The sequence below is a fragment of the Netta rufina genome, assembly GCF_964035555.1.
Source record: "Netta rufina genome assembly, chromosome: 17".
Lineage (NCBI taxonomy): Eukaryota > Metazoa > Chordata > Aves > Anseriformes > Anatidae > Netta > Netta rufina.
The window spans coordinates 15895703-15961508 of NC_140141.1; the positions used below are offsets into that span (position 1 = coordinate 15895703).

The 65806-nt window shown below is 43.7% G+C and overlaps 1 protein-coding gene and 1 long non-coding RNA gene across 2 annotated transcripts; one reads left to right on the forward strand and one right to left on the reverse strand.

Annotated features, from left to right (window-relative positions):
- Positions 1–878: 878 nt before the first annotated feature.
- SUSD2 (sushi domain containing 2) lies at positions 879–24882 on the reverse strand (the record flags this gene model as incomplete). The annotated part of the gene is made up of 15 exons (XM_084296985.1): positions 879–1117; positions 2856–2946; positions 8373–8555; positions 8954–9226; positions 10363–10611; positions 12317–12472; positions 14227–14370; positions 16210–16478; positions 17075–17160; positions 18263–18464; positions 20713–20887; positions 21133–21300; positions 21830–21981; positions 22975–23176; positions 24816–24882. 15 exons carry the CDS (start codon positions 24880–24882, stop codon positions 1036–1038), a joined length of 2499 nt encoding a protein of 832 aa, XP_084153111.1. The 3' UTR covers positions 879–1035.
- Positions 24883–45779: 20897 nt separating this feature from the next.
- On the forward strand, positions 45780–46520 carry LOC311215768. Its single transcript, XR_014618916.1, has 3 exons — positions 45780–45925; positions 46061–46115; positions 46404–46520. It is a non-coding gene; the product is annotated as an uncharacterized lncRNA (long non-coding RNA).
- Positions 46521–65806: the final 19286 nt, after the last annotated feature.

Consider the following 65806-nt stretch of genomic DNA (forward strand, 5'->3'; position numbering starts at 1 on the left):
TATCAAAAAGAGTTAGTTGCACCATACATAACTGATTTCAGAAACCCTTTGGGATGCAGGCAAAAGCAAATGGTCCATTTTTTTTGGTAAAAATATTCTGTACAAGCTTGTAGTTCAGAAATCACTTTTTAATTACAAGACTGAAGCTTACTGTAATACAGCTAGATATTTTAAAAAGTAACTATGGAGTCTTTTAATTCATGCATATTTATGTTATTCAAGAAAAAAACATTGCAAGCAGGACTGTGCAGATAACAGTTTTTTTGTTTGTTTGTTCTGAAAGTGAAACCTAATTGGACAGCTGGATAAAAATCAATTTTAAAAATCATTGTAAGTTAGCCTGAAAGGAAAGGTTTCATTTTCCGAATACTTCCTCTCCTTCCCTTCAACTGCATCCTTTTAAAATTAGGTCAGTAATGAAACAAAAATGCCACTCAGAGCATGTACTTAGTGACTTTCCAAAATATAAGAATGCCACATTTAAGTATCTTTAGTTTCTCTACCTCCCTACTTAAAACAAGCAAACAAACAAAAACCATAAAGCCAACAATCTGCAAATTAACCTGACTTGCAAAATAGTCCATCTGACTGCATCCACTTTCACATCTTTCTACATGAGCTTTACATGGCCCCAGAGAAGGTGTATGTCTCTCTGATAAAGGCTAGCTTTATATGGTAGGATTATTTTCATTTCACCAGCTTTCAAGTGAAAGACTAAAAGAAGAGAAGTACAGAGAATCACAAATTCTTCTGATTTTGTCAAAACTCTGGTTCTGCTGGCAGAGATGTGACTGATAGAAGAAACTAACACATATAACTTCAATTCTTTCAGAAGCATTGTCCTTGGCTTTTGAAACATAGTAGGATGAGCCTGCCATGATAAAACCCCTGAAAGGTGGTTAGCATTTCCCATGCAATTGAACGGTCATTATATTGAAAGCAGAAATTAAATTATAACATACTATGTAAAACCACTGTTTCCATCTTTGTCGCTGTGGACAATTTATTCCTCTGCTATGCTTTCTCCATATTTCATTAAAAACTTCTCTGAAATTTCATTTTTTCTTGTTGAGATGTTACTGGAACCTCTGAAACAAGCTTCTGGTTGCCTTCATGTCTTGGGAAGAAAAGAAAAATAAAGTAAAAATAAAATATATATTTTTAAATGCTAAAGATGACTGTTAAAGCAGTTACTGAAACATTTTTGCTTAGATGAAGGTGAGAGTAATACTAGATTAGGTGGAATAGTAACATGAACCAATTTTTAAAGTATCAGTTCAGTGTAATTTCTGTGCAAGGAATAATGTCTCTCCCATGTTATATACTGCTGAAGATTCAAAATATTTAAATTACCAGAAGTAATGACTGAAGGAGATGTAGCATCTCTTCTGTTTGAGCAACATGCGATGAAATTAGAGAATAGTGGTGGTTTGCTGATGATTGACTTGATGTTCTAATCCTTGCCTTGCCTAATTAAGATTTATCTGTTCAAAATTTGTTACAGTTATACAGAGGACTGCATTATCTGTTGCTATCCAACCATACACCCCACTGAGTGCTATGGACTTTATTAAATATTCTCAGAATGTTCAGAAACTATAAACTTTTGGTAGCCAATTACTTACAGATTCCAAAATATATAAGAGCTTAGGCCTGATTTATTTATTTATTTTTAATTTATATACAATGAGTTTAGGATAGCAATTCTGTAAGCTGCTCCCAAATGTGAGAATTCTATACAGCTGTAATAGTAGTACTTTATGCCAGTCAGCTATATACATGGGAATCTAGTACATGTAAGATACGGCAAATTTAGGAGGTGTCCTTTGTCTGTGCATTTCTATTTGTATGCAAAAAACATCAGCTTCTGCAGTTATCTACTTTGTGTTGAGTAGCCTTTTTGTTTGTTTTTGTACAAAGAAGGAAGAAAAAACATTTTTGGTCTGAGTGTTCTCTGAAGCACTGAAAACAATGCTTACGTGATTTAACAGGACAGGGGAAAATTTAGGAGTGACTCTGACCCTCTGATACACACAGTTAATTGATCACTAAGCACAGAATCGATGGACTGTATTTTCAGTGACAGACATAGCTATAATAGTGTGTTCTGTTTCAAGGGTCTCTGCAGTGATGAACCTGCTGGAAAGCCACAAAGCAAAACATTTTTTAAAGTGTTAATGCTGGCTAACAATGAATTATATACAGAATATATGAAATCATAACAATCTTTTAAAACATAGGACTAAAACATCGAAGTATTTACTAGCCACACAACATTTTGTAGAGATTAATTTTATGAAGTAATAGTTTATATAGTGAGTGTATTTCTGTTTGGTAGGAATGTTCCAAGAATGGGTAGCAAACTGATACATTCTTTAAATTCTATTCACCTCTTTGGCACAAGAGATACAAGCATTCTCAAGGCAAATTTATGCATGCCTAAAAGAGGGAATATGTTCAAGGATGTGTGGTAAGTTACAGCATCATGCAATGCATTCCTTAAATAATAAATGCAATTTACCAGTTGGTATTATCAGCACACCTCTGAAACAGAACACTTTTCATTAGATAGCCTTACTATTCAAGTAGATTATTTTGACCAAAAATACTGTTCGGTCTCAATCAATCAATCAATCAATCATGTTTGATTGCCTTATTAATAAACTTCCAACTTTCCTTCATAGTCTGCCAGCAGGACACAAGGACTATCGAGACTTGATGTTTTCAATAAAAGATAGTAGTAGGAAAATGTCCTGTCTGATTTCTTTGTCATTGAGTAAACAGATTAAAAGGTCACAGCACTTCCTATTTCTTTAGCAGGTTAGTTTTTGTTTTAAGTTCAGTTGAGTTCTTACCTCTCCTTTCTACACAGAAAAGTTAGACGTGCCAGGACTGCAAGACCGACAATTCCAAATACACAACCAAGAAGAATTACTTGTTTGATATCTGAAAAAAGACAGCAACCACAACAAAAGAGGAAGATATTACTTGTCTTCATATCAATTTGCTTCAGTGTAAATGTGTGTGACATTTTTTAAAAATTGTATACATAGCATTGATATTTTACTGTTCATCGTGTTCAAGAAACAAGCCAATAGAGTGAGCAATGGAACTCACATAATTCCTACATTTGACAGTTAGGGCAGGTGGCTGTGACAGCTGTTCTAACACAAAGAAGGAATAGTTAGTGGCTAATATACAGCTGACATGAACTGCCAAACCCAACAACTAACAGTTTTTCAATCCTTTTACCAATTTGATTGCTTTAAAAATTGCCCCTATTTTGACATTGAAATTTTGAAACTGCACCTGTTGTTTAATGCTCTATGCAGAAGAGAGCAGAAGAGAAACAATGCTTCTTGAATGTTGTATCCTTTAAGGGAAATGCCACATCTGAAAAACTGCAAGTCCTGGTGTGAAGAAATCTTGTCCAAGGCTCAATGGGAGAAGGTCAAAGAGAAGTATAGTCCCATGTCTCTGAGACACTAGAGTGTCCTAAGGTCAAAGGAGATTCAAGGCTCTGCCCTATTTGTGTGCCTATTAGCAGCATTATAAGCATATGTAAGGGAGCGTGCATTCTATTTAGAAATAGGTGAGAAGTGGTGCACGAGTTTTTCCTTTTTGCCAGCACTTTCATAGCTTTGTCATGCCTGCTGGAAAAACTGCCCAAACTGCTTAGCATACAGTGATGGCAAAATAATAAAACTTACTTTTCTGCAACACTAGAATAAATAATTTAACTTACATGTATAAATTGGTTTATACTGAAGTTTAAGGAAGGACCTAGGATACACAAACTATTTCACAGGCCTCAGACCTTCATTTACAAACTTCTCTTACAAGGCCCCAAAATTTCTGTCTGGCTTACATACACCTTACTGACAGGTACCCTATCTTTGTCAAGTGATGAAAACCCACAGTTGGCCTTGTTTGTTTGGCTCAGTGGTAAACTGTCTTTATAGTGAAATCTTTGTATTCAGTTGTTAATCTCAGGTTCTTTTTCTTGATTATAGAGTGTTTTGCAGCCAGTCTCCTGGAAATGACAGACAGATAATTCCATAATCAGAAAACCTAATGTTCTTCTGCACCCTCATCTGAAAAAAAAAAAAAAAAAAAAAAAAAAAAGTGCAGAAAATTAATGAGATTTTTGTCATCTTTCCCAAAAGAAGTGCATTTGCACAGAGCCTGGAAAATGAAAGCCAAAAATATGGAGTGCAAAAATGAAAGAGGAAAACAGATTGCATTTACCACCAAATATCACAAGCAAAATATACATGTATGCATATTGCTAAGATTTTACATTTTTTTTTTAACCTGCATTTTACTAGAGTCTCCCTTCTGCTTTTGCTGGATGGTTTTGTTTTCTCCCTCTATGTGATATTCTATGAAGAGAGGTCGCTGAGGTACTTGCAAGCCTTGCAGCGGAATTGTAATTAAAAGCATAGCAGAAATAATTATTAGCAGAGGGTTTCCATGGAAACTTTAATTCAGGGAAGCAAAACTCAAACGTAACAATATGCAGGCCTAAAAGCATATTTTTTTTTTGTAATACAGAAATGGATTTTGCAAAGTAACTGATGTTCAGTTTGTTCAGTTTTCTTTCTTTTTTTTTTTTTTTTTCTGCCTATCCAGTTTTCAGAGTTCTCAAGCCTTCCTTCAATGTAATTTTTCTAGCTTTTGAAAAATAAATGCATGTAGCTAAAAGTCCCTAGGATTTGTAGTAGAGAGACTGAATTTGATGTGCCACAAAACTACAGCAAGTGTAATAAGCACAGAACTGAAAAGAAGTACCCCCTGAAAATAATAGAGGCCTGTGTCCTGTGTTCTTGACCAGCTTGAAGGAAGTTATTATTTTAAAAAAGACTGTTTTAACAGTTCATGTTGCAAGTAAAAATCTGACCACTAGTCATAGTGGCTAGGTCAGTGGTCACCCATTCAGGCGCCCAGAAATTTGGAAGCACTGACCGTTAATTTTACCAGAATTTTCTTGGCATTAATAAAGGCCTTCTGTCAAAGAGCTTAATAAAATGGGTGTTGGCAAAACAGCAGCATGTTGCTATGTAAAGGGGAAAACAATAAGGAAAGTTAGCATAAGTAATAATTGTTTGTAACACCATGAAAATATTTTTTGTTAATTATGCTGAATCCAGAATCAGCACAAGGAAAACTGGCACTGAATTTCAGCTGTCTTAGACTGGAGGCTGAAATGTATTTAGCAGAAAGAAAGTACTAGATATCCATGCTATAAAAATACAAGAGGTTTAGATATAAGTGAGGAATTTTGGACTGTTTTACCCGCATTCTCTGACTTGGACCTGTCAAAAAATAATCTTCTCATACAGATACTGATATCCAGTAGCATATATTCTGATACAAATGGAGGAACCAGGCTAGATACGAATGCCATTATTGGGGCACAGCAGTTAGAAAAACTGAGTGAAGAACTGTATAAGAAAAACTGAGTGAAGAACTGTATATGAAATGTTATATTGTCTTGATTATGGTATCCTGCTGCTATGGGCAGTATTGCCATACTCCAGTTTCCTGATTCTGACAAAAATTATCATTTTTGGCTCACTCTACAAATGAACTACAACCCCAAATATCAAATAGTAAGGAATGCTATTTTTACAATTGGATAAAAATAATTTTACACCTTGTTGTTGTATGCCTTCTCTAAGGAACCCATGTGCTGGAAAACATTCAGTTTTTTATCTGCCAGTGGCATATCTCCCTCATTCTGAATGCTGTTAATTTCTGTGTATCTTTCAGCTCTTTTGCTCTGATCTCTCAAGGCTGGCTTTTTGTCCCTTTTATTCTAGTGTAAATGTTATCATCCAGTTTGCTTATTGAGACTGACTGGCTCCTAACCAGTATGTATGCAGTTGATGGCAGCAATGTAAAAATGTTCTTAGCTTTCAGCTTGGCAAAATATTCTGCCACTGACTCTGTTTAAGATCTGACTTTACTTTGTAAAGATTTCATTCTCCTTAGTCTTTTGACAAATGATCTATTATTACTGTGAACTATGAAGCATGCTAAATTATCTGCTAAATTTCTCACATATTTTCAACAGTTAACTAAAGTACTCTGTATACTCTGGTCTATCATATTAAACATAAATGTTTTGAAATACTTCTAGTTTCACTCTTTACAAAATAGCTTCAATACTGAGATAGGCTTTTGTGAATAGAATCAGTTGTGTACTGATTACTATCACTAGCTGGTCCCCCCCCCAAAAAAAAAATCCAAAAATGTTCACTCATCTATTTAAAATTTAGTAACACTGTATATTTTACAGTTGTTCTGTGCAAATGTTCAATGATTATTTTGTATGCTAAAGTTCTCAGTCTGTTGCTCAAACTCATTTGTGGATCATCTCACTAATAACACTAAATATGAGACATTGTGTCGGAAATAAGCAACTGGTACAGGCCTTCAAAAGCAGAATAAAAGTTTCTGCCGGCCAAGAATTCACTGCTGATGTATTGTGCACTTTCCAGATTTTTGGAAGGTGATCGGAACGGAGAATCCATTGATAGGATTTATCTGATGAGTACTTTCAGGAATAATTAACTCAGCATTACAAGTGTTTCAACATGCTCTATGGCCTTGCATCACAGTGGTGCTTTGAAACACTGCCATCTTGAGGATGTTTGGAGTATACATGGTGCAGGAACAGATCAAAGCTGAAACTTAGGAAATATTAGTCAATTTTCTGAAAATTATAGAGACAGACGAACTGGTACTAAGTCTAAAAATTCCAGGCTAATTGATAATCTAATAATACTGACACAAGAGGGGTAATGAATTTTTGTTTATAATAAATATTATACTACATGATTCACAATAATTTTACTGTTATAGAATAACACATTTTGCATTGAGATAGCATAGTCCTTTGGAACCAGAAAGAGTGGAAGCTTTCAACATGTGTTGAAGGGGAAGCCTAGGGAGAGACAAGGATTCTATGTCTGCTCTCTGCCCTCTGTTATCACAGGCTGTTCATTAACGAATTTCACAGAACGAGGTTGGAAGGGGTCTCTGGAGGTTATCTTGCCCAGTCCCTTCACTCAAGCAGGATCACCTAGAGCCATTTGCCCAGTGCTATACATAGACAGCTTCTGGATGTCTCCAACAACAGAGACTCTACAGGTTTTATGGGCAACCTCTGCCAGAGCTCTGTCACCATGACAGCAAAAAAATTGTTTCCTGATGCCAGAAGGCACCTCCTTTGTTTCAATTTGTTCCCATTGCTTCTTGTCCTGGCACTGGGCACCAATTAAAAGACCTTTGGGCCATTCTCTTTGCACCTTCCCTTCATGTATTTATAAACATTGATGAGATTCCCCCCTTGAGCCTTCTCTTGTCCAGGTAGAGGAATTCCACCTCTCTCAGCTTCTCCACAGAGGAGAGATACTCCAGTTCTTTCATCATCTTTGTGGCGCTTCACTGGACTCTCTCCAGTACATCCATGTCTCTTGTACTGGGGAACCCAGAACTGTCCCCAGCACTCCAGGCATGGCCTCACCACTGCTGAGTAGAGGGGAACAATCAACTATCTCAAACCATCTGGCAATACTTTGCCTAATGCAGCCCAGGATACCATTAGCCTTCTTTGCTGCAAGGACACACTGCTGGCTCATACTCAGCTTGCATCCACCAAGATCCCCAGGTCCTGTTCTGCAAAGTTTCTCTTAAAGGCTCATTTTATAATGTGTGAAATTGTAACCCACCACTCAGATGGCTTAGACTGGATATACATTTGCCCCAGTTGCAAAGAAAGTTAAAATTAAATTAGCAATGGCAGAACCAAGGATGACAATAAATGCTTGGGAGCTGTACCATCATTTGTTCTTGAAAAGCAGTTCAAATTATGTTGATACTAGACGATTTCAATAATCTCTGTAATTTTGAAATTACATATTTTCAAAACTACTAAAAAACACATTTACAGAAGAAAAATACATTAAAATAATGCTATAAATAAGGAGTCATTTTATAGTCTATGTATTTCTATGTTATGGAATAATTTTAGCTAAGTGATTATACATTCCCATTTTCTAAGACTGAGTTTGTAAATTATTTTAGACTGGCCACTTGAGGAACAGTTCCTTTAGGCCAAAACTGGAGAAACAGAAGCATATAGCCCCAAGTCCTGAGAATGAGTAGATTAAAAATAATAATAATAAAAAAGCAAAACTGTTATTTAGATTTAAATATTAGTCTTTTTAGAAGCTACGGAATCTCATGTCCAATGTCTTCCCAAATAAAAGAAGTTGCTTTTGTCAAGGGCCAACATTGTATACTGAGATCGCCTGGTTAATGAAAATGATTTCTGATGAAAACGTAACATTTAAAAGGAAGCAGACCTGTTCTCAGGATACAATTAGGTATGTCTCCAGACCAGGCTCCTGTCACTTGACAGATTATTTCTTTTGATCCAGTGAGTTCATAGCCCTGATTGCAGATGAAATGGATGGTTGAGCCCAGCAGGTAGTTTGTTCCATTTTTTCTTCCGTTGGTTGGATGATCCAGCCAGCCACAAGAAATCACTAGGAAAAAAAAAAATCTGATTCAAGTATTCAGTGTTTGCACTAGCAAATCTCAATTACAATTATTCAAATGGCATTTGAGTGGCAACCCAAAGGAAGACAAAGATTTCTAGGCTAAAAAAATAGTTTCAGATTTATTTATTTTTAATTCCAAGGTGAAGTCACAGAAAATGAAGAGTTCTTCTACACAGTGGTTCAGTAGTGAAAGAAATGGAAAAAAATGTATTTCATGTTTGTCTAAGTAACCTACATGTTAAAATTCTTCTGGTACAAGGATGTTTACACCTGATAAATGTGTTCATAGATGCATGAACCTACAGTTGGGCAAAGCCTCGTCATGTAGTCTTAACTATTTAGATGCCTTGCAGAAAGGAATAGTTCGTTTAATGCTGTCTCACCTGGCTCTAGATTTTCTACCAACTGCTTGTGATTCTGATGAGATAATCTTGTGAAATTTCCCACTTGAAGACTTCTTGTTGTCAGGACATCAAATCTGCAGAATGGGTCAGAGTCACAGACCGAGACCATCCCTTCCACCAAGGGATCAGCAGGGTCTTCATAAGGAAAGAACACTGGCAGAAAAGAAGTATTGTGCTTTTCTCCATAAAAGAAATTGTTCAATAAGAACTCTGTGTCATAAGTAAAGAGAGAAGTTCCATTTTCAACAGCCCCTTGGGAAACAGAAAGCAAGAGAGATTCATAGGTAACATTGCTTACAGACCTACACCACCTCCTGCTACTTACTAACCTAGGTGTTTATTTACTTAAATGTATCTACAACTGGAACAGATCCTTGAAGTCATATCTAGTACCTATTCCTGACAGTTCAAGATTATTTTCCTTTTTACATGCAGTATCTTAATCTCATACTAAAGTTAGTCTTTGATCAATTTGTTAAAACTGGATCTAAATAAATGTTTAGCTACAACTTTATGTAATGACGAATTCAGATGTCTGCTGGAAAACTGATGATAAAAAGTACCTCAGACAGAGCTAGCTAGACCAAATGTTACAAGTAACACAAATCCTGATCCTGTCTATCCCTAAATGTATTGTTGCCGCCATGGCACTGTTTTATATTTTCATTCAGAGGAACTGGAAAATTCCTGAAGTAAGAGCAGTGAAACTTTTGAGTATGATCTCAATGATGGCATACAGCTACACTGTGCTTGACACAGAGAGCAAATGGTAGCCAGAGGGTATTTTGTACCTTGTTTCTTCTGATCCGTCTTCTAACCTGACATCAGGAGGAACACAGACCAATCTAGTGCTGCAGGCTAGATATAGCAGCTGAATCACTTTCATTGAATGAAAGCAAATATTCTTTCACACCCCTTGCCTTTTTAAAGAAAATTGTTAGGGCAATTGTTAATTTTTATTTTAATACTTGATTTTTAAAACTGTCAGATACTTAATGGAAACATTAGTAATATTCTGGAAAAAGGTAGCTGACCCTGACTATTGTTGGATTTTTGTAACACTTCAGTCTCAGGATGTCATGTTCCACTGACCATTGTAGATGGAATTCTGAAAGTGTAAGTGGTGAAATATGAGCTCTCACTGTTGATGGAACAAAGTGCAGAAATTTTCATCATGGTTCTGTCTTCATCCATTTTGGCTCAATATGTTACCCACTTGGGTAAGGAAGAGCATACTTCTCTCACTCACTTCTCTCTCTTTCTCCCCCCCGCCCCCCTCCCCCCCCCCGAATAGGTTGCTTAGCACAGACAATTTTCTGATCTGTAAATCAGAAATGGCTTTCAATTTATAAAAACAAATGTAATAATAGACCAGAGAAATCACTTACAATTAGCTCCAAATTCAAACAACTGCTGAGGACTTGCATGAACTGATATGGTTGTTTTATTCTTAAAGGTATACTCATCTTCTGTATTACCATTCATCACTCCAAAGAGACCCTGTGTGTGATTCATAAACTTATCTGGAAGCAAAACTGTCAGGGTCAAGAATCCTCCACTCCCCTTTATCTCTACTCCAGACCCAGAAGAGAACATCACTGTAATCTTCTGATCAGATGTAGAATGGAGAAAGAGACCTAAAACAATGAGAGGAAGAGGACAAAACAACTAATCTAAAGTGAACAGGTTGATGTGTCATCAGTTTTAAACACTTTTTATAAAGCATTTCCCTCCTTCCTCTCTGGGCTACATTCTGAGAAGCATTTAAAAGGAGGCCACACCTCCATACCATCTGTTTTCGGAAGACAAGAGGAATTCAGCCCTAAAAATTTGCCGAGGCAGGAGCAACACATACACCTACAAATGTGTTAAGATGGCTACTACAGAGCAGTAGCAAAAAAAGGCCCACGTTTGATATAAGTTGCATGTTCTTCTGACAGTGTCCCAGAGCAGAAACTTTAGGGTATGAGACAATTACATCACAGAGTTGCTGTGAGCTGGAAACACTGCTCTCATTGGTCACAGGTTTCCTCTGCTTCTTGATCATCTTGTCAAAACTTCCCTATTACAGCTCTTTATCCAAGTTCCATCACTGTCCCATTTTTTTCCTTCCCTCTGCTCTTCATTATGTTTTCCATCCATTTGGGGAATAATATGTGATAGCCACATAAAAATTCCTCTGCTGAGCAGAAGGTTCACTGTTAAATTTTTTATAAAGTGTAATCAAATGATCACACCCCTGGAGGAAAAAAATAATAAAAAGAAATGCAACTTTTCATAGTCTTTTCAGGCAGAAGAATAGAGGGGTAACATCTGACCAACCCAGAGAGCTCCTGATATGTGATTGTGAAATTCATCTATATTTTAGTATACATTGGTTGTATTTCACTATCATTCATTTTGATTGGTACGTTTCTTTGCATTAAATACATAGGCTCAAAGCAGAATGAGTAAAGAGTTTTTAATTCTATTCATCCTCCATGGAATGAGGAGGAAAACAATTGCTCCACAAACCACTGAAAGATGACATGGAAGAAGTGGGCATTGAAGCCATCTGTTAAATATCTCAGTATCATCGCCAGGATTGTATGCATTCCCTTCATACACTACACATCCCAGAAAGTTCAGGAAGGCACCATGTGTTGGTAAAGGCTGTCATTTATGTTATTTGTTCATTCTGAGAGAAAAGAACATGCCAGTCCAGACTACTGAGAAATCTGACGACTCTGCCCCTTCCCAGTCAGTGTTTAAGTTCCAGCAGTTGGTGTCACTGCTAGAAATGCTGATGAGAAGCAGGAAGGTCTCGGGATCTGATGTTTTTGCTGCTACATCTCTCCATGGGAACTTAGCCACATTATGCTTCTCTGTAGCATGCTTGATCTATGGCTTTTAGGAAGGAGTATTGTAGCCCATAATTCTGGCATTTATATTCCTGTCCAGAGCCTAGCTGTAATCAGTCTCAAAGGCAAGAGGGATCCATGCACTGAGTTAGTATAAAAATAGGGCCAGCAAGGCAGATTGGATGGAAATCACATTCTTCCCTATGCTCTCCATTTTGTTCACCAAGGCCCATGCAAATTGTGCATTACCACTGATTCTGCCTCAATCTGGCAGCAACTAAACTGAAGAAAGGCAGATGATAATAATAAAATAAGATTTAGTTATCTGGGATATCGCTTGCCCTTTGTTTTATTTCACACTTTATTTTTGGAGTGACCTGCATTCTGTTTCTCAAAAGTACACTGAAAATAGAATCAAAATACATGCATTTAGAGATGTTTTTAATTATACAGGGATTTCACAGGAATAAAATAGGTTTCAAAGCTGATATTTGTAACTGACCTTTCAGGTCCATCCAACTTTGCTCAGAGAAGTTGACCACCTTTTGGTTCAACAGGACCTCCAGATTCAAATCCTCTGAGTAGCGTACTTCAATCACATCAGAGTTGTTCTCCTGCATGGCCACTGCAGACAGGCCTGTCACCTGAGCTTCCGTTCCTTCCAAACAAAAAAAAAAAACAATCCCTCAAGATACCTCACATCATATAAAATAAATATAGAATGTTTACAGATACAGACAATAAAACAATAAGAAAACAAACAGACATTTCCTAAAAGTAATTAAATATGATTATTTATATTTCAGGAAATTGCTAAACATATAAATCATATTGCACTGAAGCCCACAGTATAAGTCTCCTGCTAACGTAGTATACTGAAAGCAGAATGTTTACTGCTAAAAAAGGGTCTGGCGATTCTAAATTCTTAATCCCAATGGTGGTGGCAGAGATACGTAAGAAGACCAATTGATCTCCTTCTGTACCATTAGATCCAGGAACAGCATAAATGAAAGTATCTGATATGAAGCTTTTCAGATTGTCCTGAGAAGCAGGACAGCATTCTCCCATTCCATGCCCTATTTTTCCCTACTTTCAAAATGCAGGTAAAAGACCATCTCCTTCTTACAGGCTCCTTTGCAATCTACCCATTCAAGTGACAAAGGTACCTCCAGACAGTTTCGTCTGCCCTAGGTTTTGTTTTACAAATAAGCCAAAAGAACAGGACAAGCAGGCCCTTTGAAAACAACAAAAACAAAACAGAATGACACCCTTAATCAACTTCTCATCAGACATTCTGAACTTTTCTGTGAGTTTGGGGTATCTAAAAAGACTTTCTGAAAAGCTCAGAGAAGTGTTTATTTTTCTGTATTGTTATATACTTCTAAAGTACTTTTGCACTTGCATACCCCAAAATTTATTTTAATTTCCTTGCATGCATATGGGTTGGGCCAAAAAGAGATGACTGCTCCAACTGATGAAGATGACTGCTTCATTTGCATGTCAGTATTTCTCAGAGGCCTCCTTTCCTTCAGATCACACCAGAATTACCATGTCCATGCCTAAGCACCTCTCTTTAACGTGTCATATTATACTACATAAAATAGATCCTAATAGTAAGTAGCTTCTGCAACTCATCAGTAACCATTCTCCAACAAATTATTTCTTACTTAGTTCTGGAATTATTTACATTATCTCACAGGTAATTATTTTCAGCTTGCTCTTATTGACTTGCCTAAGATATATCAGCATCTCGTAATCATTACAGAAGAATCTTGAAGAAATTCTTCAAATTTCTTGAAGAAATGCTTAAATTTGTTCTCAATTAGTACTCTGCATTACTGACTTCAGTTTGAAATCTGTGATTGATCCAGGATTCATCTTCTTATTTACAGCAGGAGATATGCTTTTGGAAGATTTTAATGTTTGACTTATAATCATCTCTCTTTTAACTACTGATTTCCTGTGTTTTTACTTTCTGTCCTGAGTCAATAAATACAGAGTTAAACTGATAATACTGGCCCTACTCTGAATGCCTATGAGGAAATGCTGTGTTTCACAACTACATTTTAAAATACATATTTAAACATGGTGCAACTAATGCATTATTTTGTCAGTTATTTTACAATGAAATGTCCATATTTATACAATAATGCAGCAGAATGCCAGAACACACAAATGTACATTGACAAAAAAAAAGTTGTTTCCACTCATAAGAACATCAGTGTAAGGTGTTAATCTGTCTGGGAATGGAGAAAGAACACTGTTACAGCCCAGAAAGACAGGAGTCATAGTTTGGGAAATGTTTAGAGGAAAAAGAAGACTAGGAAAGCCTGGAGGAATGCTGTAAAGAGAAAATCAAACAACCTCAGAAGCTATTATTTGTCATCACTGCTTTCCCTCTTACCAACTTACCATTGGGAAAGTGTGCCTGCTGGGTCCTTCCTTGCACCCTTAGGGATGTGAGATCAGACTCTACCAATGTGTATTCCCCTTGTCCTTTAAAAGTGAAGTTCAGACCATCAAATGTGAAGAAGTGGGGATCCCCAAAGGCAGATGCTGTTTTTTAAAAGCAAAAAGAGACATAAGAACAAGCAAAGACTGCAATCTATTACTCCTTTTCTTAGGCTCACATGAGGGGATAAAAAAAAAAAAAAGAGCCATTGCGGTGATCCAGGTATTTAAACAAAGGAATAAACACAAGCCTGATCCATGTAAATGTGACTCGAGCAGTGCTGTAACATACCTTGAACAGCACTGTAGGAACAGCAGTTGTCATTCCAGTTACTCGTCTTCATCAGCCAACACTTAGAACTGCAGTTTAAAATACTTTCATGTGGAACAATGTTTACCTGGTGTACCCCCTACCACAATCCTCACTCTCAAGTTAGAAACCTAATTCCCACATAATGTAGAGGAGGACTTACACACAAATGCAGGACTATTCCAGATGCAGCTCACCAGGGAAGGAAGCTTTCATATGTAGCTGAGAGTGACAATAGGAGAAATGGAATGGGTCTCATCTGGCCAGAACAGAGAGAAATGACTGTGATCCTCAGCCCCAAAGCCTCTACAGCATTCAGCAGATATCCTTGGTTTTGCCTACCACAATAGTAAAGAGGTTGGAAGGTCCCTATCACCCAGAGCAAAAAATGATAAAGTTGTTCCTTCCTGTCTGAGGTATGAATCTCTGTGTAAGGACACCCATATGACAGGTAGGTCCTTAACTGCTTGGTTGGTGAGTATTTTGTTATCAGTGCTTCTATCAGTCTGGACCCTGAGTCCCTGACTGAGCTACCTCATAGGCAGGTGTACCTGTCTCCATCTCCAACGCTGCCATGCCTGTGCCTGGCCATGAACCCTGTTGATCTGGAGCCAGACTGCAGAGTGACTTTCTGGCTTGTCCTCAGATATGTCTTATTACTATAGACTTGCCCAACAATCTCTGGACTGGGTATTGGACCCTCTAGCAGAGATTTCTCAGCTTAACTTTGGACCTGTCCTGACACCACAAGCTTCTTTGGAGATCTGTATTCTCAGCTGATGTCTGCTGCCTTCCTTGTGTCCACCCTGCTCACCTTGCATGGGTACAGCTGGACTGGACCCCAGGCTGGCAAGGACCCTGCCCTGCCAGCTTTGTTATCACGCTTGGGTCACAGCTCCATATTCCTTAAGGACAAGCCGTCCTTTGTTGCTTCCAGACAGGAAAATTTCATGGGGAACTATCAGAAGAGACTTTCACTATCCGCTATTGCTAGTCTTGGGAGAAATTCATGTTTTATCACGTCATGTCTTAGCTACTTCCTTCAGTGCCCTCTGCAATTTTCTCCTCTTTGCTTGAAGCAGACCACAGAGTCCTTGCTCTTTCCTTCTTTAAGAGGACACAATCCTACCAGATACCACAGCACACCAGCAACATAGAAGAAAGCAAGACATGTGGCAGCAATATAGCCATGGCAAGACTCAAAGAATACTTCCTAAAAGCAATGGGGAGGAAAAATAGACACACTAATAAATGCTAGACTTTTCCATGTTTGATATGAGTAGCATTTTTCAGCATTACAGTTTTTTCTAGCTACTGCTAAGCTGTCATTAACCATCCCTAACTTATTTTTGAGGAAGAGCCCGCTGATGATAGGAAGCCATAGACATTGACTACAAAACCTCAGCTATTTAAGTTCCAGGGGTTAACGAGATACTCAAGCTGAACATTTTGCAGGACAGCTAAAAAACACAGATTTTGCCACTGACAGATCATTTGAAACCTTCCATGGAAATTTTCTACAGGATATTGTGCCCTCCGCATTCTTAACTGATACAACACACATACACAAACATTCTAAAAGACAAAACTGTATAAAAAATCTATAATCCATAATGGAATTCTAAAGGTCTTACCAGCTCGAGGCGGGTGATATGTCCTGCAGTCACTGGAGGGACGGTTTTTCATATAGAAATGACAATTATCAGACCACAGACAGCAATAGTAGAAGCTGATGACATCATAAAGCCAATGGGAAAAGCCAGGTATCCGGGGAGGCTTCATGAAAGGTGGTGAACCCCAGTCATGGCCTCGATCAGGTGTGCTGCCACCTGTGGAGTCTTGTGTGAGGATTTGGGCCCCTGTGGAGTCATAGCAACACTGCTGGCCTGCTGCATACACAGGACTGGTTGAGAAATTGAGAGAGAAAAAAGTCATCATTCAGCTCTGCAAAGTCTATTTGTGCATACAGTTTACCTATTGTCTTTTTATGGATGTGGCTAAATGTTTTTGTTACTAAGCTCTATGTGACATCCAGAAATGATACGTCAGTAATTTTTCTTTTTTCCTTCCCAGCTCTTATAAAATAGACCAGATCAGGGATTATGAGGGCGGGAATTTTAACCAAGGCAGAAAGTTCTGTAGGAACTTTCAGCCACACAAGCACAGTACTGTTTACAATTGTTCTGATAGAACAAGTGCAAAGAATAACTTGTTGAACTAATGTAGACCCATATAAAAAAGGCTTAATTAAGTCTAATTAAATTTTTTGGCAGCAGTGCTTGTTTAGGTATCCTGATATCCAGCACAGTGTAATTAATTGCTTAGTAAATCTAAGGCCATAACTTAATCTCAGCAATGAAGACTAATAAGGGGGAAACAGTGATTGTTATGAACCTGAGAGCTGAGAGTCCAAACACCTCTATGACTTCTGTGACACTGCTATCTCTGAGACAGAATAAATCATTTTAAAAAAATGCAATTTCAATTTTTTTTCTTTACCTGGCTTGAATGGCTCTTACACAATGCACAGCACCAGGGTGATAAGTACACACGCTCCCTTTTTCAATGTCACAGCCATAATCTGTCTGAAAAAGAACAATGTTCTGCTTAATGGAGCTTTCATTTTGTCCTTTCTATTTTTAGGTCCTCTCCCAACCCTTTATTTCTCAGTTATATGTAAAGGCTAAACAAACTGGTTGCAGCTGTGTGCTGAGTATCACAGAATTATACGAAAAACAGTGAATTTAGTACTGAAGTGATTGGATCAACATGTTAGTCTAACTTCAGCATTTTGCAGTCTATTACAACAGACCTTGAAAAACAGATGGAGCCAAATGGAGGACCCAACTATAATTCTGACAAACACAGAATATGCCACAGTGATTATCTTATGTTTTACGCTTTTAGACAGTGGCAGTGCAGTGTATCTATTCTTTTTTTTTTCGTGTGCTTTTTTGTGTATGATCTAAAATACATATCATGTTTGGAGTTTAATAACCAGGAAATTATAGCAACTAAAAATACCTAACATATGTATTTTAATATGCATAAGCACACTGCCATCATTGGTATTGTATACAGGTGAGAAAGTTACCCTATTTGGTCTTCAGCACAGTACTGTAGGTCTGAAAGCATAAATTAAACGGCAACTGATTTCTTGGCTTTTATCAGTCCTTTGTTAACAGTCAAATTGAGAAGGAGGAAGGAAGGAGACAGGAAATAATGGTTTATAGCCGTGGACTTTAGCTCCAAAATGTAAGATGGAAAGATTTACAGCAAGTTATGATATACTAAGTAGAAACATAGCTGCTTCTTCCAGAATGGGATATATTACCTACAGACACAGACTGCCATCTTGTAGGACCTTGAAGAAGTCATCTGTGCTCCCAGCTCTACCTGGTTCACTGTCCTCTCTGAGCGTTTTCCATCTACCACTGGAAGCATTGTCTTAATACCATTTAAAGGTGTTTTTTGTTGACTATCCAACAGGGATTTTTGTTATTTAGACTGCCTGAATAAACTGTATCTGCCTCTGCTATTTGTCATGCTACTTGTGCAAATTTAAGTATAATTTAATTTCCTTGTAATGACACTTAGAGAGGGAACAGAGCTATGGGGAAGAGTATGTCAGTCCCTAAACTTCTACTTGGAACTATAATAGGCCAGAGTGATGGATTAATAACTTACATGGAACCTTCCAGTGTCAGCTCTTGCCTGTGACAAGGTGCAAGGACAATCTATAATTTCTTCCAAAAAATTTGGAAGCTTCTCCTCTTTCCTGTCCCATTCTACACATTTTGCAGTTGCCCATGTAATTGGGTCATTTCTGAAGTCTTCCCCAAGGTGCCAAGCCAATGCATGCGCCGAGCTCCAGACTGATGGAATGTTGCTGTAGAAAAAAAGAGCCAAAAAAATAGATTTGATAGATGAACAAGCACTGTTTTGTCAGCCATGCTGTCTTAATGACTAACTAGAATTATGTATAATCGTACAACTTGTAAGGGGTTTTTGTTTTGTTTTGATTTTCTTTGTGAAGGTCACTGTTTTCTTTTTCCTGCAAAAATTTACAGTAAATCAAAATTTTCCTCATTTAAAGTGTGACATGACAGCATGCAGCAAGTATGTTATAATCAGAAATACATTTTAGCATTTGTGATTCTGGCTTACATGAAACTTTTTTAGATACAGATAGTCTCTTCATGCCTTTTCACATCATATTTCCTTTTGGCCAGAACAAAGAAAATCTGGATTCTCTATCACAACCTAATTCTGTTCCTCAGAACTAACAGGCCCAATAGCAACAAATAGGGAAAGAAACATTCAGAATCCTCGAAATGTTCCAAGGCTACTCTGCTATCCACTCATGAAACTATACATGAAAAGAATAGTTTCCAAAATCGTAATAATAAACTCTCTAGAAAAAGTAACCCTTGTGTAGTTAGCAGCTTCTAAATGGCGAAGTAATTTCTGATGTATTAGTAATATGGTCTAACACCGAAACCCATGAACTTCATGCATTTACAGGGGCCACACTATCTATATCAAGAACCGTAGACACGTGGAAGAATTATGAAGGAGCATCTGCCCAAGCTCAGGATATGTATGAAGCACTTGCAGAGATCTATCACCAAATATCATATGGAAATAGTTAATGAAATAAAAGGAAGTGGACTTAACATTTGTAGGAATGCAAAGGTTTATATACAAAAAAATATATATAAATAAATGTAGAGAAGAACCTGTGGCTGCTGTGGGAAAATTTTTTTAATAATAAAAAATCTGCAATTAAGGCCTCCTTTACAGTTGTAACAAAAATCAGCATGTCCTAGTTCACTGAGTGTATTGGTTTTGGCCAGGAGACCATTTTCTTCATAGTTGCCTGAACAGTGCCGTGTTTTAGACTTGTGACAAAACAGTGTTGGTAAAACACTGATGTTTTAGCTATAGCTGAGCAGTGCTTGCACGACATCAAGGCCTTATCTTTCTTGTTCTTCCCCTAGAGGAGTAGGATAGGGGTTAGCAAGAGGCTTGGAAGGAACATGGCCAGGACAGCTTAACCCAACTGACCAGAGATTCTGTGTTACAGAATGTCATGCTCTGCAATAAAACTTGGGGTGTGGAGGTGGAGGGGGTTGGAGGCAGGGGAGGATGAAGGGCTGTCACAAAGCAGGAGTTGCTGGGAGACTGACTGGGCATTGCTCTTGTGAGCTTGTGAGGTTGATTGCCTTTGCGTTAATTTTTATTTTTCCATCTTTAATAATTAAACTGTCTCTGTCTCAACCCAAGTTTTTCTCACTTATGCCTGTTTGATTCTCTCCTCATCCTTCTAGGAGGGAAGAAGTGAGTGACTGGGGGATTATGCGTGAGCTGGATTCAACCCACCACACTGAAAACAAGAAAAGTACATTAAACTAGGTAATCAAGCAGCAATCTCAGAGGACTAAAATGTGTACGTGAAATCAGTGTGGTACAAAAGAATGGGAAAATGGTTTGTAAAGTTCTACCTAGCATCAGTGACAAGTAATGAATAAGTCCAACATGCAGTCTAAGTCTTTGCTAGCAGATTTGTGGAGATAATTTAATTTGACTGTATTTGAAGGAGTGATCATGAGGTCATTAAAAAATATAACAACAATCAGTAGAATATAGGAAGCTAATAGTTCAAGTAGTGCATAGAAAGCAAATAATTTCTGTTAGCAAAAATAAATATGAAATAAACTGGCATTAAATAAAATCAAAACTGACCAAAGCTAAATAAAATAAATAGAATTGCAACAAGGCAACAATAAGCCTCACATAAATTACTCCTATTAGAAAGAAGAAGATAAAGAAAACATACCTAAAATGAGCAATGAACTTTGGTATCTCCTATGAGATATCTTCAATAGTATGTTGGTTATTAATTTTTATGTTTTGATGATTAATGTATGTAATTGCATAATCATATGTTTATCTTCAGATGAGGTCTATGCCTAAAAAGTAAGCGGCATAATCTTTGAAGAGGATACACTATTTTTTTTTTTTTTTCTCATGAGAAACAGAGCCGGAATCCTGGTTTTAAAAGCCAAAGGAGGCTGCAGTTTAATTATCAAAAGCAATAAGGTACCTATGGTAAATGAATGCTATGATGTACTTGCCTCTGCCCATCAGAATAGGTGCTGGGTGTAATTCTCAAAATTCCAAAGTCCCAAGTACTGTAATTTCCTTTAGCAGGTACAGGAATGAAAGAAAATGTCCCACTATTAGGGGTTTCTCTTGCCAAAGTATAAAGATATTCCCACTTGGCAAACCAGTTTTCCGAGTAACTGTCACCTGCCACATAAAGGAAAAAAGTATTTTTGGATGCCGTAAAAGAATAGTTAGCTACATGATTGAAATTAGATGCTTTCACCCATATGTAAATTAAGAGAAAAGCTGTCATTACTGGCATGAGTTATCTATACTTGCAGATCTCTTCTTGAATCTTCAAAGAAAGTGACAGCATGATGCACAGAGCTCTGCACAGAAGCTGACAACTGACAACTGCTTGTGCACAGATACGAAAAGTATCACTTTACCTGTTTCTTGGTAACCCCAGACTTCTATGTTGATATGGGTTGCTGTAAGTGCCTGGTGTGTCCAGGTGAGAGTTAAGTTTCCATCAATGTTGGAGGTGCCATAGTATTGCCATTTTGTCTCATTTACCAATGTGCATTTTTCTTCATCTGGAACTTTGCTGTGATGTACTGGTTTACAGAACACACACACGAAAAGTCAAAATTAATGACAAGAAAAAGGACAAAATTAATGAAATTTTTGTTCCACATAGCAATGAAAAGGTGCCACTGTAGTATCTCAGATTTAGCAGCATTTATTCTGTGCATGTTTTCTAACATGATGAATGACACAAAAAGAGTAAATTGAAGGTGAGAGAATACAACCCCTACTAACGTGTGACATAGTCCTCAGATTACAACATGAGGGTGTAATTCTTTTCTAACAGAAATACCTACTAAAAGGAAACTGTTTTGGTCAGCCTCACTTTTGTGCAGGACCTTTTCTGACTTAATGCTGCTGATGCTGAATAGCAGCAGAACTCACTCACTGTAAAGTTCATCTCTCAAAATAGGAATCACCATGACAGGAGCAAGAATGACTTTTCTGATGTCAAACATTAATGAAGAAGAGAAGTGATCAAAAGGGAAAGGCTCATGTAATCTTGCATTTGTGGAGCAAGAATATAGATAGAAGAGTGTTATCATAGATTTTAGTAACCTGATAACCAAGTTCCAGAGTACGGAAATGTCTGCCCATCATCTGTAGAAACTTCAAAGGGGATGAAACCAGTTTCATACAGCAGTGGGGAGATACAGTGGGCTTTTCCATCCTTATCAACAAAGCCACTGGTTTCAATTTTCTTCTTGAACCTGTTGATATTTAAAACATTTCTCAGAGCCCCTGCTGAGAAAAGAATTCTGAATGTCTCAGTTATGTTTCGTTATGCAACCTTGTGTCATGTGCTGATCATTCCAAGTCCCGTGGCTATTTTGCTTGTAGCAGTGAATATAAACTGGAAAAGCTCATGTGTACTTTGTGCTTATTACAGCAGTGGGGATTCTGCTGTGCACTGCACAAATACAGAGCAAACTGCTAGCCTTAGATTTACTATTTAATTATGGGTGGGACATGATAAATTAGTAACAAACAACAAAGGGATAGCAGGAAGATAAAGGCGATGTTATAAGATTAACAGGATTACAGGGTTGTATTTTACAGAACAAATACCCAAGTTAAAGGTTTTCCTGACGAAGAACTAAAAACCTTTTCAAGTGCTGCTATGCAGATTGGAAGAACTAAAATCTGACTCAGAACATTCTGTGGGAAGAATGCCAGGACATTAGGGCTGGTAAAATTCAGTGTGCCACACATGTGGCATGTGTGATGTGTACCTAAGGCTTACATGCTTAGGATCAAGGGTTTGTCTTACAGGAAAAAGATAAAGTGCCCTGTATACATTCTGTTCTTGTTGCTTGAGTCTTGTTAGGGTTTAATAAATTAATATTTCTGTTTCTCAAAACGGAATGTTAAAAAAATACTAGCATCAAAGAGCTCTGAAAGGAAGTCTTTTTAAAAAAGTCACTGTTGTGATATGTTCAGAGAAGGACTAACAGAGTAGTGATTGTATCTCACAATAATCTGACCTACAGGAAATGATCCTGTGTAGAAATACAGACAACATGTATCTTTGAGGGTGACCGGTAAAAGAACCTTTGCATGTTTCATAATTTTGACAACTCTAGAAGGTAAGTTTTTCACTCTTGCATAGACAAGTCTTGTTTTGTGGTAATTACCTATTGTCAAAAAGTGAGATTAGAAAGGGTAACCTCCCTTTGGTAGAGGAATATAAAATCATGGCCCACCTGCACGTTATCACAGAGGTATTAAAAGCTGTATTTTCAACCAAAATGTCTTTGCCTCCCATCAGAGATCCTGAGTATGGAGAAATCTGAAGACAAAATTCATTATAATCAGGACAGCAAATCCCCAAGGACTGGCACGTCACCTGGCAAGAACAGGTACCAAGAAGCTCTCCACATTGTTGTGAGCAAGAGTCTTGAGCACCTTATTAAAGAACAAGACAAGGAAGAAAAACAAACAAACAAACAAATAAACAACACCACCAACAACAAAAAAACATAGGAATGTCATTGAGCTCCTCTAGATGTTCTCTGAAACAACATCTAAACATCTAAAGAACTACTGTAAATGAAACAGTCTGTTTATGTCAGATGAACATTATTTTAGAATGTATTTAGATGATGGCAGTAATCACCTGTGCATTATGTGATTACCTTTCATTTTGATTAGATACACCTATAATACACTTAAATACATTTATTTACCTCCCAGACCATACATAATTCACCAACCCCATGGATATTTTTATAACTAGTAGAAAGATAAATCTCCAGAGCAGCCTCCCAGATACTGTCATTAATCATAGTTATTTCTATAAACAGTTCCTGAGCAAACCAGAAAGGGGTCCTATTGTTGTCAACCCTACACAGGGATCAACGAGAACAGAAGGCTAGTGCTCTTGGATGAATGAAAAGCTAACATTAGAGACAAAGTGTGTTCCAACATGAAATTATGAAAAGCTTCTGAAATGTCATCCTTTTGTGCATTTTAAATGAGTCTAACCTTAACAATGTAGATGTTAAAATGACTAGGTAGGCGGACAGATGACTATGCCCTCAAATGAGGTCTATGTGAACAGACCACAAGTAGCTACTGGACATGACATGAAAAACTGATGAACACAAGAAATAAAGCAATGAGAAGTTGACAGAAGTTACATTAACATTGTCAGAAACAGATTTCAGAGACTGTCCAGCAGGAGTTGAGCAAGGTGGACAAACTGCACAGATAATTGGGAGCATTGTGGACCTTTCAAGAGTGGAATCTTGCAAAATCCAGACTGCTTGGATTACTATATCAGTAATACAGGCTGAGATGACCTAGGTAATCTAGGACTGTGTTAGTCTGTGTGGTTGTCTGTGTTAATGTGATGAATGTAGTATGTGTATCTGCCTCTTTGGAAAAGGGGAGTTATCCTGGGTAGTGGTTGGACCAACAAACAGGTCACACCTGATGGAGCTGAAGTGCTGTTGCTTCCATTTTCAGAGAGGACAGTTTCTGTCAAAAGGAGGAGAAAAGGCCAAATATTTTTTGTTTGTGTTTGAGGGGGTGAAGGCAGGGGAACGTCAGGGAAGGCTGTTTGTCAGTAAAGGGGAGAAAGCAAGAAAATTAAAAGGCAATAAAACCTTCCCCCAACTTCCCCTCCTCCCCATCTCCCTCTCTGCCAGCCTGTCTCCTTCATGCTAGCATAATATGTGAGTATAGGTCAGAGAACAGGAATAGTAGTCAGAAATAAAGGTCTTTCTTCTTTCTCTACTAGAACACCTACCTGTCATAGAAGTAGAAATGTTTGTTCAACAAAGGGAACCAGAAATTTCACATATATCTTTAAAAATAGTTAGTGTTCTCCAGATAGTCTGTTTACTTACAAAAACGATCCACTATCCTACTGGAAGTAACAGAGGAAGGGGAAAATTACATGGTACTGATAAGTGCGAGCTTGTGTGCCCTTGCTTTAGTTTGTACAAATGGTATCAGTAATTTATAACTGAGTATATATCTGAAGTTCGGAAGTCAAAAAAGTTTGTAGTTTAAAGCAGAAAAAAATTTGAAAGCCACTCACCTGTATTCCAAAGGGCACTGAGGGAGAAGAGAATGAAGAAAGAAACACCTACACCAACAAATTTCATATTTTGTCCAGATGATTCAGGACGGATGTTTGTGATAGCCTTTGTGCCCGTCAGGGAAAAGCCTTTTATAGAAACACGTGTCCAGAAATGATAAAGAGTCTCACTGTTCAAAGGTTTGTCGTAAATTACTGAAGCAGAACAAACTGAAGAAAATGCTCCATTTCAGAGGTCATCTCTCATTCAGGAAATGATGAATGGAGTGCAGGAGGTAATCAAATGAACTCCTACATGTTATTTTAATAGTAACTTTTTTTTTTTTTTTTTTTTTTTTTTTAAGTGAAAGGAAATGCATTTTTTTACAAGCACTTATGCTCCAAAGTTCGGGACCATGGAGTCTGTGACATGAGGTGTTATGTTTTAATTTTACTAAAGAAACTGAAAATGGCTATCAGTAAGAAAAACCATAAAGAATAGATGCTGACAGTACAGTTTTGCTCAGGAGATAACGAGACATTGAGAAAGCATGTTTACTGCACAATATTTGTTGGCATGAGAGTCATCAAAGATAAAAACACATTCAAAAGCTGCTCTAATTGCAAATAGTGGCAATAGTTAGCGCAATGAAATGGACTACAGAAGCCTTATGACAGAAACACAAAGATATTCTGGCTCCAAAGTAGGGCAGTGCTGATGTAGTGGACATTACTGTGTAATTGTATGCTACAATAGCAAAACAGAAACTTTGTGATGGAGAGAGGTTAGTTGGTTGTTTTTTTGAATCTTCACACTACTTGAAACCTTGGGAACAGTTAGGTTTAGGGTTAGGGATTTGGGTTAATAGGGGTTAGGGTTAGGCCTAATATTAGGGGGGAAGGACAAACCTTAATATTAAGGGGAAAGGCAAAAAAAATGATGGTGGGGGACCCAAAAATTGTGGGGGAACCCCTGAAATTGGGTGGAATCCCCAAAATTGGAGGGTAACCCCAAAACTGGGGGGACGAAGCCTCAAATTAGGGGAAGGAACCCCCAAATTGTGGGAAAGAACCCTGAAATGTAGAGGTGATACCCCAAAATTGAGGGGAAACCCCCCCCCCCCAATAAACAAACAAATAAATAAATAAATAAAAGTTTGAGCTAATTCCAGCTGAAAAAGCTTCAGTTGCTTGCTTGGTCATACGTAGTACGATATCCAGTACATTGCATATCCAGTACATTGATTCTGATCAGGGCATACACTTTACTTCTAAAATAATAAAATTACTATGTCAATCATTAGGTATTCAGTGGGAATACCATACTCTGTGGCACCCACAAAGCTCAGGAAAAGTAGAAAGAATGAATCAAATGATAAAACAACAATTGGCTAAGTTAATGATATTGACAAAAATGCACTGGATGAAATGCTTACCATTGGCACTTTTAAACATAAGAACTAAACCACACAGTGGGACTGGACTATCGCCATATGAAATGTTATATGGTATGCCTTACTCTCAAGGGATGCCTCTAGGGAACAATGTAGTCGAGGATTGTATCATCCAGAAATACGTAATTACTATTGGAAGGAGATTACAAGAGCTAAGAGAAATTGGAATGATGGCTCAAACACCACCTTTAGGATTTACTATTCATAAGATACAACCAGGAGACAAGGTCTTAATAAAAACCTGGAGGGAAGAATCATTGAACCCCTGATGGGAGGGACTGTACCTTGTTTTACCTACTCCTGAAACAGCTGTGAGAACAGCAGAAAGGGGTTGGACCCACGCATCCAGAGTAAAGGGACCAGTAACTACCGAAGCTTGGAGGGTTGAGTCCACTCCTAGGGAACTGAAACTAAGGCTAAAGAGGGCTAGTATTCTGGCAACGAGGCTCTGCATGAATTAAGGGCACCAGATAAAGGGGACAAGCCTGAAGGGAGGAAAGGGAGAAGGCAAGACCTGGGGCAGGACCCTCCACTGCGGTGTGTATGGTCTACCGAGGGAGGCAACCCCCATGGGTATTGACTGCTGAGTGAGAGTCCCTTGACTGGAATTCTCCCGCACTAAAGTCAGGTTGTCCTTAGAAAATAACATAGGAACCTATTTTTTTAAACCCGTATAAAATTGTGATTCGTTTTCCAGGAGCTGGATCACTCAGACAGGCAGAACGGTAACACAAGCCCGAATTGACCCTGAAAGCGGGCCCAACCCCTTGATTGAAGGTGTTTGCCTATTATGATCCAGCTACATGGGCAGAAGATGGATCCTGGGGCTATAGGACCCCAACATATATGCTTAATAGAATAATTAGGTTACAGGCTGTAATAGAAGTAGCTGTAAATAAAACCGGAGATGCACTTGGATTAATTGCAAAGGAAAATACCAAGATGAGAACTGCTTTGTATCAAAATCACTTAGCCTTGGATTATTTCCTAGCACAAGAAGGAGTCGTCTGTGGAAGATTTAACCTTAGTAATTGCTGTTTAGATATTGATGATGGTGTTTCTTCCTAGCAGCTGGTAGAATGCTATGTTCTGGCTTAGGATGAGAAGAGTGCTGATAACACGCAGAGCAGTGCTTACACTACAGTTGCAGAGCAGTGCTTACACCAAGCCAAGTATGTTTCAGCTTCTCACTCTGTCCTGCCAGCGGGCAGGCTGGGAGTGCAGCAAACTGGCCAAAGGGGGAGGAGGGCCAGACTGCTCGGGGTTAGGCTGGGCATCGGTCAGCGGGTGGTGAGCAATTGCATTGTGCATCACTTGTTTTCATACACAGCAGTAGTAGTACTATTATCATCATTATTGTCTTTATTATTACTGTTATTATTATTTACCTGTCGTTATCTCAACTCACAGGCTTCACTTTCCTATTTCTCTCCCCCACCCCAGAGAGGGAGGGGGGAGGGTGAGTGAATGGCTGTGTGGTGTTTAGCTGCTGGCCGGGTTAAACCACAACAGAAGGAAAAGCTGTAAGTGAACTTGTAAAAGACATGAAGAACATTGCATATGTCCCAGTTCAAACTTGAAATGGAATCAATCTAAGAGGATTATGGGGGGGCTTTATGAGCGGTGATTGGTTTGCTAAAATAAGGATGGTTTTACTGGGGATATGTGGAGGATTGTTAATAATTCCATGTTTAATACCTTGTATTACCAGACTAATACACTCGGTTATACAAAAAATGCAAATATCTGCGGTACCTGTTGACCCAGAACCAGGGAAAGAGAAAACCCATTCCCTGATGATAATAAAAACAAACGAAGATACAAAATTGATATCAATTCGGCAAGTATTGACTCAATTGGAAAGGAAAACACGAATCAATACCATGAAAAAGGAGATGGGGGATTGTGAAATGTGTTCATCTGATTCGTGTCAATATGGAACAATGCTAGGGCCGCATGATATCAAGAAATGTGACCTTCTGTCTTGCATACTTTTGTATAACCACAAGTCTAAGAAAAACAGAGCGGTTAATGTATATAGTTCTTGTATCTTGCAAAGGAATGGTCCAGCAATTCATGTCAATAGGGGATAAGAGAACAAAGGGGTTTCAGAATAACTGCTAACTGTTATGACTATTTCATGGGGCACTATGCAAGTCTCTGACATCCAGCCAAGATGAACAAAGGAGAAGGATAAGGGAAAAGCCTGGGAGGAAGACTAGGAGCCTTCAGTATGAGAGACCCCCAGAGGGACCACCAGAGACTGATATTCATGTGCCAGTGGGAGGGTTCGGGTTCCAGGAACTAATTATAATAACCCTGCCTTTTCTAGGAGTAGTAATGTATATGTATTAGCCTAGAAGCATAAAAACAAGCCGCCTGATGTAACTTGTGTGTGTCTTGGTGGAGCAGACACTCCCGGTGCATCCAGTGCTGTTTGCTTACCTCTATTCATTTAATAAATTGTAAACTTTGATTGTAATCCTATTTGGGACTTAGTGATTTATTACAACAGACAACCTTGTAAAATGCAGACAACCAGAATCCTTACCGCCATTAGGTGGAAATCACGGTGTAAGAAACATTACCACCTCGAAGAGTAAAAGCCTCAAAAGAAATGTGACTTGTAACAGGCCAGCAGCTGTGTATTTTCTGTGAAGCACCAGGTAGAGTATGAACCTGGATTGCACAGTTAATGGGGAAATAGGGGAGGGTCCCGGTCCTTGGGAGGAAAAAAAAAAAAGTATATAAACTGTGTATGGAATTAGTAGGCACCCTCCTGCTTGTGGGACGCCCACCATTGTAATCTCGAATAAAAATGCTACTTTACTGAGATCCTCTCCTGAGCCTATGTTATTTTCCAAAGATTGATTCATGGTTTTAAGGTTTCAGGGGTAGGGCACTAGGGTTGGGTTTCAGGGTAAGCGTTCTCAGGGTTTATGTTTAGGATTTTAAGTTTTTTAGGGTTGGATTTTTAACGGTTAGGATTTTAGGGATTTGGGGGTTGAGGTTTTAAGGTTTTCAGGGTTAGCGTGTTAGGGTTTTAGAGTTTTTGGGTTGTAGTGTTGATAGGTTTTTTAGGGTTAGGGTCTTAGGGTTTTCTTTTAGGTCAGTTATTTAGGGTTAGGGTGTTAAAATTTTATTTATTTATTTATTTATTCAGGTTAGGTTCTCCAGGGTTAGGGTTTTGAGTGTCCTAATTTTTTGGGTTAGGGTTCGGAGCGTCTTAATGTTTTGGGTTGGGTTTGGGTTTTGAGTGTCCTAATGTTTTGGGTTAGGGTTTGAAGCATCTTAATTTTTTGCGTTTGGGTTTTGAGCATCTTAATATTTTGGGTTAGTGCTTTGAGTGTCTTACGTTTCTGGGTTAGTGCTTTGAGTGTCTTATTTTTTTGGGTTAGTGTTTGGAGTGTCCTCAATTTTGGGGTTTAGGTTTTGAGAGTCCTATTTTTTGGGTTTGGGATTTGAGCGTCTTAATTTTGTGGGCTTGGGATTTGAACGTCTTAATTTATTGGGTTAGGAGTTTTAGGTATAGGTCTTCAGGGGTTTAGTGTGGTAAATAGTTTGGGTTATGTCTGTAGGGGTTTCGAGGATTTTTAGGGTTAGGGCTTGAGGCTTTTTTGTAAGGGCGGTAAGGGCTAGGGTTACAGCGTGTGCTGTAAATGTAGTTCTCGAAAACTCGGCCTGTGATTGGCTGTGCCGGCTGTCCAAGGAATGCTGGCAGGTATAGTTTTCCGGCACCAGGCTTCACCCCCAAGACCCCTCAGGATGTCCCCAATTCCCCCCAGCCCCCCTGAAACACCTCAGGACCCCCCCCCCAAACCCCCTCAAGACCCCGCAAACCCCCTCAGGACCCCCCCAAACGACATCAGGACACTCCCAACTCCCCCCCAGCCCCCTTCACGACCCCCCAGGACCTCCCTCAGCCCCCCAAATCGCCCCTAAAACCCCTCAGAACCCCCCCCAAAAACACCTCAGGACCCCCTCACCCCCCCCCAATCTCCTCAAAACCCCCGAGGACCCCCCCAAAACCCCCCAGGACCCCCCCCCCAAACACCCCCAAAACGCTCCTAAATCCCCTCAGGACCCCCCCCAATTCCCCCCAGGCCCCCTCAGACCCTCCAAACCCCCCAAAACATCTCAGGACCCCCACAAATCCCCACAAGACCACCCCAAATCCCCCACAGTCCCCCTCACGACCCCCCAGGACCTCCCCAAGCCCCCCAAATCGCCCCTAAAACCCCTCAGAACCCCCCCAAAAACACCTCACGACCCCCTCAGACCCCCCCCAAATCCCCTCAGAACACCCCAGGACTCCCCAAAACCCCCTCAGGACGCCCCAACCCCCCCCAGACCAACACAGGACCCCCGAATACCTGCTCAAACCCCCAATTCCCCCGAAATTCCCTCAAAATCCCTCCCAAAAAGCACGGCCAGGCCCTCACCGCCCCCCCGGGGGCGTCCCCAGCTCCAGCGCCCATTTCAAGCACCTCAGCCCCACCGCGGCGGCCGCCATTTTGTGCAGGCCTGGAGTGGGGGCGGGCCTTAAATACGCCAGCGACGCGGCACGTGACGCGGGAGGGGCAGTGAATGGACGGCGAGAGGCGGAAGTGCGGCCCCTAGCAACGCCATAGCAACGATGAGGAAAAAATGGACTTCCGGGAGGCCATGTTTGGTGCCCAGAGCATGCCGGGATATGTAGTTCTCGGACTCTGGGCTTCCGGGAGGCCATGTTGAGTGCCCAGAGCATGCCGGGAGATGTAGTTCTCGGACTCTGGGCTTCCGGGAGGCCATGTTGGGTGCCCAGAGCATGCCGGGAGATGTAGTTCTCGGACTCTGGACTTCCGGGAGGCCATGTTGAGTGCCCAGAGCATGCCGGGAGATGTAGTTCTTGGACTCTGGACTTCCGGGAGGCCATGTTGAGTGCCCAGAGCATGCCGGGAGATGTAGTTCTCGGACTCTGGGCTTCCGGGAGGCCATGTTGGGTGCCCAGAGCATGCCGGGAGATGTAGTTCTCGGACTCTGGACTTCCGGGAGGCCATGTTGAGTGCCCAGAGCATGCCGGGAGAAGTAGTTCTTGGACTCTGGGCTTCCGGGAGGCCATGTTGAGTGCCCAGAGCATGCCGGGAGATGTAGTTCTCGGACTCTGGGCTTCCGGGAGGCCATGTTGGGTGCCCAGAGCATGCCGGGAGATGTAGTTCTTGGACTCTGGGCTTCCGGGAGGCCATGTTGAGTGCCCAGAGCATGCCGGGAGATGTTGTTCTTGGACTCTGGGCTTCCGGGAGGCCATGTTGAGTGCCCAGAGCATTCCGGGAAATGTAGTTCTCGGACTCTGGGCTTCCGGGAGGCCATGTTGGGTGTCCAGAGCATGCCGGGAGATGTAGTTCTCGGACTCTGGGCTTCCGGGAGGCCATGTTGAGTGCCCAGAGCATGCCGGGAGATGTAGTTCTTGGACTCTGGGCTTCCGGGAGGCCATGTTGAGTGCCCAGAGCATGCCGGGAGATGTAGTTCTCGGACTCCGGACTTCCGGGAGGCCATGTTGAATGCCCAGAGCATACCGGGAAATGAAGTTCTCGGACTCCGGACTTCCGGGAGGCCATGTTGAATGCCCAGAGCATACCGGGAAATGAAGTTCTGGGACTCCAGACCTCCGGGAGGCCATGTTGAATGCCCAGAGCATGCCGGGAAATGTAGTTCTCAGAAACTAGGGTTGGTGTTAGGGGCTAGGGCTGGGGCTAGGGTTAGGGTTTAGGGTGAGGGTTGGGGTTACGGTTAGGGCTAGTTCTGTGCTGATTCTGTGTTTACAGATGGGAATGAGCGTGATTAAACTAATTCCAGTTGAAGAAGTTTCAGTTACTTGCTTGGTGATACTGTCAGTTCAATATTAAAAGCTGCAGAAAAAGCACAGGGATTTTTGCTTTGTCTGCTCTCTGCATGTTTTTGAGATAAAGCAGATTAAAAAAAAAAAAAAAAAAGAAAAAGAAAGAAACAAACAAACAAAAAAACATCACAGCTGCTGCTGTGCCTGCTCTCTTCCTACTTTCTTGAGCTTTGCCTCTCCTCTTTACCAGGTGATTGGGTTTGGGTGCTGGGTGGGGCCAAAAGGTATATGAGCCCCAGGCATGGCATCAGAGACCTCATTCTGCCTGGGCTGCTCCTTGGAGTAAGTGCTTTGTTTTTCCGTCAGTCAGTTGCAGGGTTGTTTAGGCAGGCTGAAGTCTATGGATTTCTGGATTTTAAGTGCTTGGAATTCACTTAATAGAGGAATATTTAGTGAAGGTTGCTGGCTCACTGTTTTTTGGGATGGTGGGATACACTCTTGTTTTTGAGCTGTATTTTAATCTCTAGATGTATACACCCACATGTGTAACTCTCCAAAGGACTAAAACCAGCTTGATTGCATGGTACAAGAGGCTCAACCATGTAGGTGCAGTATTACCAAGAGATTGAGCAGGTTCACCTTTTTCATCTTCAAAGGGTAAGTCTGTGACTACGTCTGTTGGGGCTCCTGTGCATTCATGGCCTTTTGGCTTTTGTTGACATCAGGGTGTTTGTTTATTTATTTTTTTTTCTAGCTCTGGTCTCTGTGTTTGAATTTTCTTCAAGGAGCTGCACTGTTTGCGTGCCCATTGTGGATGTGACCTTCTCTATTTGTTTCTTGTTGCTCAGGGCTTAGGCACGGAAACTTGAATGAGGCACGAGGGAGAGTGGATGTCAGTGGGGACTCTGAGTTTTTTGGTGGACTGTGTTAGTCTGCTTCTAGAAACACCCCAGTTCTCCTGTCTGCACTCTGCATGCTGTTGAGCTAAGCCATATAAATAAGTAAAGAAACCACAGCTACTGCTCCTCATCTTTTTTTTTTTTTTTTTTTTTTTTGTACTTTCCCAGGTGATTGTCTTCAGTTTCCAGGTGGGACCAAATGGCAACTCAATTGCAGGTATGCCATCAGAGAGCTCCTTCTGCCTGGGTTGCTCTTTTGGGTAGGTGCTTTGTTTTTCCTTCAGTCAGTTGCAGGGTTCTTTAGGTGGGTCAGAGTTTATGGACTGGTGCATTTTCAAGTAGAAACCGGTATGCACATCTTCTTGAGGTGGTAACTGGTATGATCTGTAACAGTAACGCGATCTAGTAGTAGGTGTCTGTATTGCATGCAGCTCTTCCTCAGATCAGTAGTTATTATAGCAGTTTTACGGATAGTATGGCGATGTTATTTTGTGTGTTTGCTTTGTGGTTCTGGGTCCCTTATGATTTTTGCAGAATTACGGGGCTTTTAGAGAGTCTTTGCCTGTATGTCAAATCTTATCAAAGTCACAACGTTGGTGGCAAAGTGATGGAGCAGGGTTTAGGAGAAATGTATGGGCTAGCATGCTAGTGAACGCTGGTTCTGTGTTTACAGATGGGAATGAGTGTGTTTAAACTAATTCCAGTTCAGAAAGTTTCAGTTACTTGCTTAGTGATACTGTCAGTTCAATGTTAAAAGCTGCATCAAAAGCACAGGGATTTTTGCTTCTAGAAACACCCCAGGTCTCGTGTCTGCTCTCTGCATGCTTCTGAGCTAAAGCAGATTTTAAAAAAGAAACAAACAGAGAAGAAAGAAACAACAGCAAAAAAAAATCACAGCTGTTGCTGTGCCTGCTCTCTTCCTACTTTCTTGAGCTTTGCCCCTCGTCTTTACCAGGTGATTGGGTTTGGGTGCTGGGTGGGGCCAAAAGGTATATGAGCCCCAGGCATGGCATCAGAGACCTCATTCTGCCTGGGCTGTTCCTTGGAGTAAGTGCTTTGTTTTTCCGTCAGTCAGTTGCAGGGTTGTTTAGGCAGGCTGAAGTCTATGGATTTCTGGATTTTAAGTGCTTGGAATTCACTTAATAGAGGAATATTTAGTGAAGGTTGCTGGCTCACTGTTTTTTGGGATGGTGGGATACACTCTTGTTTTTGAGCTGTATTTTAATCTCTAGATGAATCAACCCACTTGTGTAACTCTCCAAAGGACTACCAGAGGACTAAAACCAGCTTGATCATGTGAGGAATGTTTTAACAATTCATGTCCATAAAGAACAATTCTGTTTGAATCCTGTCTGCTTCTGGGCCCTGCACTGGCAATTTAATTCTTGAACCACAGATGCAGTGTCCCAGTCTCCCCCTCATTCTAGTTAATTTATTACGTCTTCAGAAAACACTCCTTAAATTTATGAACCTGTTTGCTTTTGTTATTCCGGACTTCTATTTCTAACAGTTACAGCCTTTTTTCCTGTCTTCTTCGAGATTAACTTAACACTGCTATAGATGTGTCTGTGAATGGCTGGGGAAGAATGTTTTAATTACTCGTGAAGCGTCAAATAAGAAAGCTGTTTGTGTTTGGTATCTGGGAGTTTCAGAACAACTGATAACAACTAGTGACTGTTATGGGATACTATGCGGATCTTTGGTATCTGGTTAGGGGAGCCGAGAGATTAAGAGGAAGGAAAAAGAAGCTGAAGGACGGCTGGGAGACAAGACCTGCAGAGAATGTTCTATAAGCTTGGTATGGTGCCAAGTAAGTACAAAGGGGGAGAGGAAGACTACGAGCCTTCAGCATGAAAGACCCCTGGAGACCCCCCAGAGGAGACTGATGTGAGGGACTGGACCCTAGAAGCTAATTATAATAATCTATTTTTTTAGAAGTAGTAATGAATATGTATTAGTCTAGGAGCATAAAAATCAGCTGCTTGATGTAACTGGTGTGCGTCCTGGTGGAGCGGAGACTCCCAGTGCACCCAGCGCTGTTTGCTTACCTCTATTCCTTTGTATTCTTTCAAAAATCCTATTTTTTTATTTAATCCTAATTTGAATCCTGAGCCATTTATAACAATCACATGCTACAAGAGGCTCAACCACGTAGTTGCAGTATTACCAAGAGACTGAGCAGGTTCACCTTTTTCATCTGCAAAGGGCAAGTCTGTGGCTACCTCTGTTGGGGCTGCTGTGCATTCATGGACTTTAAGCATTTGTGGACTTCAGGGTGTTTTTTTTATTTGTCTGGCTCTGGTCTCTGTGTTTGAGTTTTCTGCAAGGAGTTGCACTGTTTGTGTGTCCATTGTGGATGTGACCTTCTCTCTTTGTTTCTTGTAGCCCAGGGCATAGGCACGGAAACTTGAATGAAGCATGAGGGTGAGTGGACAGCAGCGGGGGCCCTGAGTTGTTCTGTGGACTACTTCACCTGTTGGGCCAGCTTTGTAAGCACCTTGCGACAGCAGAGTACGTCTCCTGCCACGTTTCTGAGACGTGCCAGATGTCAGCGGCTCCTGAAATGCTGGAGCTGCTCGGAGTGCAAGAGGAGCTGGAAGTGCGATACATCTCCTTGGGATGTTAGGTGAGCATAGCGGTGGTACTGCATTGGAGCACGTGGCTCTGGGGCTTCTGGGCTCTTGTTTTACAGGAGGAAAGAAGAGGAGTGGGTATAGACTGTTTTGTGGATTGTCACGTTTGTCTGTTCTTTCTCCCTGGTCTAAGCCCTGTGACTTTGGCTCAGCACAGTGAATGGAAGTGCTCAGCCAGGATCGGGAAGGTGAGTGGAGAAAAGTTGGAAAATGGGTATTGTTTTTGGTGTAGTAGTCTCTGGGTGCACCTCTGGGTGACTCCTCTTTTCCTGTTACGAAGAAGGTACTGGGAACATCCTAGCTGGCCTCTGTGGTCCACATTGATAGTAGATTCTGAGCCCTGAGAATGAAGTCCAGGGACAAATATGGTGTGTTTGGGAGTGGTTGGCAGGGGGAGGCGGGGAGTTGTCTAGAGGGTGTCTGTCTGATTTCAGTAGAGGAGCAGGTCAGTTGACTACTGTTTTGTTTGAGGTGGGTGTTTCACTGGAAGAAATTTGGCTGGTGTGCTGGTGCCTGATGGCACTTTATTTCTGCAGGTGAAGAGGAGCCTTGTGCCTGAAGCAATGTCCTGGCTAGGCTTTGTGTTCCTTGGTGAGGATGGAACCTGCCTCCCAGCATTCCCAAGCTAAGCTGGGGGGCAAGTGCTATGTTTGAGTTGGGGTTGTGAATGCACCCGTAGGGTGAGGGTCTGTGCTTTTAAGTCATTGTTTTGGATGGTGCTTTTCAGGATTGATCAGGTCAGGCAGAGAGATTGTGTGGGGAGTTCTGTCACATACAGTGTGAGCGCGTGCCAGGCAGGGCAGTCCCAGCTTGTTATCTGTGTCCTGTGTTGTCTGTGCTGTACTGTTGCTCTTGGTGCTCGGCAGGCCCTGGGGAAGCCATCCTGATGGTATTGAACACTTGACCTCTTCAGAATAATGCTGATGTTGAACTGGGAGCTGAGCAACGCTTGTGTTGCAGTGGGAGCTTAAGGGGATCACTTCTACTATTTGATTAATAGTTTTTTGTATCAAACATTTCCAGATATGATCATCATATGTTACGCGCTCCTCAGGTCTTGATATTCTCATTGCCTTCTTCCACTGGGCAGAGAAGACATGCAACTTTGTAGTCACACCAAAGGCCCTAAATGCTTGTTTCATCGTCATAGGGATAATGCGAGCACTTCTTGTCTTGCAGTCACTGCTTGAAGTGCAAGTCTGTTTCAGGTCTTCTGCATCATATTCGGTTTGAGATCGCATCTGTTTCCATCCTCACTCTTGCAGAAGTCATCTGGGCCGCATCAGGAGCTCTTGCTTGGGAATTGAATTCCTAAGCGTCTTCTTCTGGGGTTTTCAGTCCCCATCCTTCTGGTCTCTTGTCTTGAAGGCAGGCTTTTTAGGCCTCCATCATCCCAGTTCTGGCAGTTGCTTGCAGTTGCGTGTCGTGACATTTGAGTCTCTCCTGGGGTCTGCTGCAGAGCACTTGTTCTGACTTCCTGTTGCCATAGGGTTTTCCTCTGGGGGTCACTTCTTCTTGTGCCTCGTTTTCTGTGTTTTTTTTTTTTTTTGTAATGTTTGTAGTGTGCCTGTGTGTGTGTTTGGTCTGGAGCTGTCCTGCCTGGCAGTTAGTGATGACAGCTAACGTGGTAGTGCATGGGTGTACTAATACATTGTCTGGACTGTTTTGGCAAAGACATCTGGTCTGCCTCTGGGCACGTACTGAAGGGCAGCTGGCACAGTCATCTCTGTGGTGTTTGGCAGATGTTGGGGGGGGGAGAGTTGATCTGGTTGCGAGCAGGTGCTCGCATAGCACTTGAACAGTGTGCTTGAGGATGTCTGTTGAATCTTGAAAGCTTACAGATATGGGGTTTTGAAATGTTTATTTCTTTCCTGTCCCCAGTAGAGCGTAAACCTTTGGAGGAACCTATCACAGGAAAGAGCTCCTTTTCGAACTGTTCAGCACTGGGTAGGCAACTCGGTGACTGGCTTGATCTACTTCTGAGGTGCTGAGGCAAGGGGGCTGCTGATTTGAAATGATAACATTGTAAACGGGGTCCCATTTGTTGTGGAGGTATGGGTGCTAGTGCTGGCAGCTGAATGATTATCTTATGTCTGTTTTCAGTTGTTAAAGCTGAAACGCACTGTACAACATGGGACTTGAAGACCAGAGCTGCTTTTGGCAAGGTGAGCAATGAGCAGATGTAGCAGGTACATTAGGGGTGCAGTTGTCACTGCAGTTACTTAACTGCACAAAATACAGTAAAAATCCTGTTTATATTTCAGGGGTGTTGTAGCTGGCCTAAGAGAGCAGATGGAAGCATCTGCCTCGAGGGCAGGTGAGGGGGCCGAGGTAAGGGAGCAGATGAGAGTAACTGTCCTAGCTGTGCTGTGGCTTTGGATGCTGCTTCAGCCTATGCTTTTCTTTTTCTTTCACAGGTGTCTCGCACAGGCTGAGTGGGGCCAAGCTGCACTCTGAAGAGCAGCACAAGAAGGGTGGGCTGTTTGTGAGCTGGATTGGAGCAGAACTGCCAAGTAGCACAAGGTGAGTGCGAAGGGTATCCATCTTGCTTTACAGGTGCCATGGCAGGCTCTCCACAGAAGCGGTTGAGGATTTGAGAAGAGGTTGCAGGTCATCAAGGAGCGACATGTGCAGGAATGGCTTGAAAGTGGTATGGTTGCTTTCTCTTCTGTTTATCAGGTGTCCCAGGCAATGTGGGCTGTGATGTTAGTCTTTAGAATCTGAACAAAGCAGGTGCTGATGGTGGTCTTCCTTGGTAGGCAAAGAGTTGCCCAAAGCCCTGTCCTGTGTAGCCTGAGCACTCCTCACTGAGGATGAAGCTTGCTTTCCAGCAGCTCCCAAAACTGTATTGAAGCTGAAATGCTGCGTCTGTGTTTGGATTGAGGTTGCGCCTTGGTGAGTGTAGGGATGTGTTTTAATTCAGTGCAGCGGAGGGCTTGGCCCCAGTGTCCTGTAGTGTGTTTGAACACATCAGCATTGCCTTTTAGTTCCCAGATAGCCTGCTGAAGTAAGTGATTTTTCCTGTGAGTGGAATGGAATTGTTTTTTTTGTTGTTGTTGTTTATTGGCGTGTAATCTGTTCTGCTCCTAGATTCTTCTTTCTATGTAAATAAAAGTTCGAGCTAATTCCAGATGAAAAAAAAATCAGTTATTTGCTTGGTTGTGTTTGTCCTTTCAATATTAAAAGCTGCAGCAAAAGCATGGGGATTGTTGCTTCTAGAAACACCCCAGTTCTCATGTCTGCACTCTGCATGCTGTTGAGCTAAGCCATAGAAATAAGTTAATAACACCACAGCTACTGCTCCTCCTCTTTCTGCTTTTTCTGTGCTTTCCCCCTGCACTTTCCCAGGTGATTGGCCTCAGGTTTCAGGTGGGACCTAATGGTAACTGAGTTGCAGGTGTGCCATCAGAGCTCCTTCTGCCTGTGCTGCTCTTTGGGGTAAGTGCGTTGTTTTTCCTTTTTTGCAGAATTACAGGGCTTTCTGTGAGTCTTTGCCTCTATGTCAAATATTATCAAAGGCAAAACCTTGCTGTTAAAGTGATGGAGCTGGGTTTAGGAGAAATGTATCATCAAAGCTCCCTATGTGAGCATGTATCTGAAAATGGCAGCAGTGGGCATGTAAGGGGTATTCTGTTTCAGGTTTAGGGACAGTTTGTTATATTTCTGGAGCTTTTGCCTGTGTGTTTGCTGTCTGTTAAGTCTTTGTATCTTGCAGCCTTCTAAGCATTAAGTGCTTGGAATTCACATACTAGAAGTCCTTTTATGAGGGGTTGCCAGGTACGTTGTTTTTGGGAAACCGTGGGGTACAGATTCTTGACCGCATAAGTGCAGTAGTGCCTAGAGGGTGAGCAGGGTCACCTGCTTCATGTCTAAAGAATGAGTCTGTTGGGGCACATTTCGGCGCGGCGCCGCCCGGGCACATTTCGGCGCGGCGCCGCCCGGGCACATTTCGGCGCGGCGCCGCCCGGGCACATTTCGGCGCGGCGCCGCCCGGGCACATTTCGGCGCGGCGCCGCCCGGGCACATTTCGGCGCGGCGCCGCCCGGGCACATTTCGGCGCGGCGCCGCCCGGGCACATTTCGGCGCGGCGCCGCCCGGGCACATTTCGGCGCGGCGCCGCCCGGGCACATTTCGGCGCGGCGCCGCCCGGGCACATTTCGGCGCGGCGCCGCCCGGGCACATTTCGGCGCGGCGCCGCCCGGGCACATTTCGGCGCGGCGCCGCCCGGGCACATTTCGGCGCGGCGCCGCCCGGGCACATTTCGGCGCGGCGCCGCCCGGGCACATTTCGGCGCGGCGCCGCCCGGGCACATTTCGGCGCGGCGCCGCCCGGGCACATTTCGGCGCGGCGCCGCCCGGGCACATTTCGGCGCGGCGCCGCCCGGGCACATTTCGGCGCGGCGCCGCCCGGGCACATTTCGGCGCGGCGCCGCCCGGGCACATTTCGGCGCGGCGCCGCCCGGGCACATTTCGGCGCGGCGCCGCCCGGGCACATTTCGGCGCGGCGCCGCCCGGGCACATTTCGGCGCGGCGCCGCCCGGGCACATTTCGGCGCGGCGCCGCCCGGGCACATTTCGGCGCGGCGCCGCCCGGGCACATTTCGGCGCGGCGCCGCCCGGGCACATTTCGGCGCGGCGCCGCCCGGGCACATTTCGGCGCGGCGCCGCCCGGGCACATTTTCTCAGGTGGAGCTACTGAGCAGGTGAGATAAAGGAGTTGGGAACAGAGATTTATTGCACAACTATATGTTGCATCAGTAGTAGTCAGCGTTGTGGAGTAGGTGGGTATTAGGTGTTATAAGTTGCCCCCTTAATTAATTTTCAGAGAGCATTGCATTAATAATAGAAAGGAATTTATTGAGTAAGCAACAGCAAGCAAAACAGCGCTGGGCGGCCGGGGAGTCTCGGCTCCAGCAACGGCGCGCACCTCACCCCCGCCAGGGTCCCTTTTTATATCTTGGTAATTCTGGGATTACGCAGCACATCCTGGTATATTCTGCGACTGTGCGCACTGTTGCTAGGGGGTTGTCTCTGTCCCTCTGGTGGTCGTGAAGATGAAGGCCGTAGTCTTTCTCCGCGTTGTGGCTCAACTTCTTTCTTTATTTGGTCATGTTGGCCCAGCGTGAGACAGGAAGGCAAGATGTTGATACACTAGTTTAACAACTTATCAGGAGATGGTTACATGAACTTTGCAGCAGTGTTTTTTTTTAACAAAAGAGGCTACTGAGATGCAGAAGGAGAGAAGGGGAGGGGGTTCTCTATTTTGTTACATTAAGCAAAAGAATTTTCATAGTGTTTAGCAAAGCATTATACAGCTCCTTACTTCAGCAGGGAGTTTTCACAACTCCCGTTCCTCAAACAGAACTCCTTGTTTTTGTAATACAAAAGACAATGAACAAACATTTATTGTGTATTACATTAGGGCTGGCATGGTAGTGAATGCTGGTTCTCTGTGTTTACAGATGGGGATGAGCCTGTTTAAACTAATTCCAGTTCAAAAAGTATCAGTTATTAGCTTGATGATATTGTAAATCCATTATTAAAACCTGCAGAAAAAGCAAAGGGGATTTTTGCTTCTAGATTCACCAGAGATATCTTGTCTGCTCTCTGCGTGCTTTTGAGATAAAGTTGATTTTATAAAAGAAAGAAAAAAAAACCAGCTGCTTTTCTTGCTCTCTTCCTACTTTGTTGTGCTTTGCCCCTCCCCTTTCCCAGGTGATTTGGTTTGGGTGCTGGGCGGGGCCAAAAGGTATATGAGCCCCAGGCATGGCATCAGAGTGCTCCTTCTGCCTGGGCTGCTCTTTGGGGTCAGTGCTTTGTTTTTTCTTCAGTCAGTTGCAGGGTTCTTTAGGCAGGCTGGAGTCTATGAATTTCTGGATTTCTAAGTGGTTGGAATTCTAGATCTCTAAGTGCTTGAAATAGAGGGATATTTAGTAGAGGCTGCTGGCTCACTTTTTTTTGGGATGGTGGCATATGCTCCTGTTTTTGAGATATTTTTTAATCTTTAGAGGTATAAAACCACTTGTTTTAGTTCCCTGGAGAGTTAAACCAGCTTGATTACATGCTACATATGGCTTGGCAGCATAGATGCAGCATTACCAAGAGACTGAGCAGGGTTGTATCAGAGTCCCCTTTTTCCTCTGCAAAGGGTAAGTCTGTAATTACCCCTGCCGGGGCTGCTCTGTGTGTGTGTCTTTTTGGCATTTGTGGAGCTCAGTTGTTTCTTTTTGTGTGTGTATGTTCTAACTTCTTGTTTTTCTGAGCTGTAAATAGTGTGTGTGCTGAGTGTGGTTGGCAGGAGGAGGTGGGGAGCTGCTCAGGACTGGTAGGTTTGGTTTCTCAGAGTGTGCGGCAGCCTTCCTGTGCGATGTGACTGATTGTTGGGCGGGAACATTCTAGCTTGTGTGTGTTAAGCAATGTAGCTTGTGTAGTGTGTGTTGTGTGGCCCGGGCAGAGTTTGCTGTGGCGCTGTGAGCAAAGAGTCTCAGTTAGAGCTGTTGAGCAACTGAAGTAAAGGAGCTGGGAAGAGAGAGGTATTGCAGCAGCGTACTGGGTCTGGCTGGAATGTTAACTTTCCTGGCAGCAGCCCTTACAGTGCTGTACTCTGCGCTTATAGCTGGAACAGCAGTGGTATTACACCAGTGTTGTGTCTACTGCTGAGCAGCAGTGGAACAGCATTGGGCCTTTCTCTAACCCTCCTAGGGGGTGGGCAAAAAGTGAGGAGAGAAACATCACTAGGGCAGCTGACCTAAACCAATCAAAGGGATATTCCATACCATGTAATGTCATACTCAGCAATAAAAGTGGAGACAGGAAGAGGAGGGGAGGGGTGGGCTCTCGTTGGGAAAACGTCGGTCCTCCTCTCGAACCCCGGCTACGTGCATTGAGGCCCTGCTTCAAGGACATGGTCAATCATCACTCATTTGTGGGAAGTAGAGAGTAATTTCTTTCCTCTGCACTTCCATATAGCCTTCATTTATTTTATTTGTTTGTTTTCCTCCCTTCTTTTTGTTTTTTCTCTTTCCCCCTCCCTTTTCCCCTTTCCCTTTTTATTTTCCTTTATTTAAATTGTTTAGTTCATAATAATCTTTAATTATTATTATTATTTCCCTTTAATTAAATTATCCTTATCTCAACCCGTGAGTTGTTCTTTGCTTTACTTCTCCCGCTCCTCATCTAAAAGAGGGGGAGTGAGAGAGCGGTTGTGGGGTTTAGCTGCCCAGCACGGTAAAACCACCACAAGCAGGTACGCTGTGGCTGTGAGGTGCCTCAGAGTGTGCTTTTCTCCTGTCTTTGCAAGTGCTTTGTGCAGTCATGGACAGGGAAGGGAAATCCTCATGTCACGAAGCACTGAGGGAAGGTTTGTGTTTTCAGCCTGGTCATCCCTTATCCAAAGCGAAGGGAAGATTATTTGGTGTTTGATTGTTTTGGCGTATAATCTGTTCTGCACCTGGATTTTTCTTTCTAAGTAAAAAAAAAAAAAGTTTGAGCTATTTCCAGTTAAGCAATTTCCAGTTACTTGCTGGGCTGTATTGTCCTTTTAATATTCAAAGCTGCAGCAAAAGCATGGGGATTGTTGCTTCTAGATACACCCCAGTTCTCTTGTTTGCACTCTGCATGCTGTTGAGCTAAAGCAGATATCAATAAAAAAAACAAACAAACAAAAAAAACCACACACAAACAACAACAACAAAAAACCACCATTGGGTGATTTGTTGTGAATGCGACGATCATTTAATCCCTTTGTTTTCGCAGGTGGTGTGGATGATACTGGCTGCACTGTTGGAGCTTGGACTCGGAGAGGAACACGTGAGCACAATCGTATGTTGCATCAGTACTAGTCAGCATTGTGGAGCAGGTGGGCATCATGGCTGGCGTGTTAGTGAATGCTGTTACTCTGTTTTTGCAGCTGATGATGAGCCTGAGAGTTGCCTAAGATGACAATCAGTGCCTGTGCATTTCTTGAGGCGGAGGGAATTTACCATGCAGCAACCTGAGAGCTAAGTTGGGGGGCATCTGGTATTTGCATATCTGGGGTGGCTAATGGGAGCTGGGAGCCAGAGCAGCGTGGAACCAGCTGGCTGACTAGACTTGGTGCCACGGTGAGGGTGGCTCAGGCTGGGTCATGTTCAGGCTGCTTGTGGCTGGGTCACCAGGCTAATAGAAGAAGCGGGATTATTTTGTAGTGTGAGTGCGTGCGCCAGGCAGGACAGTTTTCTTCAGTTCGTCTGTCTTGTGTTGCTTCTGCAGCGTCTGTTCTGTGCTTCTCGGGTCTTGATATCCTCCTAGCTTTTTAGACTGGACTGACTAGACAGACTACTTGGTAGCGGTGCTGAAGGGCCTCAATGCTTGTTTTGTCATTATAGCTCTGATCTGAGCACTTCTCGTCTTGCAGTTGCTGCTTAAAGAGCATATCTGTTTCAGGTCTTGTGCATCGTATTCTGTTTGAGATCGCGTCTGTTTCCATCCTCACTCTTGCAGAAGTCATCTGGGCCGCATCAGGAGCTCTTGCTTGGGAATTGAATTCCTAAGCATCTTCTTCTGGGGTTTTCAGTCCCCATCCTTCTGGTCTGTTGTCCTGAAGGCAGGCTTTTTAGGCCTCCATCATCCCAGTTCTGGCAGTTGCTTGCAGTTACATGTTGTGACATTTGAGTCTCTCCTGGGGTCTGCTGCAGAGCACCTATTCTGACTTGCTGTTGCCATAGGGCTTCCCTCCGGGGGTCACTTTTTCTTGTGCCTTGTGTTGTGTGTTTTGTTTGTAGTGTTTGTGGCGTGGCTGTGTGTGTATGTGTTTGGTCTGGAGCTGTCCTGCCTGGCAGTTAGTGAATACTGTGGCAGTGCATTGGTGTACTAATACATTGTCCGGACTGTTTTGGCAAAGACATCTGGTCCGCCTCTGGGCATGTACTGAAGGGCAGCTGGCACAGTCATCTCTGGTGGTTGGCAGATGTGGATTTGGGAGAGTATATCTGCTTGTGAGCAGCTGTTCGCATAGTGCTTGAATGGTGTGGTTGAGGAGGTCTGTTGAATCTTGAAAGCTTACAGATATGGGGTTTTGAAATGTTTATTCTTATTTCTTTCCTGTCCCCAGTAGAGTGTAAAACCTAGGAGGAACCTGTCACAGGAACGAACTCCTTCTGGAACTGTTCAGCACTCCGTAGGCAACTCGGTGACTGGCTTGGAACGGAATTGATTTTGTTGGTGTATAATCTGTTCTGCTCCTAGATTTTTCTTTCTGCGTAAATAAAAGTTTGAGCTAATTCCAGCTGAAAAAGCTTCAGTTACTTGCTTGGTCATATCGTCCTTCTAACATTCAAAGCTGCAGCGAAAGCATGGGGATTGTTGCTTCTAGAAACACCCCAGTTCTCTTGTCTGCACTCTGCATGCTGTTGAGCTAAGCCTTATAAATAAGTAAATAAACCACAGCTGCTGCTCCTCCTCTTTCTACTTTCATGTGCTTTGCCCCCTCCCCTTTCCCAGGTGATTTGGTTTGGGTGCTGGGTGGGACCAAAAGGTATATGAGCCCAGGTATGCCATCAGAGTTCATTCTGCCTGGGCTGCTCTATGGGGTAAGTGCTTTGTTTTTCCTTCAGTCAGTTGCAGGGTTCTTTAGGCAGGCTGGAGTCTATGGATTTCTGGAATTCTAAGTGCTTGGAATTCACTTAACAGAGGGATATTTAGTAGAGGCTGCTGGCTCACTGTTTTTGGGATGGTGGCTTATGCTCCTGTGTTTGATCTGTATTTTAATCTCTAGATGAATCAACCCAGTTGTGTAACTCTCCAGAGGACTAAAACCAGCTTGATTACATGCTAGAAGAGGCTTGACCACGTAGGTGCAGCATTACCAAGAGACTGAGAAGGGTTACCTTTTTCATCTGCAAAGGGTATGTCTGTCATTACCCCTGCTGGGGCTGCTATGCATTCATGGCCTTGTGGCATTTGTGGACTTGAGTTTTTTTTTTTTTTTTTTTTTTTTTGTCTGGCTCTGGTCTCTGTGTTTGAGTCCTCCACAAGGAGCTGCACTGTTTGCGTATCCATCGTGGTTGTGACCTTCTCTCTTTGTTTCTTGTAGCTCAGGGCATAGGCACGGAAACTTGAACGAAGCATGAGGATGAGTGGACAGCAGTGGTGGCCCCGAGTTGGTCGGTGGACTGTGTGAGTCTGCTTCAGCTGTTGGGCCGGCTTTGCAAGTGCCTTGCAACAGCAGAGTATGTCTCCTGCCATGTTTCTGACATGTGCCAGACGTCAGCGGTTCCCGTTCCTGAAATGCTGGAGATGCTCGGAGCACAAGAGGAGCTGGGAGCATGATGCATCTCCTTGGGATGTTAGGTGAGCGAAGCGGTGGTACTGGGTTGGAGCACGTGGCTCTGGGGCTTCTTGGCTGTTGCAGCAGGGGAGGAAAGGAGTGGGTATAGACTGTTTTGTGGATTGTCATGTTTGTCTGTTCTTTCTCCCTGGTCTAAGCCCCATGACCTTGGTTTGGCACACTGAATGGAAGTGCTAAGCCTGGATCGGGAAGGTGAGTGGAAAAAAGTTGGAAAACGGGTATTGTTTTTGGTGTAGAAGTTTCTTGATGCACCTCTGGGTGACTCCTCTCTTTCAGGGATGAAGAAGGTACTGGGAACATCCTAGCTGGCCTCTGTGGTCCACACTGAGGATGGTTTCTGAGCCCTGAGAATTAAGTCCAGGGGCAAATACTGTGTGTTGGGGAGCGTTTGGCAGGGGGAGATGGGGAGTTTTCTAGAAGGTGTCTATCTGATTTCAGTAGCGGAGCAGGTCAGTTGACTACTACTTTGTTTCTGAGCAGGGTGTTTCACTGGAAGAAATTTGGCTGGTGTGCTGGTGCGTGATGGCACTTTATTTCTGCTGGTGAAGAGGAGCCTTGTGCCTGAAGCAATGTCCTGGCTAAGCTTTGTGTTCCTTGGTGAGGATGGAACCTGCCTCCCAGCATTCCCAAGCTAAGCTGGGGGGAGGGGCAAGTGCTATGTTTGAGTTGGGGTTGTGAATGCACCCATAGAGCGAGGGTCAGTGCTTTTAAGTCATTGCTTTGGATGGGGCCTTTCAGGATTGATCAGGTCAGGCAGAGAGATTATGTGTGGGGAGTTCTGTCACGTACAGTGTGAACACATGGCAGGCAGGGCAGTCCCAGCTTGTCATCTGTGTTCTGTGTTGTCTGTGCTGTACTGTGCTGTTGCTCTTGGTGCTCGGCAGGCCCTGGGTAAGTCATCCTGAGGGTACTGAACACTTAACATCATTGGAATATTGCTGATGTTCAACTGGGAGCTGAGCACCTCTCGTCTTGCAGTGGGAGCTTAAAGGAATCACTTCTGTGTGTGTAATACTTGTTTGTATCAAACGTTTCTTGATAAGATCATCATATGTTACATGCTCCTCAGGTCTTGATATCCACATTTCCTTCTTCCACTGGACAGATTAGATGGGCAACTTGGTAGCCACACCAAAGTTCCTAAATGCTTGTTTCATCATCATAGGGCTGATGCAAGCACTTGTCTTGCAGTCGCTGCTTGAAGTGCAGATCTGTTTCAGGTCTTGTGCATCATATTCGGTTTGAGATCGCATCTGTTTCCATCCTCACTCTTGCAGAAGACATCGGGGCCGCATCAGGAGCTCTTGCTTGGTAATTGAATTCCTAAGCGTCTTCTTATGGGGTTTTCAGTCCCCATCCTTCTGGTCTCTTGTCTTGAAGGTAGGCTTTTTAGGCCTCCATCATCCCAGTTCTGGCAGTTGCTTCCAGTTGCATGTCGTGACATTTGAGTGTCCTCTAGGGTCTGGTGCAGAGCACCTATTCTGACTTGCTGTTGCCATAGGGCTTCCCTCTGGGGGTCACTTTTTCTTGCGCCTTGTGTTGTGTTTTGTTTGTAGTGTTTGTGGCGTTCCTGTGTGTGTATGTGTTTGGTCTGGAGCTGTCCTGCCTGGCAGTTAGTGATGACAGCTAACGTGGTAGTGCATGGGTGTACTAATACATTGTCTGGACTGTTTTGGCAAAGACATCTGGTCTGCCTCTGGGCACGTACTGAAGGGCAGCTGGCACAGTCATCTCTGTGGTGTTTGGCAGATGTGGGGGGGGAGGAGAGTTGAGCTGCTTGCGAGCAGCTGCTTGCATAGTGCTTGAATTGTGTGCTTGAGGAGGTCTGTCGAATTGTGAAAGCTTGCAGATATGGGGTTTTGAAATTTTTATTTTTATTTCTTTCCTGTCCCCCAGTACAGCGTAAAACTTAGGAGGAACCTGTCATAGGAAAGAGCTCCTTCTGGAACTGTCCAGCACTTGGTAGGCAGCTCGGTGACTGGCTTGGTCTACTTCTGAGGTGCTGAGGCAAGGGGGCTGCTGTTTAGAAATGATAATATTGTAAATGGGGTTCCTTGTGTTGTTGAGGGATGGGTGCTAATGCTGGTAGCTGAATCATTATCTTGTGACTGTTCTTATTTGTTTTAGGTGAAACAGTGTACAACACAGGACTTGACCAGAGCTGCTTTTGGCAAGGTGAGCGATGAACAGATGTAGCAGGTACTTTAGGGGTGCAGTTGTCACTGCAGTTACTTAACTGCACAAAATACAGTAAAAATCCTATTTATATTTCAGGGGGGTTGTAGCTGGCCTAAGAGCAGATGGAAGCACCTGCCTCAAGGGCAGGTGAGGGGGCCGAGGTAAGGGAGCAGATGAGAGTAACTGTCCTAGCTGTGCTGTGGCTTTGGATGCTGCTTCAGCCTATGCTTTTCTTTTTCTTTCACAGGTGTCTCGCACAGGCTGAGTGGGGCCAAGCTGCACTCTGAAGAGCAGCACAAGAAGGGTGGGCTGTTTGTGAGCTGGATTGGAGCAGAACTGCCAAGTAGCACGAGGTGACTGCGAAGGGTATCCATCTTGCTTTGCAGGTGCCATGGCAGGCTCTCCACAGAAGCGGTTGAGGATTTGAGAAGAGGTTGCAGATCATCAAGGAGTGACACGTGCTGGGATGGCTTGAAAACAGTATGTCTGCTTTCTCTTCTGTTTATCAGGTGTCCCAGGCAATGTGGGCTGTGATGTTAGTCTTTAGAATCGGAACAAAGCAGGTGCTGATGGTGGTCGTCTTTGGTAGGCAAAGAGGTGCCCAAAGCCCTGTCCTGTGTAGCCTGAGCACACCTTGCTGAGGATGAGGTGTCCTATCAGTTCCCAAAACTGTATTGAAGCTGAAATGCTGCGTCTGTGTTTGGGTTGGGGTTGTACCTTGGTGAGTGTAGGGATGGGTTTTAAGTGGGTGCAGCGGAGGGCCTGGCCCCAGTGTCCTGTAGTGTATTTTGACCCATCAGCATAGCCTTTTAGTTCCCAGATAGCCTGCTGAAGTAAGTGATTTTTCCTGTGAGTGGAATGGAATTGAATTCTTTTTTGGCGTGTAATCTATTCTGCTCCTAGATTTTTCTTTCTACATAAATAAAAATTTGAGGTAATTCCAGCAGGAAAAGCTTCAGTTACTTGCTTGGTGGTAATGTCCTTCTAACATTCAAAGCTGCAGCGAAAGCATGGGGATTGTTGCTTCTAGAAACACCCCAGTTCTCCTGTTTTCCCTCTGCATGCTGTTGAGCTAAGCCTTATAAGTAAGTTAATAAAACCACAGCTGCTGTTCCTCCTCTTTCTGCTCTTTTTGTGCTTTCCCCCTGCACTTTCCCATGTGATTGGCTTCAGGTTCCAGGTTGGACCTAATAGTAACTGAGTTGCAGGTATGCCAACAGAGAGCTTCTTCTGCCTGGGCTGCTCTTTGGGATAAGTGCTTTGTTTTTCCTTCAGTCAGTTGCAGGGTTCTTTAGGTGGGTCAGAGTCTATGGACTGATGCATTTTCAAGTAGAAACCGGTACGCATATCTTTTCGAGGTGGCAACATCAAAGGATCTGTCATAGTAAAGCAATCTAAGTAGTAGGTGCCTGTATTGCACGCAGCTCTTCCTCAGGTGAGTAGTTATTACAGCAGTTTTACGGATAGTATGGTGATGTTATTTTGTGTGTTTGCTTTGTGTTTCTGGGTCCCTTATGATTTTTGCAGAATTACAGGGCTTTTTGTGAGTCTTTGCCTATATGTCAAATCTTATCAAAGTCACAACCTTGGTGGCAAAGTGATGGAGCAGGGTTTAGGAGAAATGTATCATGGAGGCTCCCTGTGTGAGCATGTATCTGAAAATGGCAGCAGTGGGCATGTAAGGGGTATTCTGTTTCAGGTTTAGGGACAGTTTGTTATATTTCTGGAGCTTTTGCCTGTGTGTTTGCTGTCTGTTAAGTCTTTGTATCTTGCAGCCTTCTAAGCATTAAGTGCTTGGAATTCACATACTAGAAGTCCTTTTATGAGGGGTTGCCAGGTACGTTGTTTTTGGGAAACCGTGGGGTACAGATTCTTGACCGCATAAGTGCAGTAGTGCCTAGAGGGTGAGCAGGGTCACCTGCTTCATGTCTAAAGAATGAGTCTGTTGGGGCACATTTCGGCGCGGCGCCGCCCGGGCACATTTCGGCGCGGCGCCGCCCGGGCACATTTCGGCGCGGCGCCGCCCGGGCACATTTCGGCGCGGCGCCGCCCGGGCACATTTCGGCGCGGCGCCGCCCGGGCACATTTCGGCGCGGCGCCGCCCGGGCACATTTCGGCGCGGCGCCGCCCGGGCACATTTCGGCGCGGCGCCGCCCGGGCACATTTCGGCGCGGCGCCGCCCGGGCACATTTCGGCGCGGCGCCGCCCGGGCACATTTCGGCGCGGCGCCGCCCGGGCACATTTCGGCGCGGCGCCGCCCGGGCACATTTCGGCGCGGCGCCGCCCGGGCACATTTCGGCGCGGCGCCGCCCGGGCACATTTCGGCGCGGCGCCGCCCGGGCACATTTCGGCGCGGCGCCGCCCGGGCACATTTCGGCGCGGCGCCGCCCGGGCACATTTCGGCGCGGCGCCGCCCGGGCACATTTCGGCGCGGCGCCGCCCGGGCACATTTCGGCGCGGCGCCGCCCGGGCACATTTCGGCGCGGCGCCGCCCGGGCACATTTCGGCGCGGCGCCGCCCGGGCACATTTCGGCGCGGCGCCGCCCGGGCACATTTCGGCGCGGCGCCGCCCGGGCACATTTCGGCGCGGCGCCGCCCGGGCACATTTCGGCGCGGCGCCGCCCGGGCACATTTCGGCGCGGCGCCGCCCGGGCACATTTCGGCGCGGCGCCGCCCGGGCACATTTCGGCGCGGCGCCGCCCGGGCACATTTCGGCGCGGCGCCGCCCGGGCACATTTCGGCGCGGCGCCGCCCGGGCACATTTCGGCGCGGCGCCGCCCGGGCACATTTCGGCGCGGCGCCGCCCGGGCACATTTCTCAGGTGGAGCTACTGAGCAGGTGAGATAAAGGAGTTGGGAACAGAGATTTATTGCACAACTATATGTTGCATCAGTAGTAGCAAGCGTTGTGTAGGAGGTTGGTATTAGCTCTGGTGTAGAGGGATGGTTAACTGAGATAGGTCACATAGACGTAAAACAGCTGAATCTTCACGAGTTGGACAAACATCTGACACAGCTTGTCTGAGCCAATCAGACACAAGGACACAATATCCGTTGGCGGTTTGGGAAAGTACCGACTGTTATTTCAGTGGAAATGATGAGGAAGAAGCTGATAAGATAAGGAAGTAGGGGGACCAATCATGAGCTTAACTTTTGTAATATGTATGAGCTAATTATATGTTAAGGAATAAAAGGCGTCTGAGCTATCCAATAAATCGAAGCTTGCTGATCACTCATATTGAGTGTCCCTGTCTTCCTTCCGTCAACAACAAATGGCGCCCAAACAGGTACCCCGCTGGCGGTGATCCTGCGAGCCACGGATCGATGGAATAAGGGAAGGAAACCGGTCCTGCAATGCAGCTCAGGAGGTGGAAGGGACGAAAATGCTGAATCCTCGCACCCGGGAGCACCTATAGAGGGTCTCGCCGGCCACGTGTCGCTGAGGTCTTGCAAAGGCTGCAACAGCGCTGACATAAACAAAGGTATGGAGAGACAAGCGACGTATGATCTGCTCAAGTGCTTTTCAGAAAAGCGGAGCACGCAGGGTATAGACTGTAAAAAGGAATTGCGGAGGGACGCGGGAAATTGAAGTAATCGCGGTGCGATGCAGGACATCTGAGATCGAGTTGCTACAGTAGACCAGAGGCATCAGTGGACAACGGCAGCCGACCCTCACCGTGTGGCGAGTCGGCACAGAGCAGAGGGGTGGACATCAGGACCCTGCAGACTGTCTGACGTAACCATGGAAGCAGCGGTGGCTGTGCTGCTTCTCTCTGGCATTCATTTTATAAGAGGTTTATCTTGCAATGCAAAAAAGACTATTCGTCCCCAGATCGGTGTTATAACTATGTTTCTGGATAAGATTCCGTGGGGTTGCCACATTCTATGGATTAGTAATGACGACTTAGCTCTATTGTGGGGCAGGAGTGCAGAGATGCAGATTACACTGCCAAATGACCACCGGCAGACTTGAGGAGACACTGCTTGGCTGCGGGGATCGGCTGCGGCGTGGACGCCCCTAGGTGCACCCTGAGCGTTTTTGCTCGGAGGGGACTCCACTCTCAGCTGCTCACCACAGGAGCAAAGATCTCCTGAAGCTGCAGACAAACAGTATGTTTTCAGCTGCTGGAGGGGTACTAACTGGAGTGTTAATAATTGTATGTGTTATTCTTAAATGTCCAGGTATTTTGTGTTGAAAGTATTTGTGTAAGGGTAAGGTTTTGAAACAAAGTGTTGCAAGTCACTTCACGAGGAACACAATGAGAGACAATACTTGTTTGTTTGGTTATGATTCTAAATCATATTGGCCGCACGTATTGTTTGCTTATCATTCTAAATTATATTCTTGTGGTATGATTGAGGTTGTGGTATGATTGAGATTGAGATGTGCCAGAGGCCTCTGGGTGTGCAATTGTGCTGTGTGTGTGCGAGTGTGCTATGTACTGTGTTAGTGAGAGCGTGCTTATTGCCATAATGCAGGTTGCCATAGTGCAGGCTGAAATCATAGGAAATTAGTGCCGGCAAAAAATCATAGGAAAATGAAGGACGAAGTAGCCCTAGATTCATTACAGTGCTTTTTAGAATAATGGGGAGTCGACTGTAAGCAACTAGCAGGACTAGTTGCGATCGGTCGAGCAAAATCATGTTTCACAAGTACGGAGTCAAGGACTGGGGGCTTTGGGAGCTGAAGCAAAATCTAATAACAATCTGATGTGGAATAATGACACTGCAAAGGCTCTGCCACCTGGCATGTTTTTGATTTGCGGGGACCGTGCATGGCAAGGAATACCTGCCAACGCGTTTGGGGGTCCATGTTATCTAGGGCGACTCACATTGTTTGCCCTGGACTTACACAGTCTCCGGAACCAGAGCTTGTCGCGGAGATCCAAACGAGCTCTTAAGACTTTAGGTTCTGACTGTGATGATGGTGTAGAATTATGGGGAGCTGCTGAGAGAATATTTGCTTCATTAGTTCCAGCAGTGGGAACTGCACATGCTTTGGCTAGCATTAATAAGCTTGCTTGTTGGGCTGTTAAGCAATCAAATGTAACAACTGAAATTATTACCGAAATGGCACAAGATATGGATAGTCTTAGGCATGTTGTGTTACAAAATAGGGCTGCAATTGATTTTTTGCTTTTAGCGCAAGGGCATGGATATGAAGATTTTGAAGGAATGTGTTGTTTCAGTCTTTCAGATCATGGTCAATCGATTCATGACCAGTTGAAATGGTTGATGGAGCACACAAAGAAAATTACAGTACAACCTAGTTGGCTTGACAATTGGTTGCAGTCCATCTTTGGGGGTCTGTCTAACTGGTTAGTGAGTCTAATCAAAGAGGGATTTCGCTTTCTGCTTATAGTTATATTGATAAAAATAGCTGCGCGAATAATTTTTGGTTGCTTAACTAAGAAGCTTGAACAAGTCACAGAAAAGGTATTAGTAGTCCAAAATAAAAACGGGGGAATTGTAGAGGGATGGTTAACTGAGATAGGTCACGTAGACATAAAACAGCTGAATCTTCACGAGTTAGACAAACATCGCACACAACTTGTCTGAGCCAATCAGACACAAGGACACAATATCCGTTGGCGGTTTGGGAAAGTACCGACTGTGTTATTTCGGTGGAAAGGATGAGGAAGAAGCTGATAAGATAAGGAAGTAGGGGGACCAATCATGAGCTTAACTTTTGTAATATGTATGAGCTAATTATATGTTAAGGAATAAAAGGCGTCTGAGCTATCCAATAAATCGAAGCTTGCTGATCACTCATATTGAGTGTCCCTGTCTTCCTTCCGTCAACAACACTCTGGCATGCTAGTGATTGCCGGTTCTCTGTTTTTGCAAGTGATAATGAACGTGTTTGACGTAATTCCATTTGAAAAAGTTCCAGTTACTTGACTGGTCGTGTTGTCCTTTTAATATTAAAAGCTGCAGCAAAAGCATGGGGATTGTTGCTTCTAGAAACACCCCAGGTCTCTTGTCTGTTCTCTGTATGATGTTCAGGTAAAGCAGATTTAAAAAAAAAAAAAAAACAAAGAAACAAAACAAAAAAACAGCTACTGCTGCTCCTGCTCTGCTCCTACTTCCTTGTGCTTTGTCCCTCCCCTTTTCCAGGTGATAGGGTTTGGATATTGGGCGGGGCCAAATGGTATATGAGCCCCAGGTATGGCATCAGAGAGCTCCTTCTGCCTGGGCTGCTCTTTGGGGTAAGTGCTTTGTTTTCCTTCAGTCAGTTGCAGGATTCTCTAGGCAGGCTGGAGTCTATGGATTTCTGGATTTCTAAGTGCTTGGAATTCACTTAACAGAGGAATATTTAGTAGAGGTTGGGGCTCTTTTTTTTTTTTTTTTTTTTTTGATGGTGGGATGCTCTTCTTTTTTTGAGCTACATTTTAATCTCTAGATGTATAAACCTACTTGTGTAATTTTCCAGAGGACTAAAACCAGCTTCATTTCATGCTACATGTGGCTTGGCAGTGTAGATGCAGCGTTACCAAGAGCCTGAGCAGGGTTGTATCAGAGCCTGCTCTTTCCTCTGCAAAGGGTATGTCTGTGATTACCCCTGCAGGGGCTGCTGTGCGTGCACGTCTTTTTGGCATTTATGGATCTCAGTTTTTTTGTGTGTGTATATTCTAAGCTTTTATTTTTTGAGGGTCAAATAGTGTGTGTGCTGAGCGTGGTTGGCAGGAGGAGGTGGGGAGCTGCTCAGGACTGGTAGGTTTGGTTTCTCAGAGTGTGCGGCAGCCTTCCTGTGCGATGTGACTGATTGTTGGGCGGGAATGTTCCAGATTGTGTGTGTTAGCCATTGTAGCTTGTGTAGTGTGTGTTGTGTGGCCCGGGCAGTGTTTGCTGTGGCGCTGTGAGCGAAGAATCTGAGTTAGAGCTGGTGAGCAGCTGAACTACAGGAGCTGGGAAGAGAGAGGTATTGCAGCAGGTACGCTGTAGCTCTGAGGTACCTCAGAGTGTGCGTTTCTCTTGTGTCTGCAGGTGCTTTGTGCAGTCGTGGACAGGGAAGGGAAATCCTCATGTCACGAAGCTCTGAGGGAAGGTTTGTGTTGTCAGCCTGGTCATCCCTTATCTGAAGCGAAGGGAAGACGCTCAGGTGTTTCCCTGTGAGGCTCTGAGGTGAGGCTGTTTGGGATAGAGGAGCAGTGTGGCAGGTGTGTGCTTGCAAGAAGAGTGGTCATTTTGTCCTTTTGTTTTCCCAGGTGGCATGGGTGATGCTGGCCGCTCCTTTCAAGCTTGGACCTAATTTACAGGTACAGAGGCAAGTGGCCTGCTGTTTTGAAAGGTTAAAACTAAAGATGGGGTCCCTTTTGTTGTTGAGGGATGGGTGCTACTGCTGTCAGCTGAATGTTTATCTTCTGCCTGTCTTTCTTCTTTGTTGAGGCTGAAATGCAGTGTGCAGTACACAGTGCAGGACGTCTTGACCCGAGCTGCCTCTGCAGTGACTCTGGTGCGTGATGAGCAGAGGTAACTGTTGTTTTTGGGGCGCGGTTGTCACTGCAGTTATTTTCCTACATCCAATAGAGTAAAATTCCAGTTTGCCTTTTAGAGGTGCTATAAGTGGGTAAAGGGAACAGATAGAATCATGTGCCACGTGGGGCAGGTAAGTGGCTGAGGTACAGGAGGGGATGAGAGTATGTGATTTTTTTCTGGGGATGAAATGGAATCAATTTTGTTGGTGTATAATGTGTTCTGCTCCTAGATTTTTCTTTCAATGTAAATAAAAGTTTGAGCTAATTCCAGTTAAGAAAGTTCCAGTTACTTGCTGGGTCGTATTGTCCTTTTAATATTCAAAGCTGCAGCAAAAGCATGGGGATTGTTGCTTCTAGAAACACCCCAGTTCTCTTGTCTGCACTCTGCATGCTGTTGAGCTAAAGCAGACTAAAAAATAAATAAATACAGGAAACACACACACAAAAAACCAACAATAACAAAAAAAAAACACCATTGGCTGACTTGTTGTGAACGCAATGATCATTTAATCCCTTTGTTTTCCCAGGTGGTGTGGATGACACTGGCTGCACTGTTGGAGCTTGGACTCGGAGAGGAACAGGTGAGCACAATCGTATGTTGCATCAGTACTAGTCAGCATTGTGGAGATGGTGAGCAATGGGGCCGGCATCCTAGTGAATGCTGGTACTCTGATTTTGCAGCTGATGATGAGCCTGGCAATTGCCTAAGATGACAATCAGTGCCTGTGCGTTTCTTGAAGCGGAGGGAATATACCATGCAGCAACCTGAGAGCTAAGTTGGGGGGCACCTGGTATTTGCATATCTGGGGTGGCTAATGGGAGCTGGGAGTCAGAGCAGCATGGAACCAGCTGGCTGACTAGACTTGGTGCCACGGTGAGGGTGGCTTAGGCTGGGTCATGTTCAGGCTGCTTGTGGCTGGGTCACCAGGCTAATAGAAGAAGCGGGATTATTTTGTAGAGTGAGTGCGTGTGCCAGGCAGGACAGTTTCCTTCTGTTTGTCTGTCTTGTGTTGCTTCTGCAATGTCTGTACTGTGCTTCTCGGGTCTTGATATCCTCCTAGCTTTTTACACTGGACTGACTAGACAGACTACTTGGTAGCGGTGCTGAAGGGCCTCAGTGCTTGTTTTGTCATCATGACTCTGATCTGAGCACTTCTTGCCTTGCAGTCACTGCTTAAAGAGCAGGTCTGTTTCAGGTCTCGTGCATCATATTCTGTTTGAGATCGCGTCTGTTTCCATCCTCACTCTTGCAGAAGTCATCTGGGCCGCATCAGGAGCTCTTGCTTGGGAATTGATTTCCTAAGCGTTGTCTTATGGGGTTTTCACTCCCCATCCTTCTGGTCTCTTGCCTTGAAGGCAGGCTTTTTAGGCCTCCATCATCCCAGTTCTGGCAGTGTCTTCCAGTCGCGTGTCGTGACATTTGAGTCTCTCCTTGGGTCTGGTGCAGAGCACCTGTTCTGACTTGCTGTTGCCATAGAGCTTCCCTCTGGGGGGTCACCTTTTCTTGCGACTTGTGTTGTGTGTTTTGTTTGTAGTGTTTGTGGCGTGGCTGTGTGTGTATGTGTTTGGTCTGGAGCTGTCCTGCCTGGCAGTTAGTGATTACTGTGGCAGTGCATGGGTGTACTAATACATTGTCTGGACTGTTTTGGCAAAGGCATCCGGTCTGCCTCTGGGCACGTACTGAAGGGCGGCTGGCACAGTCATCTCTGTGGTGTTTGGCAGATGTGGAGGTGGGAGAGTATATCTGCTTGTGAGCAGCTGCTCGTATAAGTGCTTGAATGGTGTGGTTGAGGAGGTCTGTTGAATCTTGAAAGGTTACAGATATGGGGTTTTGAAATGTTTATTCTTATTTCTTTCCTGTCCCCAGTAGAGTGCAAACCTTTGGAACCTGTCACAGGAAAGAGCTCCATCTGGTACTGTTCAGCACTGGGTAGGCAGCTAAGTGACAGGCTTGATCTACTTCTGAGTTGCTGAGGTAAGGGGGCTGCTGTTTTGAAACGATAATTTGTAAATGGGGTCCCTGCTGTTGTTGAGGGATGGGTTCTAATGCTGGTCGCTGAATGATTATCTTGTGACTGTTTTCATATGTTAAAGCTGCAACACAGTGTACAACGCGGGACTTGAGCATAGCTGCTTTCGGCAAGGTGAGCGATGAACAGATGTAGCAGGTACTTTAGGGGTGCAGTTGTCACTGCAGTTACTTAACTACACAAAGTACAGTAAAAATCCTGTTTATATTTCAGAGGTGTGTTGTAGCTGGCCTAAGAGAGCAGATGGAAGCACCTGCCTCAAGGGCAGGTGAGGGGGCCGAGGTAAGGGAGCAGATGAGAGTAACTGTCCTAGCTGTGCTGTGGCTTTGGATGCTGCTTCAGCCTATGCTTTTCTTTTTGTTTCACAGGTGTGTCGCACAGGCTCAGAGGGGCTAAGCTGCACTCTGAAGAGCAGCACGAGAAGGGCGGGCTGGTTGTGAGCTGGATTGGAGCAGAACTGCCAAGTAGCACAAGGTGACTGCGAAGGGTATCCATCTTGCTTTGCAGGTGCCATGGCAGGCTCTCCACAGAAGCGGTTGAGGATTTGAGAAGAGGTTGCAGATCATCAAGGAGCAACACATGCAGGGATGGCTTGAAAACAGTATGTCTGCTTTCTCTTCTGTTTATCAGGTGTCCCAGGCAATGTGGGCTGTGATGTTAGTCTTTAGAATCGGAACAAAGCAGGTGCTGATGGCTGTCTTCTTTGGTAGGCAAAGAGGTGCCCAAAGCCCTGTCCTGTGTAGCATGAGCACACCTTGCTGAGGATGAGGTGTCCTTTCTATCAGTTCCCAAAACTGTGTTGAAGCTGAAATGCTGCGTCTGATGGGTTTTAAGTGGGTGCAGCGGAGGACCTGGACCCAGTGTCCTGTAGTGTGTTTTAACACATCAGCATAGCCTTTTGGTTCTCAGCTTACTGAAGTAAGTGATTTCTCCTGCGAGTGGAATGGAATTGAATTCTTTTTTGGCATGTAATCAGTTCTGCTCCTAGACTTTTCTTTCTATGTAAATAAAACCTTGAGCTAATTCCAGATGAAAAAAAAAATTCAGCTACTTGATTGGTCATTTTGTCCTTTTAATATTCAAAGCTGTAGCAAAAGCATGGGGATTGTTGTGGAGGAATGGTTAAGTGAGGTAGGACATGTGGATGTTGAGCAGTTAGGAGGTCATGGGCTAGGGAGGTACCGTACTCAACTCATATGAGCCTGGGCACTTGCGCAGCCGGTTGAGAACCAATCAGGCCCAAGGACACGATGCCCTTGTGTGGTTGGGAAAGTCCCTAAGGCGGGACGGTAGCTAAAAGAGGGAGAAACTAACTGACAAGATAGGAAAGTGTTAGCCAATCCTGAGCTTAGTTTTTGCAATATGTATGAGTTGATTATGTTCGAACTAGATAAAAGGCGACTGAGCTATCCATTAAAGTTGAAGTTCACTGTTCACTCATATTGAGCGTCTGTGTCTTCCTTCCGTCGACAACAAATGGCGCCCGAACAGGGACTGATCTGAACGGGATTTGGACACTGCTGGCGGTGATCCTGGGCCACGGTTGGACGGAATAAGGGAAGATCCGGTCCTGCAATGCAGCCCAGGAGGTGGAAGGGACAAGAATCCCCTCACCCGCGTCGGGAAGGTGAAAGGGACGTGGAGTCCCCGCACCCGGGAGAGGATCCCGCCGGTCACGTGTCGCCGAGGTCTGAAAGGTGAAAGGGATGAAAACTTGGAGTCCCCGCACCCGCAGCTCGGAAGGTGGAAGGGAGTCCCCGCACCCGGGATGAGCCTATAAAGGGTCCCGCCGGAGAAGCGCCGCCGAGGTCTTTGCAAAGGCTGCAACCGACGTATATAAAGGTATGGAGAGACATCGGCGTATGCTTTGCTCGAATGCTTTTTAGAAAAGCGGAGCACTTTAGATATAGACTGCAAAAAGGATTTAGCAGGATTATTAGCATATGGAGTAGCGCAGGGTTGTTTTATCAATCCTGATACAGTTTTTGAACAAACAGAGTGGCGTAAATTTGGGGACAAATTGTTTGATGAAGTTATTAATGAAAATAAGGCTGCTAAAAAAATTATTGAAGCCTTGGAGAGCAGTCACTAACGCCTTAGTTATACATCAGGCTGAGCAGAGAGTCGCTACTGCTGCCACAGAGCGACTGGGATTGCCGGGAAGTGTTGGAGCTGGGGATTGCCCACTGCCGCCTTCAGTGAGAACGATAATGCTGCCTCAGGGGGCTACGGGGCAGTGGGAGCCTCCCCCCCCCTCAGTCACCGCCACGAGCAGTGCTGCGCTCGGAGTTCCGCGGAATCGAACGGCAGCTGACCCTCACCGTGTGGCGAGTCGGCACAGAGCAGAGGGACGGACATCAGGACCCTGCAGCCTGTCTGATGTAACCATGGAAGCAGCGGCGGCTGTACTGCTTCTCTCTGGCATTCTTTTTATAAGAGGTTTACCTTGCAATGAAAAAGGGATACTAACTGGAGTGTTAATAATTGTATGTGTTATTCTTAAATGTCCAGGTATTTTGTGTTGAAAGTATTTGTGTAAGGGTAAGGTTTTAAAACAAAGTGTTGCAAGTCACTTCACGAGGAACACAATGAGAGGCAATACTTGTTTGTTTGCTTATCATTCTAAATTATATTCTTGTGGTATGATTGAGGTTGTGGTATGATTGAGAGTGAGATGTGCCAGAGGCCTCTGGGTGTGTGAGTGTGCTGTGTACTGTGTTAGTGAGAGCGCATTTATTGCCATAGTGCAGGCTGAAATCATAGGAAATTAGTACTGGTCGAGCAAAATCATGTTTCACAAGTATGGAGTCATTGTGTGAAGTAGCCACTTGGAGAAACTTAAGGGAACGTACTGTTTAAAACTTTTTGATCATAATGAGTCAATTCACAAATCCATTACTTTCTTGAAAGAGCACATGAGAAAGAGTCAATATGGTATCAATCCTTTCAATCAATGGTTCACTGATTTGTTTGAAACAATGCATAGATGGTTACTGGGATTGTCAAAGAGGGATTAAGGATTTTGTTCACTGTGGTGTCAATCATCATTGCATGTAGTATTGTGATAAATGTGGTTAAAGAGTTACTTGCAAAAATGTTATAAAATGTTATAGAGATTTTGAAGTGGTGCCAGAAACAGGTACCCAGTGGATCACTGCAAAGTGGACTGAAGCAGCTTTAGAATCTGCACACGCTGAAGACGACCAGGAAGAGGTTCCTGATAATCATTCTGACAATGACGTGGGCTGTGACACCTCGACGACTATCAAGAACAGCCTTTGATCACCATCAAGTGATTAGGTTTAAGTGTGTTACTACTAAGTTGTGTTACTTACTATTAATTGTGTTACCATTAAGTGCTTACAGTAATTGTAGTGTTATTAGGGTTAAGTTGTATAGTTGTGTTATGTTATGTACCCTTTCAGAACATGCTTGTTTGGGGTCCCGATAGGGGATCCAAAGGAACTGAGTGAAATGTTAGCACCATACTCTGCCCGTATTACTCTGCTTAATGGATCTTTTTCTGACTGTAGGAACTGCACACGCTTTGGCTAGCATAAATAAGCTTGCTTGTTGGGCTGTTAAACAGTCAAATGTAACCACACAAGTTCTTTCTGAAATGTCGCAAGACACGGAAAGCCTAAGGCACGCTGTGCTGCAAAATAGGGCCGCTATTGATTTCTTGTTCTTGGCTCAGGGACATGGGTGTGAAGATGTAGAAGGAATGTGTTGCTTTAATCTTTCCGACCATGGTCAGTCAATTCACGACCAGTTGAAATGGTTAAGGGATCATACACAAAAAATTGTAGTACAAGATAGTTGGTTTGAAGGTTGGCTTAAATCTGTTTTTGGGAACATGGGTGGATGGGTTTTGTTAGTTAAAGAGGGACTTTGCTTTCTACTTATAATTATATTGATTATAATTGCTGCATATGTAACCTTTAACTGCCTAACTAAGAAACTAGAGCAACTCACAGAGAAGGTATTTGTAGCACAAAATAAAAACGGGGGAATTGTGGAGGAATGGTTAAGTGAGGTAGGACACGTGGATGTTGAGCAGTTAGGAGGTCATGGGCTAGGGGAGGTACCGTACTCAACTCATATGAGCCTGGGCACGTGCGCAGCCGGTTGAGAACCAATCAGGCCCAAGGACGCGATGCCCTTGTGTGGTTGGGAAAGTCCTGAAGGCGGGACGGTAGCTAAAAGAGGGAGGAACTAACTGACAAGATAGGAAAGTGTTAGCCAATCCTGAGCTTAGTTTTTGCAATATGTATGAGTTGATTATGTTCGAACTAGATAAAAGGCGACTGAGCTATCCATTAAAGTTGAAGTTCACTGTTCACTCATATTGAGCGTCTGTGTCTTCCTTCCGTCGACAACAGATTGTAGCTTCTAGAAACACCCCAGTTCTCATGTCTGCACTCTGCATGCTGTTGAGCTAAGCCATATAAATAAGGTAATAAAACCACAGCTGCTGTTCCTCTTCTTTCTGCTTTTTTCGTGCTTTCCCCCTGCACTTTCCCATGTGATTGGCTTCAGGTTCCAGGTGGGACCTAATAGTAACTGAGTTGCAGGTGTGCCATCAGAGAGCTTCTTCTGCCTGGGCTGCTCTTTGGGGTAAGTGCTTTGTTTTTCCTTCAGTCAGTTGCAGGGTTCTTTAGGTGGGTCAGAGTCTATGGACTGATGCATTTTCAAGTCGAAACCGGTACGCATATCTTTTCGAGGTGGCAACTGGTAGGATCTGTCATAGTAAAGCAATCTAAGTAGTAGGTGCCTGTATTGCACGCAGCTCTTCCTCAGGTGAGTAGTTATTACAGCAGTTTTACGGATAGTATGGCGATGTTATTTTGTGTGTTTGCTTTGTGGTTCTGGGTCCCTTATGATTTTTGCAGAATTACAGGGCTTTTTTTGAGACTTTGCCTATATGTCAAATCTTATCAAAGTGACAACCTTGGTGGCAAAGTGATGGAGCAGGGTTTAGGAGAAATGTATCATGGAGGCTCCCTGTGTGAGCATCTATCTTAAAATGGCAGCATTGGGCATATAAGCAGTGGTCTTTCTCAGGGTTAGGGGCGGTTTGTTATATTTCTGGAGCTTTTGCCTGTGTGTTTGCTGTCTGTCGAGTCTTTAGACCATAAAGCCTTCTAGGCTTTATGTGCATGGAATTCACATATTTGAGGTATGTTTATGAGGGGTTGCCAGGTACGTTGTTTTTGGGAAACCGTGGGGTACGGTTTCTTGACCGCATAAGTGCAGTACTGCCAAGAGACTGAGCAGGGTCACCTTCTTCATCACTGAAGAATAAGTCTGTTGGGGCACATTTCAGCGCGGTGCTGCCTGGGCACATTTCTCAGTTGGAGCTACTGAGCAGGTGAGTTAAAGGAACCAGGAACAGAGAGGTATTGCACAATGATATGTTGCATTAGTAGTAGTGAGCGTTGTGCAGGAGGTGGGTATTAGCTCTGGCATGCTAGTGAATGCTGGTTCTCTGTTTTTGCAAGTGATGATGAACCTGTTCGACGTAATTCCATTTGAAAAAGTTCCAGTTACTTGACTGGTTGTGTTGTCCTTTTAATATTAAAAGCTGCAGCAAAAGCATGGGGATTGTTGCTTCTAGAAACACCCCAGGTCTCTTGTCCTCTGCATGTTGTTCAGGTAAAGCAGATTTAAAAAAAAAAAAAAAGAAAATGAAAATCTGCTGCTCCTGCTCTGCTCCTACTTTCTTGTGCTTTGTCCCTCCCCTTTACAATGTGATTGGGTTTGGGTGCTGGGCAGGGCCAAATGGTATATGAGCCCCAGGCATGGCATCAGAGAGCTCCTTCTGCCTGGGCTGCTCTTTGGGGTAAGTGCTTTGTTTTCCTTCAGTCAGTTGCAGGGTTCTCTAGGCAGGCTGGAGTCTATGGATTTCTGGATTTCTAAGTCCTTGGAATTCACTTAACAGAGGGATATTTAGTAGAGGTTGCTGGCTCACTGTTCTTTGCGATGGTGGGATACGCTTCTGTTTTTTGAGCTATATTTTAATCTCTAGATGTACAAACCTACTTGTGTAATTTTCCAGAGGACTAAAACCAGCTTCATTTCATGCTACATGTGGCTTGGCAGTGTAGATGCAGCGTTACCAAGAGCCTGAGCAGGGTTCTATCAGTCTGCTCTTTCCTCTGCAAAGGGTAAGTCTGTGATTACCTCTGCAGGGGCTGCTGTGCGTGCACGTCTTTTTGGCATTTATGGATCTCAGATGTTTTTTTTTTTTGTGTGTGTATGTTCTAAGGTTTTGTTTTTTTGAGGGGCAAATAGTGTGTGTGCTGAGCGTGGTTGGCAGGAGGAGGTGGGGAGCTGCTCAGGACTGGTAGATTTGGTTTCTCAGAGTGTGCGGCAGCCTTCGGGTGCGATGCGACTGATTGTTGAGTCTCTCCTTGGGTCTGCTGCAGAGCACCTGTTCTGACTTGCTGTTGCCATAGGGCTTCCCTCTGGGGGGTCACTTTTTCTTGTGCCTTGTGTTGTGTGTTTTGTTTTAGTGTTTGTGGCGTGCCTGTGTGTGTATGTGTTTGGTCTGGAGCTGTCATGCCTGGCAGTTAGCAATAACAGCTAACGTGGCAGTGCATGGGTGTACTAATACATTGTCCGGACTGTTTTGGCAAAGACATCCAGTCTGCCTCTGGGCACGTGCTGAAGGGCAGCTGGCACAGTATATCTGTTTGCGCACAACTGCTTGTTTACCTCTATTCATTTAATAAATTGTAAAATTTAATTGCAATCCAATTTGGGACCCAGTCATGTATGACAACTGGGGGCTTGTCCGGGAGGGCTTTGGTTCCTGAATTCTTACTTTATCTAGGAGAGGCGCCCCACCATTTGGTGGCTGCTGTTCGAGTCAGGTCGGGACTAATGGCATCTTGAACCTGAATAAAGGTAAGCAAAGGTTTTGATTTTTTTTTCAGTTTCCTTGCTGGCTGCAGCACTATATTTTGCCCGTAATTCTGCGTGTGAAGATGTGAATGAAGACAATGGAGTCATAAGCGTTTAAAGCGTATACTGTTCTGTTGGGTGGGTTTCGGTTGCCTGTGTGTGTAAGAGTGTGACTGAGACGGAATTCAGTTCCGAAGCGATTGTGGAGGTCTTCTAACCACGGTTCCAATCTCCTGCTAGGGACTTGGCCAGTGAAGGAACGAAGGGATTCCTATAGGATTTGTGGGTGGGTGATAGATCTTAAATCCTCTGTAAGACACTCTTATTAAGGTAACCAAGGGCTGTGGGAATTGCCACAGTAACATTCCTAGATGGGTCAGACAAAATCGAAGACCAGGGACCAGAAGAAAGGGAGCAAATTACCAGACATACCACCAGAAAGTCCATTAGGAATAACGGTTAGAAATTGGAATGAGAGGGGCCCCAGAAAAGGAAAAAGTAAATAAAAAACGGTCCAGTATTGTGTGATAGAATGGCCAAAGGAGCCTTTAACACCACATATCTTTCAGCCTGCTTTTGGATCCTTTGAAGACTGTATTTGTCAGGCCTTAAATACACATGTTAATTCGAGGGAACCTTTTTGCTGGGAAGAAAGTGATTATGCAGGATTATGGATCAGGAGGACTTCATGTCCTTTTCCAACCTCAATATTTACACTAAAAGCAGATAAGAAATTTGAAGAAGAAGAACAGGAAAAAGAAAAAGATAATAAACAGGAGCCGTTGGATAACCTACCATCTCCCTATCCTACCAATCCACCTCCGGTGGCTGTGGTATCTCCAGCAGTACCACCGTTGCCCCAGCTTTCAACACCATCAGCACCAGAATGAGACCGACCACCTGCTGCATGCACGAGAAGTAGAACTGCCGTATCTGAGAGAGCTCCTCTATATCCCTTAAGGGAGGTAACTGGTGCGTAACTGGATTGGAGTTTTAACAGGGTTTTAATGGTTTCAGGGTTAGCGTGTTAGGGTTTTAGAGGTTTTTTTTTGGGATGGAGTGTTGCTATATTTTTTAGGGTTAGGGTCCTAGGGTTTTATTTTTGGTCAGTTACTTAGGGTTAGTGTGTTAAGATCCTTTTTTATTTTATTTTATTTTTTTTCAGGGTAGGTTCTCCACGGTTAGGGTTTTGAGCGTCCTAGTTTTTTGGGTTATGGTGCTGAGCATCCTAATGTTTTGTGTTAGGGCTTTGGGTTTTAAGCATCCTAATTTTTGGGTTAGAGTTTTGTGTG